This window comes from Serinus canaria, chromosome Z (assembly GCF_022539315.1).
Source record: "Serinus canaria isolate serCan28SL12 chromosome Z, serCan2020, whole genome shotgun sequence".
Taxonomy (NCBI): Eukaryota; Metazoa; Chordata; class Aves; order Passeriformes; family Fringillidae; genus Serinus; species Serinus canaria.
In genome coordinates, this window is record NC_066343.1 from 45,303,534 (window position 1) to 45,375,622 (window position 72,089).

A 72,089-nucleotide genomic window follows, 5' to 3' on the forward strand; every position below is an offset into this window, starting at 1 on the left:
AAGAAAAGAAAGAAAAGAAAAGAAGGAGAAACACAAAGAAAAAACCCATCTACAAAGCAAGAACAACCCTTCCCTCCCTGTCCTAAAGAAAAATTTTGTTACTGGTATTTATTACTAGGTATTTGTATCATGCGGTTCCCTAACAGTAACTAAAAGACATATCTTATCAAGCATCCTTATTTTGAGATCCAGCTACTATAACCAAGAAAGATTATAAGGAAATACCAGTTTGGAAGACCAGACATGTTTGCTGGAAGAATAAGCTTTTAAAAGAACTTCATAAATGTTGCTTACCCAATTGGTGGTATGCCACAGCATAGAAAATTCCATGATAGGGGAAAGAAGTTGTTTTATCTTCACTCCAGACATACTTAGTAGGGAAATTTAATCTCTGGCCAATGGGAAGGTCAAGTGCAGGCAGCATTAATCTCTTTTTAATTTATGTAAGGGGAAAGTTTCTGTTTGTTTCAGGGTAGGATGCTCTTAAACTGTTTCTATAGTAAATTCATAGGTATTCTGAGAAAGACAAACTTGCTGTTAAGTGCATTTAAAGCAAAACAAAGCCTCCTTTGCTGTAAGGTGATTGATGCTTTCTACTGATCTCATGTTTATTTGGTATACACTAATTCTTTTCATCAAAGACACATCTTTTAGCCTTGGTTCAGAAGTGTTGGCAAGATGAAAAATACTGGCACAAGCTTTTTCGACAGCTTATAACTGCTTAAGATTATTAAACAAAACCTCCACAGTTTCTCAGTTGATTACATAGGATTACATGATATGCAGCTACCAGACATTATTTCAGACTTCACCCACCTTTCAGACTTCACTTCACCCACCCTGAAAAAGTTTTTTTTTTCAGAGAGAAATACAGACAAAGATTTTTAGACTTCAAGTGATTCAACAGCACTTGCAGCCTTTTACCACTCCCTTCAAAAGTCAGGGTTTGCTTTAAGAAGATACACCAGATTTCTGTATTTTCTAAGAATCTTGTTTCTATTATAGGACAAGGGCAGTTCATCTTCCTAAGGCAGAGATAGTTTATTGTCTTTGGTCTCCTAGTGCAACGTCTCTGCCCACCTGATGAATGATTCAAGAGCTCCTGCTTGGTTCTTCATGAGCCAATGCAACCTTGAGATCAATACTAGACTTGGCAGCTAGCAGGGAGATTTCAAAGAATTTTAATTGCTTTTTTGAAAGTGCCTCAAAATGTCATAACAAGACTGGCTTGGCAGAATCTTCAAAGTCCCAGTTTTCAGATGTGAAAATGTTAGGGTTTTTTTTCCTCCCCTCCTTCAATAGCTTTTTGTGGACAAGAGCACATCCATTTACTAGCTGGTTCTCATTAACAGGAAACAAGCATCCTAAAAGAGAAAGTGTACTAAATTTACCATATTTTTGAGTGTCCCTTATTGTGTCTGAATTACACAGCTTACACAGCAGAATGTCTTTCAAAGACAAAACTTCAGTCAGAGGCATAGAAACAGGAGTGGACTGGATGTTGCTCATCACCTGTGATTTTACAAAGTGTCTTGAAAGTCCTGAAAGCACGCTAAGTCTCAAAAGAGCTAAGGTGATAAAAAGTGACACAGAATAAATGAATAAAATTTAGCATTTGTCTGTGCCTTTTTTTTTTTTTAATTCTATTGCTTTTATCCATTTGAAACAGACATAGCTTTTGCTTTCATATACTTTTCCCTATTCTACTCATCATTTTATTTTTTTAGTTCTGTAAATAGATCAGAAGTTAAAAGGAAGTCCCTGCTGGAAGAGGGCGCCCAGATTCCCAGATGCCACACAAGGATTTTGCCAGACCAAGGTCAGCCAAATATAGAGGAAGCTGGGAAAAAAAATGTAAACTGTTTAAAAACTAAGTTAACAAGTCAGTTGGAACAGTTGCTTAATGAACATTGGATTTTCCATTGTCTAAACAGTCAAGTTATAGTTCACTTCAAAGTCATTTGATTAATTTTAGATGTTCAAATTTCATGGTCTGTCTTCACGTGGCAAGTCAAGAGTACATCATTATCTTTTGACTACAAAATCCAACTTTTATTTTGTAATTCCAATTAAAAAATAAAAGTTGCTCTAAATCTTTGAAGCTTTTATGTTTCAAGTATCAAAACCAAAGTGTTCATGTTCTTGGATATCAGAAACAACACCTGAAACACTTGTTCTTTCCTAGCAGTCTTCTGACATCTGTGTTTTGGCACTTGTACTCTTTCCCCACTTCCAGTCAAGAGACATAGAGGAATAAAAGCTTCTAATCACGTACAGCTCTTGCTTTACTGCTTCTACTAGTAGGGTTTTTGTTTCCCTTTCTTGGATTCCCATTTAAATGGACTTTTAAATCATAATGTGATAAATCTATCACTGATTAAATTACTCTTTATCCAGTGTTACAGTTGGGAGTGAGTAGGTGACAGATACAGGCTGTATTTTCCTTTAAGTAAGTTCAGCATAGTTTGATATTTGAGAAGCTATGTTAAGAATATTCTTTGATTTTTCCTCATAGTGAAAAAATTTTATGTACTTGTTGGCCTACTGCCCAAAATCTCAGTTGGAGAAGGAAAGGCTGTATACTGCACATTCACATTTCATTTAGAGAGTGTATACTTCTTGATGTTCGACTTCCATGCCAAGCAATAAAGGTAGAAAAACTTTCAAGAGAGTCAGAGTTTTATATCAGGGAGTTCTTTTTAGTTCTGTTCCCTAGATTAAAATAACTGAAAATAATACAATCTATTTTGAATTCCCAGTCAATATTCTACTTAACGTCATCCTGGGAAGAATTTTTTGCCAAGTTTTTTATCATGATGACCAAAGCAAAATATACATCTTGTTTTTTAATTCTGAGAGACACAGACATCTTCTATATTGATAAGTGATGGAATTGATCACAGAGCACAAATTACCACTTTCAATTTCTTGATTTTTTTACCTTTTCTTTATGCTCGATCTTGCTCAAGACTGGACAAGATGGATCCCTGGAAGCATGGCTTGGATGAACAGAACCTTATTGGAGTACCTCAGAATGAACCAAATCCACATACATCAAATGCTGCATGTACTTGTATTCCTTCAGAACATATACAATAGTTTTTAAATGGGAGCCTGTCTTACACTTAGTAAACATTACTTTAATGAGGGAATTTCACGCTTTCACTGGCAATAGGAATACAGTCAAACTTGGTGAAACAGAACACTTCTAAATGATGTGCAAGTATCAATACCTTTTTCGCTGTTTGTATGCTGGAAATACAGATTCATCATCTGTTAGTATCCTGTTCAATTCCAGTTATTTTGCTATAATTTTCTTATCACCATAGAAGGATAAAATCTTGGGGGGTTTCTTATGATTCTGAAGCACTTCAAAGAAAAATCTACCTCCTAATCGTTACAAAAGCAGGGACCAAGGGCAGCATCAAAAACAGAGGCTCTACGTGAAACAGTTACTGTTTTACTTCTCAGCTACTTCCAATACAATTTATTAGCTGCAGCTCTCAACTGCACTAGTAGGCACAAAAAAGTTAAGGCAAACTCTTACTTGTAAACAGGAAAAGAAGACAGCAGGGTAAAACTGCTGAATTAAAAAAAAAAATCAAAACAATTTAGAATCAGAATTTAACATTAAAATTAGGCAAGAGACAAGAGAACATTGCAAAATGAAAGAAAGACACACATAAAAGTTTAAAATACTTTGTATTTCAAATGAAGACAGCTTTACAGAATCAAATTTCACTACTTAGAAAAGGAAAATTATTTTGTAGAGGTATTTTCAAGATTCAGATTTAAGGCTCAATATAAACAGTGTTTTTGGAAAGGCCAGATGTGGTAGTCAAGAAAATTTATGACAACATATATTTATCAGAAGATGTTTTATTAACAACAAATACAAAATTATTACTCACTCTCTGATGTTTCATTTTAAAGTTTTTTCCTTGACCACTTTTACAGGCTTGTAAATACAGCATTGTAAAAAATTAAAACAAAAAAATTTGTGACAATAAATTAAGAAAATATGAGGAGGAGGATGAGACAAGCCCAACCCATCAAGGAGAAAATGCATTAGAAGCAATAGAAAAGTTACGCAATAGAACTGAAGTATCATATTATATCCTCCTTCCAAGAGGACTTTAGGGGTTTTGCACATGAAATAGCAGCAAAGAAAAAGGATAAGTACAAGTGCATTTGTGTCCCACTGGAACTTGTTCTTACTAACCAAAACAGTAGTACTCATCAGAATCAATTTTGGGATGCTTATGCAGAGACTGTGAGTCCTCCGTGACAGAAGAATCACTGAATTTGTCCAGATCTGAAGGGGTTTGGTGACCAGGGACATCATCTACTAAGGTGTCCAAATAACTCCCCACTGATATTCCATCCAGTCCATCACTACAGTCTTGTAAACTGTTACAGCTGCCATGAAGGGATGTCTCCTGACTTTCTAGCAAGCTGCACAGGCTTCCACTCAAACTGCTGCCTCTGCTGGCTATGGCTTTCTCTTCAATCATCCACTTGATGGATTCAATACTTTCATTGATGAGTAGGAGCTGGCGCATAAGCTTCACATCAGTGGCCCGGAGATTAATCTACAAGGCAAAATAATTAAAAAATTACATTTTTCATAATCAAGCCGAAGAGCAGGCTTGAATGGGCTAAAATAAAACACAAAAAAAAGTCCAACTTTTTTATCTAGGACAAATATATTTCAGTAACTAGCAAAAAAACCCACAAGCAAATAAACAAAAAGCCCCAAAAGTATACCTGTACTAATACTTTCAGTTCAGGTTAAGTGGGAACCTGGTAACAAAGCCTCCCTAAGCACTCCATTAACAGGACTGATAGTCAATGGCAAAACTTGTATGTACATTGGTACAATGCTGTTTAGATGAGAAACACAGCTGCTATGACAACTCCTGGGGATAGCCTTTCACTAATCAGAGAAGCAAGACACAAAGCCATTTCTATTTACCATTAATCTAAGATACTTACAGCTACAGATGTCTAGGCATTCACCCCAAGTTATCCTTACTATGGTTACTTGGGAAACCTAAAATTTTCAGATGTGCAAAATTTGGAAAAAAGGTTGTGGATATTTAACTTTTACTCACACTACTCCGGAGTGGATGCTAAAATCTGCTATACGAATGTCTGAGAGTTGAAATATTTAACTTATTGAAACTGTACCTTTTAGTTATTAAAACCCATATTAGATGAAGGTGATGAAGTTCAGAGTTAACCACATATTACAGGCATGGAGCAAGCATTTGCCACAGCTAACTAAATAAAAAGTGGACATTAGGAACAAACTCCTACTTTCTCACTTAATTGTGGTGGTTGATGCAAACACACAGAAGTGTTAATAGTAATGCAAAGTGGTATATTACAGTGTTGCATTTCACAGATATATTTGAGTTAACCATCCTAATGTTTTCCTTCACAGCCAAACTACAGAAACCATTTTTAAAGCCACTTCAGCTGACAAATAAAGGTGAGACTTAAGGCTTATATTCATTGCTTCCTTCTCCTCATCTGAAACATCACAGATAATGGAGAAAATCATCCGTGACCCTGTCTTATGTGCCATATTGAAAATCTGAAAGTCTTCACTCAACTGAAAAATAAAGTAACAACAAATAAGATCTATTAAATCAGACAACAGATATTTTATACAATTCTCCAAGTCCACAATTGTAAAGAAAAATAGCACCTGTATTGTTCATATACAATGGACTGGAACAGAATGAGTATTTTCAGGAAGCAAAGACTGTATCTTGTTTAGCCAAGTTTATAATGTGAACATGATCCTTTCCGTACTCAAATGCCATCTTCTCAGTATCCCAAATTTCCCTGACCCAGTACAGTGGTTCAAAAATTATTTTAATGTATTTTTATTCTCTTAGATACTGAAGAAGATTGTAGTGGATCCAGCTAGGACCCTTCCTAGCAGCTGCTATGGTTTTGCTCTGTATCTGTGACCAAACCATGTCAGTAGCTGTCGGGGTCTCTCTCTCTCTAGCTGGTCAGAGTGACCCCGAAAAGGTTCAAAAGTTTCTTTTCCCAGCCTGGTGCTTGAAGAAGGAGTCAGGGCTCTTCATTTTTCAATCTCAAGGTTATTTATTACATCTTATCTATAAAATTCTTTCTCCCTGTCCAGCCGAGATCCGTTCAGCAGGACAGTCAGAGGCACTCCCCCTCCCCCAGGGCGGTGTTATCTTTATATACTACAAACTACGTGTACAATATTTACAGTTATTTTCCAATACCTATCATCTACGCTAGACAGTGAGTTTCTACTCTAGACCAATCTAAAAGTGCCAACATCACCAGACAAGATGGAGGTAGAGAAGAAGAAGAAAGGCTAGACACGCCCAAATCCCTCCATCTTGTCACCAGAAACCCCTATACCAAAAATCCTAAAACCTACATTTACACTCTGTGAATACTTTATCCCTATACCATCTAAACTGCCGTGGCCTCTATCTCCTCATGCAAAGGTGCCAAGCTGTTCCATGGCCCGCACTCGAACCCGCTGGTGTTCTGGGCTGTGTGCCAGGGTCTCTGAGCCCCCTGGCAAGGGTCCCAGGAAACTCCAGACTCCCAGAGGTATGTCTTGAGTTCCGACAAGTAGTATTCCAGTGTCCCAGCTATTGCTGAGCAGGGAGTGCAATCAAGGCCTTTTCTTTTTTTCACTCTGCACCCTCAGCAGGTAGACTAGGATTGAGAAAGATGAGTGGAGTGGACAGAGATTGGACAGTTGATCAGAATTCATCAAATGGTTATTTCTTGCCATAGTATTTTGTGCCCAGCAATAAAACCTGTGCATTGTGCATTTAAACTTTTCTATACAGCTGTTGCCTGTGGGCTGGCTTGGTCTACTAGTGGGAGATGGTGTGTCACTGACTTTGTATCACTTGTTCATTTATTTCCTTAATTTTTAAAATGTCTTTGTTACAGTCTCTGTTGTTTTCTCACTTTTGTTCTTCCAATTCTCTCCCTTGATTCCATCTGAAGACGAGGGGAGTGTGAGTGAGCAGCTGGTGCATGCTTAGTTACTGGTCAGGGACAAAACAATGCAAAGTAATTTCAAGTTTTGCCAGTAATAGACTGCCTGTGTAACCATCATATGTATTCCCAGTTTCCTTCCCCAGTCCCCAGAATGACTTTTGAATTATTCTCAATCCAGTATCACAAGATTTAGCACAGCTGACCTGATACTGTGCAAAACAGCTCTACATACCATTCATAGTTTTAACAATATTGTCCATCTATCATTGTTTCAGAAGTGAGGTTATGAAAATGGATTGACAATTTTGTAGTTCTCCTGCCCAAGCCAATTCCTCTACTCTAACCAGTACATCATTATAAACCATTTGCTCAGCAACTAGGCTGTCACAAAAGCAGTAAATTACCCAGCATCTCAAATGCAACTTTAGACTTCAGCAACTTGCTGAATACAAACATGCTCAGAAACAAGTTTCCCAAAAGGCTGATTAAGGAAATGCTTAACAAAACTAGCACCAACATGACTCAAATGAAACAGTCCTTTTTAGATAAGTAGACATCTCATATATTTCAGATTTAGTTCACAGGAAATAATTTTTTTCTGTAAATACAGCAACAGCTTCAGGAATTTTGTGGAAGAGCCTTACTGGAAGCAATTCTTTGCATTCCTGAGTACTAGAATCCTCCTCCTAGCTAACATGTCATTCCAAATCTCCCATATCAAGAGTGTGCTTTTCCTACAGCAAATACTAAAAAGTAGTTTAACAAGTGTCATCTTTCTTTAATATGGTTTACTTCATCATCTGTTCACTAACACACAAATGTCAAAATGACATTTTTTGCCCCTTACGTGCTATAGCATAGACATAATCACATGAGCTTTTACTCACTTAAGTAGCTGCAACCCATTTATCTTGGAGTTGTTGGAGTATACAAGCTTGGGAGTGTGTTTGGAGTAAACAAGTCAGTCCAAGACAGTTCAGCTAACATGACTAAACACAATAAAATCTCACCATGCTTAACAGCTGCATTTGTTATGCACAGTAACAGGTGCATTTCAGGAACAATCTAAACAGCATATCATAGCTAATACAGGCTTTTTAGAACAGTTTTTATAGCTGTCCCTAAAGTTAAAGCTAGAGCACATGACCACCATAGGGAAGGTGTGTGTTATTATGGATCAGTTCTCAGCAAAAACTTACAGTGTATAAAGAAAACTATAAGAGAGTAAAAACTAATTTCCTGTTACAGGTTAACTTTTATATATTTTGCTTAGTCTTGCTGCGTATATTTCAGCAATAGTGCTGATCACAGGAAAGATACTAAATCTTTACCATTAAGAGCTAGTCACAGCAAGAGAAAAGAATGAAATGAAAGTGACAGAATCTTTCAAGTAACACATTCTGGTAGTCTAAGTGCACAGATTAGCATTTGGAAAAAAACAGAACTTTAATCTGGAAGGAATAGCTGGACTAAACATCTGTCTGTGTCTCCCTCTCATAATTTATTCAAGAAAATTTATATATATATATATATATATATATATATATATATATATATAAACATAAGGGCTTTTGTGTATGTATATATGCAGAGAGACACACAAATATTCATGCTATTTTTTATTATAATTCAGTAATTTTGAGAAAGATTTACTAGATTATTGCTTTTAGAATAAAACTCTTAATGACCAGGACTGCTAACAAAGACAATTATTGCTTCCTGGCAGTCACCACGAGTAGCACATTGATCACTTGGCTTTTGGATCAAAGTCACATTTGTAGTCACAATTTGGGCAAAACACCCTTGCATTTTGCTGCTGCATGTTCTGCAGAAATTGCTTCCAGTCAGTTCCAAACACAGTGGGTCACCTTTCCTTCCAGAAATGGCAAAACTAAAATGAATGTTAAATATACCTTCTAAGCTGTGAAAGCTGTTTGAAGTGCTAAATTCTTCTTGCAGATTACTTTCTTTTAAATTGCTGGGTTCACATGCTGCTTCTTCTAATTACGGGAACTCTGCAAGGATATTAGTGGCAACCATAAAATGTGGTTTGAGGAAAAGATATCCCTAAGTTTATTTAAATTATTTCAATTTCATTTCTTCTCAACACTTTCATGTTCTGTGCTGTAAAGAGTCTAATAGTAAAAGGTAAAGAAGTGAGGGAACCTAAATAATAAAGTTATTCTTTTTCAGGCTAAGTCTTTTAGCCAGAGCACAGTGAAGTAAGTCGTCACAACCGACGACATCTTATACCTACAACTTAATGGATTCAGGGAGCTATTTAAATCACTCAGATCAGAAGCTCCATTCTGCACATAAACTCAAAATGAATCTAGGGTTAGCAGCTCTAATCTGTTTCTAAAACATATTGAGTTTGGACACAATTCCATGATAAGTGGATGGAAACAGTAGCAAAGTACAGTACTCCTGGAAAAGTCCCTCAGACCTTCAGGCCTGGGAAGTCTTCCAGAAATAACAAACATGGGGAGGGTTAAATGAAACTAACTGCAGCCCATTCCATCTGTTGCTAAACGCTACCACACCCATCTCTATCACACTTTTTACAAACAGAATTTCAAACCAGTAGAACTTTTCCATACTAAATATGTGTGCATAACCACTATGGTTCAGGAGTATTAATGCTACTATTGTTTCCATTTCCTAGGATGTGTCAGAGATAGCTTTCTGCTTTCCTGTTCAATTTCTTCCATGTCCTTTATCATTCAGGATGAAGAGCTTGCCATCTATGCCTACCTCCCCTTTAAGTTTTAAAAGGGAGATTACCACAGCTTTTCATAAAATAGTAAATTCTATCAATTAATTCCAGATGCCATCAAAAAAACCCCTAACAATCAATGTCCAAATAATAATTTGTTTTGCATTCTGAGATGTCTCTTCTGAAAAAAAGCTAACCTTATTCCATTTTCTCCTGGCATTACTTTTACTACTACTGAATAACAAGTTTTAAAGTAACTAAGGAAATTATTTTAAGATGCAAAAGATGAAGGTGAGGAAAATAAAACAGTGGTTGGCAATTACTCAAGTCTTTTCACAATACAAATATAAGGATAAAAAATGGGTCAATAAAACCTCATTGACAAATTCTGTGATACCAAAACAAGCTAAAATACCATAAGCAACTTATTCAAAATCCAAAATTCAAAATATGTGAATTTAAATGTTATTTAACTGGAGTCACTAAGTTAACAGGTTTATAACATGGATAAGTCTGGAGACATGCACAGGATTTGTTCATAAGCCATCACCTCAAAGTGTGAAGCATGCCATTTGAAGGTCAGCAAACTAAAAGTGATACTACAACAGCTTCTCAACACCAGTGAGTAAAAGAGATGCTCTTTTTTCCCATTTAACATGTCTAAAATAAAATCAAATCACAAATAACAAATAATGTCCACTCCTTTAATACACAGAATGATTACCAGGCTGTGCAGGAGCTACTTAAATTAAAATACATGCATCTGCATGTCTTTACTTGTTTTGCCTGCTTCTAAATTGTCCCACTGATTCAAGGTGTTTGCATTGGTTTTTTCATATAATTATGCTGCTTTAGACAATGGTATTTCAGGATCAAAGTGAAAAAAATTAGAATACCTAGGCTGACTTTTGAATTTGAACTTCACCTGAATTTGAATGTTCAGTATCTCCTGTTAAAAATGAAGGGAGTTTTCATGACAGAGAGCAAGAAGACAAGTTTACTGTCATTAACTGGAAGGCATCTGTATGGAGGAACAGTAACTGATTGTGGGAATGTGCCACATGCACTCCACAGCAAAGCCAACTTACTGCGGTAAATTCAGACACCAGAATAATTCAAGCTAACCCAACCAACCTGGCTGAAACTCTATAAAGTTCTCTCAAAACAATGGAGATGTGGACCAAAGCCTGGAGGAGGATGAGACTGGTGGAGACAAGGTAGGTGATGCAATGTTCTTCATTATGCCTTCTGTCTCTGACTGTGATTTACCTGACACTGAGCAAGCTAAATTAATTTCAGTCAACAGTGAAAAATGTAGATCAACAGCTTTTTCTGCATCTTGTTTCTTTTAGCATGGACTTGTGTTATAATGTCTTGCTGTACCATTTTCTCATTAATTTTCTTCTGATTTTTAGGCTTGTGGTAAACTTCAGATAATGAGGAAGCACATATAAAAGACACATATATATACAAAAGCTAAATTTTTGTGATCCATGGTTGATTTGTAGTTATGGTTCACTGATCTACATTCTTTCTGCAAAGTGAGTAATTTAACACTGACCTTTCTCAGCTGTACTTCCATAAATGAGTCACAATAAAAATATCATGGCAGACCACAGAAGTTTTGATCACTTAATTTTTTTACTTCTTTTGCAAGAGATTGTTTATAATCTTGTATCTCTTGAAGAATCCAAATTTGTTAAAACCTTCATATCAGATTTTTTTAGGTAGAATTCATTACAATTGTTGAACTCCCATGCTGCTCATAAAGTGAATAGTCATTGAGTTTTCAGTTTCTGTCTGCACCCTTAGGTAATTTAAACAGAGGCTCTATCCTAGCCATTGTCCTGCTTCAAGCTCCTGTATTTCCACTGCAATCCTTCACCAAGTCCTCACAATAAGTATTTCCACAGGTCTGTCTGTAAAATTTGGCAGCCACAAAACACAGCTCTGAGCAGGTTGACTTTTAATTAGGAAGGAGAAAGACCATGTGATTCCACATCATCCACAAAAGGATTTTACTGTAAAGAAAGCTTACCAATCCATTAGCTAAAGCAAGGAAGTGGGCAGGTCAGGTCTGAGCCACCACCGGAATAATGTAGGAGAATACACCAGAATAATTAGGAAGCACAGCAACTTCATGAGACAGCAAGTTAGTTCAGTAGGCAATGAGAATAATTAACTCAATGAGCAGGTTTCAAGGACGTATCTTGCAAATATACGAACAAAATATTATGCTAATATGGTCATCATCTGATATAGGAAATTACAGTATTGGCTATTTACATTTCTCTATTTTAATATTTTAATTTTATGCATAATAATTGTTTCCCTTATACTCAAGAGGGAAATACATACCACCAAGCTGTGCAATTGTTTAGTCATATTATCTCTGAAAAAATAGCAAAAGTGAATCTCAAAGCCTTTTTTCACTGCCTTGAAATATGCATGGTCCTTGTCTGGGGAGTATGTGCGGGCAGCCTGCCAAGTGCATTAATACCTTTAACAGTAACATACCAATGATTAAGATGAATCATTTGATCAGTAGGATACATTTTTTCTTTTAACATTATAGTTTTTGAGGTCTCTTGTATGCTTAAGTGTAATAAAAAAATTCATAGGGGGGAAAGTATTTTTTTATTTGTTTGCTTTAGTTTTTTCGCCATCTCTTAATTTTGCTGGGAAAAAGATGAAGCTATTTAAGTATCTCCTAAGTAGACAGGACAATGAATTCAAAAGGAAACATTACATAAAACTGAGAGCAAGTAGAAGGAAAAAAAAGTTAATTAGTTAGGTTCATATTTCCTCACCTACTGTCCAAATAAAATAAATGTTAATAAGCTCTTTAAATAAATGGAAGTAGCACAAAATTCAAAGAGAGAAACATACCATCACAGAAGGATAAAAAATATGAAAGGAAAATCCCGACTCTTTTAAAGTTTAGCTGAATTTACATGAAAGAAAGCAGTGAGAAAATGCAGGGATTTGTGAAGAGGAAAAACTTCTAATGCTGCTGGAAGGTTTTACTGAATGCTTCCAAATATCTCAAACTACTGCCAAAAAAAGCACCATCTGACCTTAGATATGTATCTACTATGACAAAGGTGAACATGTCCAGAACAATCCATAATATGGACCCACATTTGTTGACAGACTAAATAACTCCATTGCAAACATTCAGGTCAATATGAAGCTGTAACATTTGGCTGTGGGTGTCAGAAAGTGTTACAGCAGATGGACGATCACAGCATCATTATAAAATGTTCTGGACACCAGCCACAATGCAGGACTGCATGTGCCTTCTGACCAGCATGAGACAGCACTGGGGCTAAAGAACATATGTAACTTCTTTTTTTGTTTATTGGATTTCACTCTCTGCCTTATTTATGTCTGTCATGACCAAAAAAAACATACTCTTAAAAACACAATGCAAAAAAAAGAAAAATATAATAACCACTCCATACCTGTTCATCCCTTCAAAATTAATTACTTTCAATACTGGCCTGTGGAAATATACTCAAAAGCATACAACTAAAATAAAAGAAGATAATAGGGTTTGCTTACAGGTATATGCAAAGTTTGAAAATACCGCCTTTATAGAGATAACAGTAAAGTTTGAAAACATTTTAAAACGTAAAAAAAAATACCCCAAAACAAACCTATAAAAAAAGTCATCAAAACACTCAACTCTTCATTGAATTGCAACTGAGACACAACAATAGTAATACTGGGGAGAAATCTGAAATCTATTGAAATTCAAGTCTGTTTTCACAATACCACTGGAAAGACACATACAATTAAAAAAAAAAAAATCTCTGCCTTAATTTCCCTAGAAGTCAAAATGGAATTCTCTTTGAAACAATTCTGTGTTCAGGAGATGGGCTGTATCTATTGAAAGCATATTTTTAATCTAACAATCAAATCTCTAGTAAAGGCAATCTGTCCTATTTACTAAAGGTTTATCTGGATAAGAATAAAAACTTCAAGACAGCCTTGGTATTATAAATTATCATATATGCTCCTAAAAACGTTTTAGTAGTCCTAGAAACTGATTTGCTGATAACTGGGATTTTTCCACTATTAAAACAATATGAGGGTTGTGTTTCCATGCTAAATTTCTGAAAATAAAGGCATCACTATCTTAAAAAATAAGGGGCTTTGTTTTGCTTCCTTAATGTTCACTTTGTGACCTACTTGTCATGTCTTTCAAATTCAGCCTCATTTTTCCTCATCCAAATCTCCTCATTCTTCTAAAATAGGGTCCCTACACGGTCTTTACATGTCTTTGAAAGTACTAGCAAGTTTGAGGTCTTTAGATGACATTATATTGCCTATTTTGAGTCCTTTGAACAAAAACACCCTTTTAAACTTCCAGGTATCTAGAAAAAAGTAAGTGATTTAGTTCTTTTTCATCCACTGAGATGGTACCAAACAGCTAGCAGCTAACCTGCAGCTGGGATCTAAAAAACAAAAATCAAGGAGCCAACAGGCTACAACCATTTCTCGCAAGCTGAAACACTGAAATTGGCCAGCACAACAAGCTGAGCAGGCTGTTGAGAACTACACCAGCTGCAACTTTTGAGCCCTTTTGGCTCAAAAACCCACAGAGCCCTTTGTTTCCCACAGAACACACCACAGCAATTCATTCCAGAGGTCACAAGTTGTGATTATCAATGAATATTAACAATTAAACAAACACACATCTTATGCTTCCAGGCAAGGATGTCAGAAGGTACTAAGAGTAACCAGTCATCAACTATTAACTACAAGGCAAGACCAGGCACTGTAGGCAACATCTTTCGACATTATTTGATCTTTTCTCTGATTGATAACTATTATCTACACCACATAGTGCGGTCCTCAGCTTCTCCTAAACAACTCTAGCTCATGTCATATACTTTTATATACTCTTTATACACTTAAACCTGTTCTTAGTGAAGATTTCTACATAGAAGAGCACTGGGGCATTTTGATGTGATTCTAGTTCAGCAAAGAATATTAATCATATCTGTCAATGCAGTTATCAGATGGATGAGTTGCTTTAGAAGGAATCAAGATAATTGCTTACATTTCTCATTTCTTCTTCTACAAGGAGTACTGGCTACTAAGCTAGTTGGGGAGGAAAAATAAGGTGCAAGACTTGCAAAACATGGCTAGGAAAAGACACATATGGCCTTTCTGAATAACCAAAGGTGACCTGGGAAAAGAGAGAACTAGTCAAGGAAAACACAGCAGATTTGGACTAGAGAAGTTTGGTTGTATTTGAAAAGGGGTGGCAATAGCTCTTCTGAAATAATTTTGTTAATAAACTTCACAGAGTACAAGTTAATAAAAATGAAGGAAAGAAATTACAAAATATTAAAGATCATAGTGTTGCTTTGGTTTCATTTTCTTTCTTGTCTGAAATGGGTGGACTGATGCTCTGCACTGGTGAATGCCTAAGCAGCTTTATGAAGTTATCATCACAGATGGCTACCTCATCTGGCTACGGGGAAAACAGCAACCTGCCTCCATTTCCCTGTCTCAGTCGCAGCAACCAGTGGCAGGGGGTAACAAAGGAGGAAGTAAATTCCACAGGCCTTTGAAGAACATCACTATTACTCTCTTCTCTTGCAAAGAGGCTTTCTCCTCTCTCTGATGCATCAGGATTTACAATTTTCTCCAACAACCCTGTAACACTAGAACCCTGCCACATAACACCAATTGAAATAAAAATATTTCAGAGCACTGCACAATTCTGCCAAGACATGTGGACAAACCATTAACAGTCACAGTGGCTGAAATAGCCCTGTTAAGGCAAAAATGTAGTTGAAGTCACAGAACAGGAAAAGTCCTGTAAAAATTATTCTGCCTTCATATCTGCTCATCTCATAGCTGTATAGTTTCAAGAAGACTAGAAAAATAGCCTAAAGTTTATGATGACTCCTTGAATGACTTCTCCAAGCTGTCATATTTTTGTTCAGGCCCATCTAAATCCCATTAGTCAGAAAACCTTCCTGCCCATGAAAAGGATTCTTCAACATCAAAATCCAAGCTAAACCCCCTACATTGCCACTGTTTTATTATTAGCCACTTTGTGCTAAACAGGCACCATTTGCCTTTGTCTAACAAAGAAAATGGTTTGTATTAGCTGTCAAACTCTAAAGGCTGTTCCAGCCTTTCAATGTTGCTGGAACGGGTCTTCTCCAGGCACACTTATAAAGGTTCATATTAATCTCACTCCAGGAAGAACATTAGATATTCAGAATCAGAGAATCACGGGAGAGTTGGAGTTGGAAAGAACCTCTGATCTAATGCCATATCACTGCTAAGGCAAGTTCAACAGGGTCCAGTCCAGGCAGGTTTTAAAAATTTCAAGAGAGGCAGATTCTACAACCTCTCTGGGCACTGTCCCAGTGCCAAGTTGCCCTCAAAGTAAAAAAGCTTTTCCTTATATTTGGATAGAACCTCCTGTATTTCACTTTGTGCTCATTGTTCCTTGCCCTGTCACTGGGCACCACTGAAGAGACTCTGGTCCCATCTTCTTGACAGCGACTCTTAAGATATTTGTACATATTGGTAAGATCCCTGTTCAGTTATCTCTTCTCCAGGCTAAACTGGCCCAGTTTCTTCAGGCTTTCCTCATAAGAGAGATGATGCTCCAGACCCCTACCCATCTTTATAGTCCTCTGCTGGACCAGTTCCCTGTCATAAACTGGAAAGCCCAAAATAGATCCCCACACAGCACACCAGATATGGCCTTACCAGGGCTGAGTAGAGGCCTGTGTACATAATTTTCACTGGTTTTCTAAAGAGGTGGCTAAACAATAAACCTTTTCCTCCTTCCACAGAAATGCTTCATAGTTTCCTCAGTGTCAGGACTGCTTTTTTCTAGTAATTTACAATTATTGGAAGAATCAAGATCTGAGTCTGAAGTTTTTAAATTAAAAAGTCTTTTAAACTGAATGTTAAGAAAGTAATGTTTGCTGTAGCTCATAAGCATGTGTCTGAGCTAACAAGAGCAGTGCAACTATCTCAAATACAACATTTCTTTAAATCAATGGAAATCCTGAATGAGCTTGGAAGCAATTGTTGCATTATAGTTCTTAGCTGTGTTTCCTTCTGTACCTATAAAGAGACAGGGTTCATAGCTAAACCAGAATGCAGCAAAGTGGCTCTTCTTCTGGAAGCACTTGAGTACTGAATGCAGCTGATATCTAACAGCAGCAAACAAAATCACAAATTATGCCAGTGAAATGTTTATAGAATCTGAAACCCCCAGTAGTTAAATACCAATTTACCATTGCTTTAAAGTCACTAAATGCTTTCACTTCATCTGGCACTGCACCCACCAGGGCCATACAGCATTGAGAGGAGTTTATTGTACAGCATGACAAATGAAACATTCAGATAACTTCTCTGGCAGCTTAGCTAGTTTGTGTTTACAGTTAATTAAGAAATGTGCCATACCATTCTCTTGACAAACTGTAAGTGTTAAGAATGGCTAGGTTGGTCGGGATAGACAAGGACTGGATTGCTGAGGCCAGGGTTGCATTGGTGTTCTTTTCCATGTTTATGGAAGCTATAGGTGAGTTTGCATATCCTGACAAAATGGAGTAGCTGACTTTATACACTTATGTACCTGATATATATATTTATTCTCCAGGGTCCTTCCTATCTATTTCTATGGAAGAAGAGAAACCTGCTTGAGAGCTGCTTCAAAGAGAGGGATTCTCAGACACATTTTATCTGTAGGCAGGCACCAGAGGGACTCAGCACTGAAACAGAGAACAAGTGACCAGTGAAATAAATTACCATCCCAATATCCTTCTAGATTTGAAAAAGCTTGAAATGTTGAACTATGTTGTTTATATCTTTCAAAGATTTAGTACAAGATGGCTTATGGACCCTCTGGATGTGTTTTGGTCACTCATTTTGGTCACCCTCCAGATCAGAGCTGCTTCCAGTTATTTACCACAAACACTTACACCACAGGAAAATGCTTATAATTTATGGGACACATTTATGGGAGTAAGGCTGAATAGCAAAGGCTATGAGTCTGTCTTCACAACAAAAAAGTTTGCCTTTTATTATGAGATTGTCTTGTAGTTTTATGATCAGAGCTCTTCATCTTTACAAACAGTAAACTGAGAACCATCTTTTGGAACTGCTTACATATAGTAAGCATTATTTCCATTTTTATAAATGCAGGTTAAATCCATCAGAGAAATTGCACTCAATTTAATTGAATTCCAATTGCTTTTCAACAGCTCAGATCCTCTGTCTTTTCACTCCTGTAACTTCATTTGCTTCAGATTCCAGGAACCAGCCTCCCTTCCAGGACATGGAGAGAAATGAAACACATGGAAAATAAACATATCCACTGTGAAAGGATTACTAGGTTTTAACCTTGAGGGTAGAAAACAGACAAATAATCTAGTAGCCTTTAAAACATTAATTGAAAATCCATTATTTTTCTTTTACTATTTACTGTTAGGAAAAAGGAAGTATTGAAGAGTAGAAATGCACTTGCTGGTGATCACCTCTGCTTAATATATATATTTGGTATTGTGCATTTCAAGTTTTTCCTGCTCATACACAAAAGGTAATTTTAATTTGTTGTTGCCATAAGTAACCACATAAAAGAAAGCATCCACACAAAATGATGATGATCAAATGGCTGAAAAATCTACCATAGGATAAAAGACTTAAGGAGGTATGTCTTTTCTCCCTAGAGTAGTCTTGGAGATAGGAGTATCTCCTCACAACATTCCAGTAATTTGGGCTGATACAAAGAGGACCAGGAGAAGTTTCATCTTAATATGAGCTCAGCTGTTTTCAGTGAAAGGCAATCAACCTCCCCAGTTACACAGCTGAGGTTTTCAAGATGGACGGGGTGACTGACAATGTCACCTAGACTCTCTTTCCTTCTAAATGTGAAACCAGATGGTCTTCTGAAGTCCCATTATGAAACAGCCCTTTCACCACAGGCTATTCTATGAAAGCCATGCCACTATGATGCACCAGAAAGGTTATAAACTATTTGCTAAAAGTTGTCATAAACTGTACAATTCTGTGCAGAAATGGTTTAGTATTCACGTCATTTCATTACAAACTGTCAGGAATCAGACATCAAAGATCAACTTCAATGTTTCTTTTACTCTTGAAAAAGTAATCAGGAAGGAATAATGAAATTATAATACATATTCTCTGAAAAAAAAAGCTGGCAAAAGTCTCACAGTACATGGGCAGTCTAACTGGAAGTCTTGACTTTGGTATTCCTGATGCTACTGTGATGATTCACACCAGACAGATGCATGTATACTGAACTATCTCACACTGATGGTGCTTGCTAAGGTACCAGCGAGCTTTCATGGACTCTTGGCCATGCAGCAGCTAAAGCTGAGTAAGAACAGACGTAAACTCTGAGTACAACATTGAGATGTTCTACAATTCAAATCCTTCTGCCAGACACCGAGTGAGATTTGTCAGTCAAAACATATGTTTAAATATGTATTAATTTATATAACCTTGGTCAACTCATCCTACCAGAGATAATCTGAAAAGATGGAAAACTCAGCAAAGTACTGGCACTATAATTAGGTCCCATTTTTTCCTTATTAGATTTGATTATTTTCCCTAAGGATTAATCTATAACACCGTTTCAACGAGTCCCTGTTATGACCGCTGCCCAATCTGCGCTATATGAAAAAAATTACAAACTCCTCTTCTAGATCATGCAAACTGGAGGATATGGAGAGAACTTGCTAGCAAGATAAAGGATTAGCCCCTTTTTCAGTGAACTTCAGGAGGACCTGGGTAAATAAGTTAATTTCTATTTCTGTATGCCTTTTTGTGTAAGAGCCTCACTTCAGGGATTCACTGAATAATGGCTCATTAAGAAACAAAGGTTAATCAAACTCACCCACACAGTAATTTTATATTTAAGATTTTATCTTCAGTCAAGTTTTTAAGCAAAAATTAGAATTAATCTAATCGAAAACCAGCATCTGATACACAGCTTTGCATTGCTGATGAGACACACTGAAGCCAGATCTTGGCTTCAGTTAAGACAACTGATGTTATCATACAAAGAGTGAATGTAGCAGCCTGCACCTACAGCATGTGTTAAAGAGATATTTCAATCACCGTTGTAGATTTTTAAAAATCAGTCCTTCAAAGAAACTAATAAATGTAGATTGTCCAAAACTGTGGATCTAATAAATCTGAGAAAATATGAATTTTGTCAGACTCTTTAGAGATGGTAGAATAGGGTTACAACAGCTCTGTCCTCCAACCTGAAACTTCATTAATGCGCTAGGGATGGTTAAAAAAAAAAACCAAACAAACCCAAACCCAATGAAAAAGCAAAAAGAAAACAAGACAAACCAAACCATCAAAAACACCAAGAAGGATTGTCATTGTAATTATCCCATTTGCCTTAATTCCAGTTTCATTTTGTCAGGGATCAATGTTAATTGCCTTAAAAAAATTAACACTAAAATTGAACTAGGAGAACAAAGGAGAAGAAAACTCAACTAATGAGTTAGCATGAAGAATATTCCTCTATCTTAAACGGCTTTAGCACGCTCAGCTCCTTGAAAATGGGATTTTTTTATCCTTCAGTCTAAAAACTGCTGCAGTCAGTATACCCACCTGGATGATCAGACTCACTAACAAAATTTGATTCTTAACAGTATTCACTGGAAGGAATCTCATTAAAAGTCCCAGCATTGCCATCCATCCCTCACTTCCAAGATACAGCTTCTTTTTTCTGCCTTTAATATTTTTATGTAAAACATTTTTTAAATTTTTTGTATGCAATGCAGGCTATACTGTGTTTAAATTTCTAGGTTGCAAAGAGGCATTAAAGAGCTGAGCTCAGAAACTTTTGAATTAAAAGGGAAAAAACCCACCCAATCTCTTTCTTTCAGTGTTAAAGAAAATCTCCCGTTGAGTAACCCCACAACTTGTGAAGGAGAAATGAGGTTTTACAAGCAGTATCATTTCAGGCTGAAGAATGAGACTCACAGATCATTTACTGCAGTGAAAGTGCATGTGTTGAATGGTGTCCTCAGGAGCATGGTACACTAGAAAAAAGGCTACAGCTATAAAGGTTTATGTTCAATATTCCCCAACTGAATATTCCACCTATAAGACCACAGGAAGAAAGATTTTAACAGTGACAAATTTCATACTGAATCAAGGGTCAGATAGTGGGAGGTATTCATTCCACCCAAGTTTGACCAGAGCACAGTGTTTTGACTCACGTTGGCAATTACATCTTGCTTGTTCTCTAATTTATGGCCTTATAACTCAAAGGTTTTCAGGATCCAATGTATTCTCCATCATGGCCTTCATGGGAAAACGTAGGATTAGAAAAGGAAAGTAAACCTGGCCAAGCAGATTGGTATTTCAAGAAAGATACGCTGTGTGCTTTGTATGTGTTTTCAGTGGCCATTAACAAAATCAGGCCTGAGGTAAAAAGAACCATTTTGAACTGCAAAAAAATCTGAGGAGCAAGGGAAAGCTTCAAGTCCTTCAGCCAGACAGCTGCCACATACACCCCATCTATCTGTCAGATACTGCAGCTCACAGTCAAACATTTTCTTTTTTTTTAAGAGACCACTAGAAAAGAAGGTCCTCAATAACCTTGGGTTTGACAAGTCTGAAATCATGAAATAACAAAAGCAGAGGCACGGAATCCAAAATTCAGTTGAGTAAGCTGTAGAAGCTGCCATCATTGTACAACTAGAAAAAGAAAGGTGAACACGTGACACTTGGTTTTCTAGTTGTTTCCATTTTTTGCACTTTTACTACCACAGCAGCTATAGACTACTTTTCTGCATGTCCAAGACCTCCTATGCCTTGAAGCAAAGCCAAAGAATAATGTATTAGAAAGAGGTGTGAAACAAGAAAATAGATGTTTTAGCTCCATCTTGGAAATGATATGCAGTAAAAAAGAGGAAAAAAACATGGAATGGACCCACAATTTTTACCTGATATTGTTCTTAAATTTATAAAATATGTTCACTAAGAAAACTGCAGAGGGGAAAGTGACAGATTAAGAAGCTGAAGAAATCCTTAGGGTTGAGGAAAATCCTGAAGATGCCAGAGACAAGAGAAAAAGAATACAGGAAGGTAGTTCACTTTCACACTCTGGATTACAGAAAACAGCTGAGAGCATGGGAAAGGTATAGATAGGGTACCAATACTTCACAGTTAGTCATTGTACTGGTGGTTTAATGGGCATATCCAGAACTGAAGTGGTAAGAGCATTATAACTTAACTCCTTTTACTCAGCATGAGAAATTAGTTCAGATAAGAAAAGTCAGTCATTAATGTGACAAAAAACAGGAGAGGGACTAAAACATGTTTCTGGTTATGGCAGGAAGAGAAAAGAGAGGAACTGGATGCAGGGAGGAAGAAGAGGCCAAAGGAAGAGTGTGACATGAAATCTGCAAGTGCAAAGTTAAGTGAAGAGACCAGCTTGAAAGAAAAAGGTGAATTCACTCAGGTCCCCCTCCCTTAACAGGCCTAGTTGTCTTGACATGAACAGTCATGTTCCGTCAAAAACTGTGGCTACCTTATTTGCTTCCTTTGCAGTCTGACATCACCTACATGATAAGCTACCTGCAGGTCATTGTATCACCGTCATGCAAGCTTAAAATTAAAAAAATAAGAATGACATAAGCAGACAGTGTCTTACTCAATATTAAAACTGAAACTCCCAGTAATCCTTACTTAAAATTATCGAATAGCTTCGGTTGGAAGTGACATTAAAGATCATCTAGTTCCAAGCTCCCAGTCACATGCAGGGACACCTTCCAAATGACAAGCAGAAAGGCACCCACAATGTCTCTGGGGCACTGCCCCTGTCCCAGTGCCCCACTACCCTCTTAGTAAACAACTCCTTCCCAACATCTCTGCATCTACCCTCTTCCAGTTCAAAGCTGTTCCCCCTCATCTTGTCACTCCATGCTATTGTCATAAGTCCTTCTACCCAGCTTTCTTGTTTGGCCCAGTCTAGGTACTGAAAGGTGGCTAAAAGATGTTTACAGAACACACTGATAGTTTGATTTGTGGAGATTTTGTAAATAATATGAAGCCATACAACAGCAGGTGTAATTTCTAAGTTACACCTCAAGATTAACATTACCATCTTGGCTATTAACTCTCAGAATATTCATTCTCTTCCCCTTTTTGCCCAGCACACTTATTATTTAAAAACCCTTACAAACCCACACAACTATGTACCTACATGTAGCACTGTAGAGGGACTTGTGGTGTAGCATTGAGCTTGTTCACACAGAATAATATTGATTTATAGGCTGTAAATGGCTGAGTTCCAAGACTGTTGCATAAAGTTATCTCAACATGTTGCCAGAAAAATCCGCATCCCAACCAGAACAAATTTCATCCCATTTTCAAATAAGCTTAGTGATAGGAGCCATGGAAAGAACCACTACTAAAAAGTGTCTTTTGGGACTTTACATAGCACTCACTAATAAAAATGGAAGCAATGTATGTTCACATATCTGAGGTGACCTGCATTGTCAAGATTCTATCTGCTGAGTGTTCACTAATCACTTCATCACTTGCTTGCAAAGAGTTTCCTTTTGGTTTGTCTTTGAGAAAAATAACCAGTTTTATGGCAAAATAAATTTATTGAGATGGTGACATAAAAAGTAAGACAAGCACCTGCACTAAGCGAGTAAACAAGTTAGAGGACCTAAACTACAGGATACAGAATAGTCCTATCACAGATCACTGACAGAAGAAAATATACCATTCAACCAAAGTAGAAATAGTTGTTTGTTTTTTTTCAAGAATTACTCTTCATCAGCCTGTTTGGAACTAATTAAGTCTCTTTACACTTAAGTCCAGCAATCAAGTCCCTAAATTCCAGGCCAAATTTCCAGCCTGAAAATATCCTGTGTCTCTTTAGGTGCTAGCCATGAGCAGGAAACAGGTGCAATGCAGAAAATGCAGTTAAAATAACGGGATAGTGCATATTTTCTTTGATTGGTACTCCAGCTTTCAGTACTTCTAACGAGCTGACAAGAACAGAAGCCAACTACGAGTCCCTGTCCCGCTGCGAGGAAAAGAGCCGACAAGTGCCTCGCTCTACGCCGCACCGACGAGCGGCCTCTTGCTCTCCCAGCCGGCAGCAGAGCCCTCGCTGCCGCCCGGCCCCACCGGCGACGGATGCGCGGCGGCTGCAGCTCCGGGGGCAGGCAGCACCTCCTCCCCGCGGTGGGCCGCCGGCAGGGCGCAGGCAGCGCAGTCCCCGTCCCGGGCCGCCGCCGGTGCTGCCGAGCGTGAGGCGGCGGTGCCGAAGGGCTGCGGCCAGCGCCCGGCTACTCACCATCTCCTGCCTCAGGAGCTGAAGTTTCGTCTCCAGACGGGCCAGGGCGGCAGCGCGGCGGCGGCGGGGCCCGGGGGCCGCGGCGGCGGGGCGGTCCGGGAGCTCCTCCCCGCGCAGGGGCCGCGCCAGGCTCTCGGGCACTTTGCGCCCCAGCTTCTGCTCGACGTCGCGGAGGTCAGGCGGGGCGCCGGGCTCCATGGCTCGCCCTGCAGGGGCCCGAGGCGGCAGCGGCGGCACTACCCGCGCCCGCCCGGCCGCTGCCGGGGCGCGGGGGCGCGGAGAACCGCGGCAGCCCCGGCGACGGCGGATGCGCCGCGCGGAGGACCCGCGGCGGGCTCGGGCATCTCCTGGGCGCGCCGGCCCTTCCCGCCCGCTCTCGGCCGCGGGGGAAAAACGGCCCCGCTTCGTGCAGGAGACCGCGACGCGCCCCAGTAGCTGCGGCGGCACAGCGCGACCCGAGTCATCCCGCGTCCCGCCCGGCTGCAACTTTAAAGCCGCGGGCAGGTGGAAGAGGCGCGGCGCGGCCCTCCCACCGCGGTGCCTGTGCGCTGAGGCGCGGCACGCCCGCGGCCGCGGGGCGCCCCCGCACGGCGGGGACCGCCCGCTCGCCCGCAAGGGCCGCGGAGCACCGTGTCCCTCCGGGACGGCTCGGGGGGAGGGAGAGGAGAGGCAAAAGGAAAGGGAACCAGCGAAAAAATAAAAAAGAGAAGAAAACTGAAAAAAGAGAGAGGAAGACGAGGAAAGGGAGGGAAGGGAAAGGGAAAGGAAGGAACAGGAAAAGAAAAAGAAGTTTAAAAAAAAAAAAAAAGAGAAAAACACTCACCCCTTCCCACAAGGAATAGGAGTATAAGTACAGTGTGAATGGTATTCCCACTCATTTAACAAATTTTATTGCAGGCAACTGCATTCTTCTTTATATTTCTGTTGTTTGGTGGGGGTTTTTTTGTTTGTTTTTTGTTCCCCTCCTCTTTAAGAAGCAGAGCTTGCAAGCTAGTCAGTTGCTCCAACTGACAGCAAGGCACCTGTTGGCTGTGCAGATAGCAGTGCTGGATGTGTCTTGTTGCTCCTTGTCCCACGATGCTCCACCATGAAAAACATTTTAGGCACTAAAGTGTGAATAGCTGCATCTGTGGAGCTACAGCTGACACATGTCGGGGGGTTGAGAAAGCGAGGCCAACCACTCTAGGCGTCAGGTCCTCTATAACAACTCTAATCACAAAATGTGGTGTGGTGGACTTGGGGAAAAAAATGTTTTTACAGCGAACTGGATGTTTTTGGTGAAATAATTTCATCTGTACTTTAAAAGACAAGATTTATTATCAGAGACCTTTACAAGGGTTCAGTACAGTCAAGTAAAAAATCTGCAGATGTATCTGAAACCTTAAAAGGACATTGATTTTCAACCAGGGTCCTCATTTTATCACTATAACCCTTTTATACCACTAATTGTCTGGAAATACTGTGTGAGACACATATGAAAAGACATTTAATTTTCTCATGTTTGTCATGTATGTTTGGTTCATATGACAAAACACCATTAATACTCTTCTCAGAAAAGAAAGCCAAAACCAGCTGCTTACAAGTAAGAATCTTCCTTCTTACCTGCCACCACCCCCAAACATTTCCTGAATTTCTCTTTTGATATATTGATATTTACAGAGTAGCTTCTATATAGTCTCATGTTAATACTGATTTAGGCCATTCTGTAAATTAGTAGGGATCACACTGAAATTCTTTCTGAGCTATGAACACCTTGTTAAGTAAATAAGTTTTTGTTACAATATTGAACTGTAGAACTCCTTTGTTCTACAAGCAGCATTCTATAAAAAAAGGTCATGGTTCAACTGTATTTATTCTTTCTGTTTGAAGAAACCTAAGAAAAAATCTGAAATATTATTTTTTCTTTAAATATTTCAGATGAACTGAATTATCAAGCTTTTAAAAATAAAAATGGAAGAGAAAAAATACAAAGAATTTATGCTAGTTTGAAAAAAGGTTTTTCAGTGATAAAACAACTCCCCAAATCCTACTCTAAATAATCTAAAAATAATGAAAATAAGTCTTTCTAATAAGGACTTACAAACAACATTCAGAAAGTAAACTACATAATGTACCCTATGCATTCATGAATCTGTGCTTTACCACCTGATGGTCTGATTCTTACCTCCCACTGGCCTTGCATAAGTATAGCAGCTATCAAGTCACTGGGTATACTTTTGAATTACAAAGATTAAAAGATATGCCTGTGCTGCAGTTGTCCTGTTAAATCTTCAAGGTTACCAGTTTTGCTAAGCTAATTACTGTTCAAGGAAACAGGTTCTTCTTTAAGTAAACAAAACCAGTAAACATTATGTAAATTCTATTTTCGTCTCGTGGGACAGATCCTCTGTCTTCATTCTAGATTACTAAAGCGTTGTGATTTATAAAGATCATCTGATCCAATGCCCTGCTCCTTGCAACACTACCTAAACCTAAACCATATGATTGTGAGCATCACGCAGACACTCCTGGGACTCTGACAGGCTTGGTGCTGTGACTGGTTCCTAGGGAACCTTTTCCAGTGACCATCCACGCTCTTGATAAAGAACACTTTCCTAACGTCCAGTTTGAATTTCCTGTGATGAATCTTCATTCCATTTCCTCATGTTCTGTTACTGGTCACCAAAGTAACCTCCTCCACTGCCCACTGTGAGGAAGCTGCAGTCTCTGATAAAGACAACCCTCAACCTTCCCTTTTCCAAGGAGAACAAGGTAATCTCAGCTGCACTTAAATGCTGAATCCTCGAGGTTTTTCAGCACCTTGGTCACCCTCCTCTGGACACACTTGAATAGTTTGATAGCCTAGTACCTAGGCACGCACCCCCAGGTGCACACAGGTCTTGAGATGGGCTACACCAGTGCACTGTAGAGCAGAACAATCACCTTCCTTGACCAGCGGATTATGCTGTGCTTCATGCACCACAGGACACATCTGTCTCTTTTTTTTTTTGACTGCCAGGGCATGTTGTTGACTCATATCCAACTTGCCATCGGATAGATGTCTTTCTTTGGTGCTTCTCTTTAGTCTCTCATCCACCAATTATATATAACCATGATCACTTTGCCCCAGGTTGAGAATCTCACACTTGTTGTTAAATTTCATGCAGTTGGTGATTGTCATCTCTCTAATTAATCCTCATTTTTCTGTTCTTTACCCTTGAGGGAGTTAACAGTTCCTCCTGCTTTAGTATAACTGGCAAATTTCCTCAATATATATTTAATTCCCATGTCCAGATAATTTATAAAAACACCAAAGAGCACTGGCCTGAAATGGAGCCCTGGGGAACCCCACTGGTGATTGGCTGCCAGCCTGATATGACCCCATTTACTGTAATTCTTTGAGTCAGGCGATTTCTCACCCAGCGTATAATGAACTTGAGTAGCTGTGTGCTGGACATTTTATCTAGAAGGATGCCGTGAGAGACAGTATCAAAAGCTTTGTTAAAATCAAAGAACCCACATTACTGCCTTTCTTGGACAACTAGATGGGTGACTTTGTCATAAAAGGAAATTAATTTAGTGAAGCAGGACTTTCCCCTATGACTGATGACTGTATTGTGTCTCAGGTATATTTTTCACTAACTCTCAGAATAAATTTATTCATAATTTTTCCAGTCAGTGAAGTGAGACTTATAAGCCTGTAATTACCAGAATCTTCCTTCCTACACTTCTTGAAAACAGGAAGAACATGTGCTATACTTCAGGTTGACTGGGACCTCTCCAGACTCCAAACACTGTTGAAAAAATAATGTGGAGCATTTCTGCAATGACTTTAGCCACGTTTTTCAGTACACTGGGGTAAGTCCCATTGGACCACATAAATTTATATGCATCCAGCTTGAGCAGCAAGTCTCAAGCTCAGAGTTAGATGGGAGTTTATCATTTCCCTAATCACAGCCTTCCAAAAGAGAATTTAGGACTCACTAATGTTAAAGATTCAGGCAAAAAAAGGCAATAAACACTCTGCTTTGTCTGCAGCCAGGTTTTGAGGTGACTGACCTAACCAAGTAATGGACCAATATTATCTCTGGTTCTTCTTTTCAAGTTAATGTATTTTGAAGTGAAGGCCTTTTGTTGTCCTTCAAAGTGTCACTCAGTTTGGACTTTAGCTGGACTTTGGTCACATGAATTTACTCCCTATAGTGTTGAATAGTATCTCTGTAGTCCTCCTCCATTTCTCTGTGTTCCTCAGCCTTGTGCTGTCCACTCTTTGGGTGAGATTTCGAGCTTTTTGAATATCTTACTTTGAATCTCTCAGTAAGATCATTTATATCAGTGTTTGCTAGCCTGTTTTTTCTTTCTTTCTCTCTTTGAATAGAGATATTCACTAATTTTAATGCCTTGTTAAATATTTTTATCAATCATTCAGTTACTTCTGTGGCCAAAAGTCTTGATATTTCAGTCAAACAAAATGTGAATGCTTGTGTGCATAAGAAACCATACTGTTCAGTCTCTTGTTAGATAGGCTTTCTATTGTCATATGATATAGTCTGCATCTCCCACAGGTTTTAGGACCAAAGGAATAAAAGCTTCCTCATGTTACTCTACTGAGCACAGCCTTAGACTTGCCTTAGGTCAAACCATGATTTTAAATATGAAATTGGAGAGTGGATGTTATGTTAAAAAATTTGAAAGTAAACTGAAATGATTTCACTGTTTTTTGGGATTTTTTTTTTGATGCCTTCAACATATGAGGTCTGGAACACAGTGTTGTCTTTGTCCAGGAAAGTGAAAATCTGTTAAAAAACCCTGTAGTGCCATCATGCAACACACCTGCATTTCCAAAAAGCACCTTGTCAACTTGATTTTATGAGCTTCAGACATGTAGTCTAATCAGGCAACTACTTTCGAGCCTGTAAGGTGAGTGCTTTATTTTAATGGTAGTTCTTAAGATTTAGTTCTTTAATGGTTGCTGAAGCTGATCACATGGGAAATCAGAGGACAAAAGTCATTAAGGAAGACAACATTCGGCAGCCAGAGAAGGAAGGGGCTTAGAGGCTTGTTTTCAGTTTATTCCTTTTTTGTGCTCTCCATAAAAGATGATGCTTATTGAAGAGTGCTGGACTTCAAAATTGAAAAAACCAACAAAACAAATGCAAATCTGTTTACAGTGATGTTATAGTTAAGGGATGAGGCAGAGCAGCTCAAAATTATTTATATAATTCATTTTAATAATAATGTATCTCTTTATAATACATTTATTTTCTATTTATATTGAATACAGTCCTTAGGATGTCTTAAAGGACCAAAATAAGGTTGTAATAGGATTCTGAAATTTTGGAATTTTCCCAATACCAGGTGCAAAGCTAGGCACCTATAGCAGGCCGTCTCTCAGCTAGAATTCATCCAAGATGAGTTTGACTCAGTGATGTGGGAAATACTAGCCCAGTCCAGAGACTACTCAGGGTTTTCAGCTGAATCAGACAGATCTCAATTTTCGGCCGACACAAAATGCTCACTGTACTGAGCTCAGTGCTCAGATACTGTTATTTTTGGCTCCCCTTTATAAAAATAATGCTGGAAGAATGTGTCAGAAGGCAGACAGCAGGTGCCTTAGGCCTATAGAAGTTTTCTATTTCCTTAATCTGTCAGATTCCAATAGTACAGCAAGAATTTGGTTGATATTTAGCCTGGAGTTATGTCATATCACACTGTGAATATTTAAAGATTTAAAAAAAAATCCTGGAGGACAGCCAGTTTTGTGGGAGTTATTTGTCATATTGTGGTAATGTACTTCTCATAATAACCTACCTGTGGAGTTTGGGCAACAGAAATGGGACCTTTGAGTTGTCTTCAAAGGCTGCAGGAGCATTAAGAGAGTTCCAAGTACATGACAGCATAGGGTGTGGTAGACAGGAGTCCTGCCTTTCCTGCTTTCAGCCAGTTACCTCACACTGCCAATAGTCTTTGTCAGACGCTTCTAGGAAGCAGTCATTATTTGTTTATTCAAACCAACACCCAGAGGAGGGTGAGGTGTTTTGAGGGGTGTTCATTGTTCATGCTTCAGTGTAACATTGCTTGACTCCTACTTGGGGAGAGTGAACTTGAGCTTCCTAATTAGTTCCCTTAGGAGGAATGAAGATACTCTAGAAATAAAGCAAGGGAGTATGGTCAGGAGGACTAACAGGAGGTGTTGATCATCATTGTCAAGGTGACTATTCCTCAAATCCACTAACAAAATGAAGCCTAGTGCATGTTTACAGAATTGGAGAAGTTTGGGTCTTAACATCCAAAGTCAGAACTTTCCTCTGGGGCACTCTTCGGGGAATTCACCCCAAAGCAGGCTTTCCCCAAATTTAAGACTGCATACAGCTGTAAGAAGAAGAACTGTGAAAGTCTGAAATAGCTGTCAAAAATACCTTGCACTAATGGACTGTTACCACCCCAGCAGCCTCAGGAGGAGTACCACTGCTAGGCATTGTCCTCTGGCCAAAATCTGAACAGTGAACAGTGGAACATGAACATGGTGGCGAGAAAGTAGCAGGGCATTTTACTTGTCAGTTTTGACACACTCTCTCAGTGACATCTAAAAGCTATTTACGCCATTCTGGAATTCCTTGCCATGATGTGGGAGATGAGAGCAGAAAAAGGAATGCAGGAAAAACATTCAGAAACACAGATTATTATTTTCTTGGTTTTGCTTAAAGGGAGATGAGACTGCTGCATTTACTGTTTCACAGGCTTGTACAAGAACACAGATTAATCAGAATCAAAGACATGTTCAGTTTTTCAGTGTATTCAGAGTAACTGCTTATGCACTGACTCAAGAGGCATTAATCATTGCACACAGAGAACACAGAAAGGTACCTAAAGCATTATTATTCTTTCTCTGTTGCTTTACCTATGCACATACATGATTTCCTTAGCCATGACTGCGCCGAGAAGAGACTATAGATACCACTTATATAATCCAGACTTTACTTTAAAAATACATGAAACAATGTACTGCACCTATAGGTCAAGTTTAGTGCAAGAACCTTAAAGGCTGTGGTACACATTTATCTCAGACTTACAGTGGTATTGATTTTTATAAGGCTGTAAGCAACACTGGACACTGTGTGTAGAATTATGTTCAACAGCCAGAAGCATGCAGCCACTTCAACAACTTCCAAGTTCAGTAGTTTAATATTTTTTCCCAATTGTGAACTTCATAATATTTTCCTGCTGAAAGATCCTTGCTGCACAATAGATGAAATCTACTGACAGTAGTTTATACAGACCAGATGGTAAAGGAAGCCTAAGAAACAAGCCAAGTATTTCCAGCCACGTACTGAAAAACTCTTTCATTGATCTGTAATCCCAATGCACCAACAGAACAGGGTCCTTTAGCTGTTGTGAAATTAATAATGTGTGTCATTTTGTAGATAAAGTGAACAAGAGAATGTTACTTACTCAATGCAACAATCAAAAGTTAAAAGTTTTTCCTCTTGGGTCAAAAAATTTTCAACCATCCGATGTTTTTGTGCCAAAACCCTCCCACCAGGCATTGGGCTACATCACATTTACATAAAAAAACCCCAAATTAAACTTCTAGAATCAGTCAGATCTGACACATTAAGGAGGGGAAGAATAACAAACTACTGTGAATCATGCTCATCCTTTGCAGTTCTGACACATTACAGGAAGAAATGTGAGAGTTGCCTAGTCATATTTATAAATGCTTTGACTGTCTGCCCTTCTAATATCACAGATACATCAAAACATAAAGCTTGAATATGGGGATGGGTTTTGCTATGAAATGTAATGTTATTTATTGTGACATCAGTTCCAAATGTCACCACTTTTCTGGAGCCATTTTCAGGTTTACTGCTGGCAGAGTTGGACCTACACACAAGCACTGGTAGTTTTATTCTGTTAAAAGTCTCAGCCTGAGTGAGAAAATAACGTCCATAGTGGAAAGAGCAGGTGAAAGATATTTTACATATTAATTAGAGAAAGTTTGTTGAGATGATTTTTAGTCTGTTACTTATTGATATAGAAATGTTACATAGGGATAATTTCTTGACCTGAAGAGGGTAAGAAATCTTGGGGGGAAAAAGATGCATCAACATAACACAGTCAATACTGAATTAATGTTCAGATGACCATAGTTCTCTTTGCAGGTATTCTGAGGCTCTCAGAAAATTAACTTCAAATCTTTATGTGTCATGTTGCTATCCATAGAGTGAATTTAACTTGGTCTCTCAGTTAAAATCTTTCAAACCTTATTTTTGCTTATCTGGATGTAGAATTATGAAGTATTTTGTTATTATCAGAAGTTCTCACTACTTCAGTTTCTGGTACTTTACTTTCAAAATATAGTATTTTTACCTCCGTCCACAGGGAAGGATTTTCTTTGTGACTGAAAGTACAAACATCTTTGTGACCCAAAACACAAAGCGTATTTCTTCATAATGCTCATGTATCCTCATGAAAACATCAAAAGTATGCCACCCAAGTACCAAAACTATTCTTCCATGCAGCAACAGTTTGTATTTAGTTTTATGAGTACAACTTTTAGACCTTCTAGAAAGATAAATAGTAAAATATCTTGTTTCTCTTGAATTTCCTTAGCAACTTGTAAAGAAAAGGAACATAATTGGCTAACAGTAGAAGAGGGTGGTCTCAGAAACCACACACTGTTCTGTTCACAAAACAGAAATTGTTTTGGAGAATGTGTCCTAAACACACAGGAACATGCTAAACTTACACCTTGTATGTCTTTTTCCAATTCCCCTTCTTTTCAGAGTGTGTCAGCAGCACTACATAGTCAAATGCAACCTTACTCAGCTGAGTCTTGGCCATGAGCAGGACATAGTCTTGGCCAAGACTATGTCCTGACTCAGTTGAGCGAATGTGTCATGGTTGGGTGAAAAATGCTGCAGGAATTCTTATTGGCTCAGGAATGCAATGAAGCTTTGTGGGGGCCAAGGACAGAGATTTCTAGACAGTCTATGTTTTAATATATTCTGTTATGGGCTTTAAACTTCCTGGTTATTTGCCAAAGTACACCTGTGCCTGTTGAATCTTCAGCTTTACCTGATAGATGCTCATCAGTGGTACAGCCCTATCTTGCTTTCTTAGTAGGGTCACTGCCAACACTGGTGCATCCCTCATGGATAGCAGCTATTCTACAATGATTTTATAATTTTGGTTTAACAGATTCCTTGCACCTGGCTCAACCATTGAGCATCTTTCTGTCTCTGCTGTGAGTTGTTGGACTTGATGATCCTTTTCCAACCTAAACAATTCCATGATTCTACAATTTTGTACTGTGAAAAACAGTTCCTTTGATTGAACTTTGCTTTTTAAATTACTAGGTATCTAAATTATCATGGTTGTTAGTGCAACTTAATTTCTTCCTACTATGCATATAAGCAGTATTTCTCTGTAAAAAGACTTGGGAAGGTAAGTAATGGGATAAACATATTTTTTTTCAAATGAATCCTGCAATTTTTCCTTACCATTTCCAAGACTAAAACACATGACAAAATGCTAAACCCTTATAGCATATGATGAAAACAACCATGTAGTTTATAACACTGGTACTCAGTGGCTTTGAACCTTGGTTCAAGTCTTTGGAGAAAATGTGTATTTTCTGCTATAACAACTGCATTTAAAGGGCAGACACAAGGCAGCAGGACTATTCAGTTAAGATTTAAGCCTGCTACCTCTTTCCTTGTTGGCAAAATTATCTTTTCCTGCAAACTGTATGTACCCACTCCAACAGGAGACCCAGAAATTAAGTACTCAGAAGTTTGGAAGTGTTACAAGTAGAAGTTCAACTCTTTGAAGTACAACTCAAACTGTCTTACTCTCTGTTTTCAATATTGCATTTAATTATGTGGTCATAGGCTTTAGTTTCAACCACATCTTACTTTTACACATTCAGTTGCTTTCTTTTTCACATTCAATTACTTCCTGACTCAACGTAATTTCTCTCACCCATGTCTTTCAGTTCCTCCCTTTTTTAAGCTTTGCTCTTTCAGTCTTTCTTTTCTTTCTCTGCTAGTCCTGAGCTTATGAATGACTGTCTAATTTCCATTCTGTCACTGAAATGCCAGTTGAAGTTCAATGATGTCAGACTCATAAAATGGTTTGGTTTGGAAAAGACCTTAAAGAGTACCTAGTTCACTCCTATCTTGGGGAGGGACACCTTCCACTGAATAAGTTCCACTGAATAGGTTGCCAAAAAATTTTAAAAAATAATTTCATCTCTTTCTCCTCTTTCATTTTCAGTTCAGTCAGCTGTTAAATTCCCCATTATAACTCCAAGCCATTAAGAACCATCATGTGAGACCATTGATGTCAGAAGCCATTTCTTTTCCATGTCTCTTTGCTTGAACCTAGATCCTTTCTAGTTGACTTTCTACCTGCTGAATTCTTCAGAGTCTCCTTCACTTTTTATTGCATAACACCTTTTCCACTCCTCTTCTGCCGGCCTATTTCCCTTCCACTTTTTCTCTTCCAGTCTCTTTAATCTACACCTGGCTTCTATGGTTTTGCTTTCTGTTTTATTTGGTGTGGATTTTGAGGGGAGGCGGGGATGACTGGAGGAGTACTCTGTTATTGTCTGTTGTTGTTTTGTTTCATTTTGGTTAGAGGGCTCAGTAAAAATAAACAAGAGAGCAGTTTTCTGCTTTGAGTTCTTGCATCTGATTACACAGTTGGACTTGTCAAATCAAGCAGCAGCGTCTGTTCTACCAGTTAGTGGCAGAATTAATGGGTGCATCTGCCTTCTCATTGCACTTGGATGTAAGGGGATACAGCAAAGACCCTCTGATCATTGAAGGAGCATGTTGCATGGGGGTATAAAAGTCATTGAGGGACGGATTTAGAAGCACAGGGTGGAGAAAGATAACTGACCATAGGTAAGGTAATATTTTCAACAACAGTCATAAGTTTTTTGGGTGTATTACACATACTTTGCTGGGAAAGTCAAAGGTTGCTAGAAGAGAAGCAATACTTTATAAGAATAATTATTGTATATATCCAAACAAAACAAAATGCATTTGTAGTTTGTTAGTTATATTTTTTGCTAGCATCTACCCCATTTTCATCCCATGGTAAAAAAAAAAAGTGTTTCTCTGAGTTTCCACATCCCTCCTCCATCTCTGTTAAAAAAAGTCAGAAAACCCCCCAAATCCTTAAAACTTCCTTTTTTAAAGTAGCTGCTATGAAAATCTACTATTTTACTGCATGTAAGGCTACATACAGTTGCCCCAGGTTGCTGCAGGAGAACTGTGCTCAATAGGCCAAATGTCAGTGCCATGGCTCATTCCCCTGTGCCACCTCAGATCCCCCCTTGTATCAACCTTCCTCCTTGAGTGATGCCAATATTGTTCCAGGTTTCAGTCTTGCTAATGGAAATGGACAGACATCTGGTGCTCTCATTGTTTCACAGTTTGGAGTTTCTAATATATTTATAGAAATACAAAACATTTTGTGGCTTCAGTATTTGTGATTTAACCCTGGAGAGAACTAAGATTAAATGGCTGAAATTATACCTCTGGGATGTAGTAAGTTGCTGAGAAGTTTAAACAACTAATTTTCCTTAGAAGTAGCCTTTTTAACCCTTGCAAGTTTGCATAGTAATTTTCAGATATTTGTCCAAGATACACTGAGGTAAAAGGAAGGCTGTATTTTGAGAAAGGGCTATCACTGCTGCTAGGCATAGAATTGGACTGCAGAAAATGTGACTCTATTCAGGGCTTGAAGAATTGCTGAAAGGAGCTCTTATGGTCAGTAATTATTCCTGGGAACACAGCCATTCTAAAAGTGTGAGAAATGTCAAAACATCTATATAGCGTTAGGCTCTAGCAGAGGCCAGTTAGGTCCAGTTTACTCAGTAAGCTAGGTACCACACCCTTCCTTCCCCTTGAGCAGTTACAATGGAAACATCTTTTAATATTATATTGAAATTAAATTAAGACTGTTGGTTTGTAAAACAGCAGCAATTAAATAAATTAAATAATAAAAATTAAGAGAGGAAAGCTTGTGAAGTGACAGCATTAATGTGAAGGAGAGCTACACTAATAACACATACAATTCTGCCAATCTAACCAATAAACAAAGAGTAGCATAAGATTCTCTTTATTAGATTTATTCATAAGAAACACATGACTTGTGAAGCCATTCAATTTTCTTTTTCTTCATCCTGGTTGGCCAGTTTAAACTTTCTGGCTTTGTAAGCCAATTGTAAAGCATTACTAATATCTGGAGCCATGAAAAAATTCAGGATTCTGAAATTTTTCTGTCTTATGAAACTGATGTGAAGGTGCCTATTTTCATTTCCAGCAAAATATTGGGATAAACTGCTCATTCCTTTTGTTGTTCCAGCAGCATAGATGTAAGGTATTCTTCACATCTGCCATGCAAAGGCATGGAAGATGGGATTGTTATTAATTATATATTTATCATCAGCATTCTGCATATTTCTAGACTTTAATTAAAAAAAAAATCAGGTTAGGTATATTCCTAAAAGCAGAAGCTGATCACATATTCAAGGCAAAAATAACTCAAAGAAAGAGTCAGACCCATAAAGTGAAAAACTATGTCACCAGAACTCAACACAGTTTCAACAGGAGCTAAGACGTATTTTTCTCAGGATCCATTAACTCAGTCTCTAGAGAGGGTGCTTTCCAGTTCTTTGTATATGAATGAACTGTTTAGGCCCATGCACTAAAACTCCCAGCACAGTGAAGACACTGTGTGGCTTGACACAGACACCCATTAAGCCTGATTAAATTATTTTAGGGTTGTTTCCCATGACACAACGTTCCATGTAAAAACTTATGCACTCCATAAATTAGGTATTGCTGCCTTGCTTATTGTCAGTTCTCCCCACTACCCCAGGAAGCTACTGATCATTTGCACACCACTGCCTACTGCCACTGAACCCTTCCTCTGGAGGGGGACCTCCATGCAGTGCAGCTCAGCAGATCTCTGAACCTGTCGTGGATCTTCCATCCTTACAACAGTTGCTTGCTCTTCTGAGGCCATGGCTCTCGGACTGAAAACTTTGAGAACGTGTTCTGTTCCATGTTTAACTTTACTAGGAAGAATTCCTATTTTCTTGAAATCAGGAAGAAACAGATTTATAGATCCAGTTTCCAACACAAGGGTTCCTGTGTCCATCCACTGTGGGAAGGTTGAGGGATAGGTGGTGGAAGGAAGGCTCAAAAGGATCAAAATCTTTGGCATCACCAGTCAATTTGTACATTTTCTAATGGTGCACTTACTTTCCAGTCTCAAAAAATTTCTGTTGAATGCAAGATATTTTTAATTCAGGTGTAATGGACCTTTTAATTTTTATGTTAAAATTATAAGTGAATGAAGTTGTTTAATATTTGAGACCCGATATTGTATTCTTTTATTTGGTAATTCCTCTAAATTATAGCCTTTTATAAATTCAGTTCTTGAATTCATAGACTCCTAGAATGGTTAGTATTGAAAGTGACCTGGAAGAACCTCTAGTTCCAATCCCGCTAGAACTCTAGAACAGGTTGCTCAATGCCCCACCCAGTCTGGCCTTGAAGAAAATTTCTTTCAGTATGTAGGCTAAATAATTGCTTGGATTTACAGATTTCATACTGTGTATTTACTATTATTAATGGTGTATTGGCTTGCTGCTAAGGCAAAGCTTATTTCTTCTAGACAATAGCAGAAGGGTTCAGGCTTCTGAACAGCAGTCCTTTGTTTGTAGCTTATTAATAGCTCTTCAGCTAGTTAGGAGTCTTGCAAGTAGTGTCTCCAAGGGAAATGACAGTAACTCAGACCCAGACCTGACGTGAATCTTCTGGGCTCTCCGAGAAAGATTCCACACTCATTATTTGAAGCACAGAGCTTCTCATTGTCCCCAGGCAGACAGTGGAAAAGCATGGGAGGTCAGGAAGTGCATGCAAAGCAGGTCATGACTGCTGTCCTACTTTTTATCTTGCTGTTGAAAGATTCACTTTTGACATCTTAAAGGCATATCTCATGCAACCTCTCCCCTCTTTTTTTGTTTGCACACCACTTGATGTCAGTTAGTCTTTGCTTTTTAGGTAAAAGGGGCAGATGTTTGTTCACTACAATAGCAGCTGTACAGTCAGGCTCAGGACGTGTCACAAACACAGTAAGGTCTGTGTTTGGCCTTGCACTGATTAAAAAACCTGTAGTGTCACAAGATAAATGTCAATTAAAGTGGCACTGAAGGCTGATCTTATTCATTATAGGAAGTGAACAGTGTTATCAAAGCTGTCAACAGTAGAAGAGTTATTTATTGCAGACAACCTTGATATTGTTGAAGGAATAACATGAAGAGAACACAATATATAATTGCCCGGAATGACTCTTCACCCTCCCCCAAGACAATTATTTTAAGTGGTGTAAGGAGAGGAAATAGCTCCTTATTTTAAGTGTCTTGAATTGCTTTCCATCCCTCCCAGTTCTACCAGGAAAATATTTAACATGGAATAAATACAGTGACATCAATTGTCTCTCTGTTGTGAGCTTCTAACAATAACTTCACTAACACTTATGGGTAGGTAGCAAGAGGTACAAAACCCTAAAATTCCTAGGCTGATTTATTTCTTGGCTAGATTGGTAAAACACACCAAAACTACAGACTATTCCCAACTTGGTTACATACAGTTTTCATCTGAATACTCTCAGTTTTCCCTTATTAAGTAGACAAAAACTAATGGCAATCACCGTGCCATTAGGTGAAGGCCCATTAAGGTGAAGCCAAATATCATTCCCTTTCAGTGGTGCTCTTTGGTTTTGCAGGAAGTGGGGATCTATTCCAAATATAAGTGTGCAGCACATATCCAACCTCATCAGCTCCATCCCTCCAGCAAGTTCAAGCAAGACAGTCTGTGCATCTGTTCCAGTAACCCCCAGTAACTTCCAGTAACCAATTTTGCAAGTTTCATCTGAAACTTGGTCCTTGACAGATCCCTACTCCCAGTGGTCACCTCTAAACCACTCTCAGCCATTCTATCTGCCATTTAGTGTAAGGGTCTAGCAGTGTTATTTGCTCTGAAGCCAAAGAAACAAAATGTAAATTTAGCATGTGGGATATTTTCAGCTGGGAAATATAATTATGTCTGTCAAAACAGCAGATCAGGTCTTGATGGATTGAAACCTAATTAGTAAACCATTCAATTAGCATAGCCGTAGACTTTTATAATTTGATTGATATTCATATTGTTTTGATTTAATACTTTCTCTTAATCCATATTAGCAAATCAGTTCCTCACACATTCTATACCCTAGCACATACATCTCTACAAAGCACACACATAGTCTTGAAAACTTTTCTGAAAAGTCATCTTGCTGCATGTCTTCCCTACTGGAACAAGTGTTAATTCCAATGCTATTCCAACAACGTTAACCCTTTGATTTTCTATAAAATGAGGTAAAGTATGGATGAATACTTCCAAACCAGTTATGATACTGTGCACAATTACTGAAATCTGCATTAAGTCTCTAGTACAGCTCAAGCCAGTAATCCTCATTTCCCGGAGTCCCCGACCAGTGTCCACCCCCATACCTCTGAGCAGATATAGCTAGATTTAAATCCAGCTGCATTTAGACCCTCAGCAGTAATCTGAAATTACATGTACAGGTGTTGTCATTTTGTTGCAAAAGTTCTATACTTTGTTGGTGATTTCCCATGGACAGCTCCTCACAGCACTGACTCCGTTCTTCTCAGCACAGACAAGAATTCAAACTCTCTTCACAGGACCACCAACAAACTCCAACTCTCTTCTCATCCAGCTAACCCACTCTTTTGTAGCACTCTGCTTCTTATTGGACACAGCTGTGGCCTATTAAGGGCAGGCCTGTTCCTAATCTTTGGTAATTAGTACAGCTGCAACTCCGCCGGTGTGAGACTACCTTCTGCACACTATCTTTATTTTCTTATATTCTGTCCTTCCACACAGAGGCACTGTGATATTATCCCCACTGCTTTGCCTTAGCTGATGGTGCTGACATGGCCTAGACCTAAAATTATGTCATTGACAAAAGACACTGTGAGCATTAAATTCCAGGGCAGCCCCCACAAAGCCCAACTTTCCAACTCCAGTTGACACCTTTCTATTGAAAAAAATGGTATATCCATAGCTTGCTTTAGTTAAGCAAGTAAAAATATTAACAGCCTTTGATGACAGCAGAGAATGTAGCCTGAGTCACCTAACCTGATATTTCCTAATCCTAACTAAACTTTACCTGCCTCAGAAGAAGAGGTGAATTGCAGCCTCAGGAGGTAACTAAGCCTAAAGATCAGGTTTGAGTTCAGGCTCTGGTTAATTGCAGCCAGATGATACCACAACAGATTGCAACAGATGATACAAATTTTTCCAGGTGGCTAAGGGTCTTAAATAAAGTGAAATATTCAAGCCTTCTTTTGTTGTCTTCGAGCTAGCCCTAAATGCAGTTATTTGAGGATCTCCTTACACCAGCCTTTCATGTAGCTGATCTTCTCTGTCTTACATTTTTTTCTCTGATAACCTGTATCTAGGAGGAGAGTGTCTGAGAGCGCTAATTTTAGATGGAAGGACACCATGCTTAGCCATAGGTGAAAAATGTGTCAGCCCAAGTTCTACTTAGGAATTTAAATTATTTTTGTGCTTTGTATGGAAGTTACCCTCTGCACTTCCTGAAAAGAGATCCAGGCACATGGTTGATGCCAATAAATGGCCTGGGGCAGAGAAATGTGAAGGTTATACAGGCTAATGTGCTGTTTAGACATAAGGAAAATCCTTTATCTTAGACATTAATAACATATTCCTAATACAATGATAAAACAGTTATTAAAAACTATATCTTTAGGGAAATATCTATCCATTTAATACTTGGTGATGTCAAGCAAATAGTCAAGAAAGCATTCGGCTTTTGAGTCCCCAAAATGTTACTCTGAAATTCTGTTTTTGTTTTCAAAATACAGTCTTTGATCTATAGACCTTTCTCACTGAATTAGGTGCAAATCCAGAACCAAATATGGTACCTCATTGACTAGTTTTATGGTGTCACAGATGTCTTACCAGGCCCTGGTTCTTATGGAGGAAGCTAAGCTGCAGTCAGGATCTCACAGCAATATCTTGGTCTCCCTCCCCCGGGAGCTGGAGGAGCCATGTCCACACATACCATCTATCACGTGCTCTTTTCTCAGGGACTATCACCAGGGCATCCCACAGGTACCTCCAAGTGAAATTCCAACGTCACCAACATCTGGTTGTAGATGATAAAAATTTCCTTCTTCTCTTCAGACTCTGCATACATCATCAGCTCAGTGTAATTTGAGAATTACTGGGCTCCATTTTCTTGTCTGTCTGGAAAAGCAACCCACAGTGATTGAGAAACCAGAAAGTGTGCCCAGAAGTGCCTGAGCACAGGTGCTGAAGTTGATCTGCTTGTTAACAGCTGTACAAAAGGATTTAGAGGGTCTGGAGAGTCCCAGGCTGGGTCTCTGGAAACAGCCTTGGACAAAATAGCTGTGCAGGCTGCTGCATGCAGCTCTGCAGCTCCTAGGGAGGACCCCTGAACATCCAGTGCTGAGCTGCCTCTCTGCCTTTTCCTGGGGTTGTAGAAGAGGCTCCTGCTTGCAAAAAGGGGTGACAAGAAGAGGCAGTTTTTCACTTTGGATTTGTGTCTTTTGCGAAATTTAATGGAAGGCAAAGCACATTATTTTTTGCATAAAACATGTGGATTTGAAACAATAAACAGGATTATTTGCTATCCTGAAAAGAAGGCTGTGCTAGAATAATATAGCAAGAGCTACTTCAATAGGAAGGTCCATGCAAGAGGGAAAAAAACTATAGCTGTCTAAATACAGGCACGTATTTCCACAATGGAGTCCTCATTCATCCTGTTTTAAACATAATCCAAAATCTTGATTAAAACAAGCAATACTTGTTTAGGTTCTAGTTCTCATTTCTCTTTGTGGCTTCCCATCCCTCAAGCTTTCTTAATAGTATTTTTTTTTTGGGTTTTTTTTTTCTCTTTTTCTTTTTCTTTATTGTTCTTTTTGTTTGTTCTTTTTTTTGGGGGGGGGGGTTCCCATATTTTTTTATTGGTTGGCAAAACATTTAATGTACTTTAGATGGAAATTTTCAAGTCAAAACTTCAGATGAAAATGTGTTTTTAAGAAGACAAAGTTTCCTCTCAAATAGGAGAAGTTCATCCTCATTCAGAGGGCCGGCTTTCAGTAAGTGGGATGCCAGCTATCCCAAGTCCTTTGAAGATACAGATCATGAACAGACATCGTGCACAAAGATAAGTTTCTGCCTGAAGGAAATTTCCCCCGGAAATAATTAGTGTCTTCCTCTCTCCCTTGTTCAGGCAGTTCTCTGTCCATCTCTCCATTACTGACATGACTTTCTGAAGATTTTCAAAGTGCAGGCTGGGGACAGGTTTGAAAAGCAAACCCTTGCTGTTCCTGTTGCCTGACGCATTACCCTCAGTGCTGCTCAGCTGCACCTGGATAGAGGCTGAGAGATGAGGCAGAACAAGAGGGATCTTTTCAGTAAAAGCAGTAAAGCTTTAAAAAAAAACCAAAAAAACCCCAGTAAAAGCAGGTGAGCCTCTGGTCACCAAACAGTCAGGCCTAGGAAGCCCCTGTAGCTTTACATGGCTCAAGCAAACATCAAAGCTAAGGCTCCTTCTCCCTGGGAATTAAAATTAGAGAACTGTGGAAAATACAACCCCTGAGGATGATACAGGACTTGACCTTGAGATGTTAAGATTCACAGAATTCATTCCAGATATCCACTACTGGTTGATTACCAAGAACAATGTTTGAACTCTGCTTTCCATGTCATCATCCTTCATTGTCTGTCATTTTGCCTTATCTTCCATAGCCAAGAGAATAGTCTTATTTTTCACTTCACTGTCATTTCATTAACACCTGAAGGATAAGAGCCATAATTAACATTTATGACTATTTTCCTCTGAGTCAGAAATAGTTTTGGGGTAATTTTGAACAGAATATACATTTTCCGTGTGTGGGTAGCTGAAGTATGAAGTACTCTTTTATCTGACCCCAAATCTCCACTACTAGAAAAGGTATTTATTTTAGACAACACATATGTGTGGTGGTCATATTAAATGCAATTTCTTAGTAGATGTTATGAAGGGTGATGTTTTTCCCCATTTAAATTAAAAATAATTTTGATTATAGACATAATTGTTCAATTGGTCAGTGCTATTTAATTTTACTTCATTATTTACTATGCTGCTCATACTGAGAAATAGTTCTATATATTGATTTGTACAAAAAGGTGTTACAATAATATAAAATTCTACATGGAGGCCTTGGATGCCATGCTATGGTTTGGAGGGTTTTCTGGTTTAGAGTTTTTGGGGGTTTTTTTAGTATATTATCTGTTCTAGAGAGAAATATTGTCTTTCTGCAAACTACAGGCTTAATGCCCTGAGTCCATTTCAGCTACAATACAACTTTCAGTTTCGATACAAACACTTTATCAATCTTCTCTCTTCTCCCTCGAGGTTTTTTTATTTGGAGAAATCCTCTTCAACATAAGGCCTTTTTATCTGTATCAGTAGTTTTCTCTGAAACTTTCTGAACTTAAGCAAAATAAAACTTAACATCAGTGGTAAACAGACAGGTTGAATGGTCAACTTAAAAATTCTCTAAGGCAGTCATCCTATCCCCAGGTCAGCCTCAAATTAAGGTTGATACATTCTACAGCACTGCTTATGTCTTCCTTTGCAGATTTTTTTAGCTTCAAGCAAAAACCATGGGTCCCTCTTGTGCTGAACCAGGGGCATGGACTTAGCAAGATACCAGTCTTATTTCTCGAAGAGCTGTTATGAATTATAAAAGCTAAATCCATTCTTGGCTGATTGCCAAAGGTCTTGGAGTCATTTTCTATGTGCATGAAAATTTAACATACTGTAAAATTACTGTTTAGATCCTTTCCTTTGCCCCTAGCAGTTGAGGGGTGAAGAGGGAACAGAGACACACACAATTGGAGTTGGAAATGCCTTACCTAAGCATACTCTGGGTAGTAAGGGTGGCTTTGGGAGGATGACACAAAACAATGCACAATATGTTCTGTGCTTAATTATCTACACAGAATTCAATCCAAGGTTTATTTTTGTTGAAATTGTGCTCATTTAATTCTCTCCAGTGAGCACCAAGAAGCAAATATTATGAATGTGATTTCTCTTTCGCTTACCTGGACAAAGCATTTGCTGAAGCCAGCATTTTAATTCTGAACTGGAGGTTAAATGAGATATTGAGTTAAAATTTCTATAGAGGAGATCCATACATTTTGTTTCAAATTTACATTTTGAATCGAAACATCTCAGTTTTACTCAGGCTCCCTTGCCAGATTATTCTTTTGATAGTCAAATATTTAGCTGATAGGCATGTTTTGAACACTAAAAAAATATTAAAAATATTAAAGTGGGAATCAGAATAAACTTTGTCAATAAATCTTGTTTTGGGTGTCACTCTCATTCTCTGTAAATAAAGCTATTATTAATAAGGGTTGTGTTGTATTGCACTAGCTTAACCCTCCCACACATAGATCAGGTGAGAGTTCTGGAAATGTTTCTCTAAGTTACAAAAGTAGTTCAGCTTTGTGCCTAAAGCAGATTTTTACAAAAGTTACGATTTTACTACCCATCGTTAAGAGGAAGTTAACTGGACAGCCTAATCACCTAGAACTTCCACTAAATTCTTTAATATGCCTTTGAAAGTCTTTTTGTTCATGTGGAAATACCAATGTGTAAGGAAAATTTTTCCCCCAGACACTGCCTTTATTGTGGGAAGCCAACTCACAGAACCTTTTAAACTTCCAGGATATATAGTGTATTTATTGAATGAACAATGCTCTATCTTAGGGCCAACTGCCTTTGCTGTTTTCACTCAAGTATCACTTTGGTGGCATTTGGTTTGCTGTTGCAAGCTTGTTTGTAATACTTGCATTCCTTCCTGGAAAAGTTTGGATGTGGGAATAGAAATTCTTCTTACAGGAATCTAGAGAAAGAGAGGAGATATCAGTGCTGTGCTGTTTTGCTCCCTCTCATCTTTCTTCAAATTTAAGGTTCACAAAGTATTTTGCAGGTTATCATTGTGCCTCTGTGTGTTCTATTCCAGTACTGTCCTAAGGTGGATGACCATCCACTTAGTGCATTTTTGTGCATCAAATTTCTCTTGAAAGACCTACATGAGGCTGATTCAATCTTCATAATTCTGCTACAGGAACTAGTACCCCTGGTACATCTTTCAGTTATATATTGCTACCTCTCCTCTCACTAATTCTCTTCCCAGTCCACACACTTCCTCTTTCAATTACTAATTTTTCAGGCTTTTGCACATGGCATTTTATGAAGCTCTCAAAGTCAATATTATTCCTAAATAAAATCTTTGGTTTATCTTACCAAAAAATATATTAAGCTGCTAGTATGGTCTAACTTTGATAAATCTGTCTTGTTAAATCCAAATTGTATTTCCATTGTTTGTTTTGAAGATGTCTGCTATTGAGTTTAATTAAATAAATTTGCAATTTCATGGACCATTTTTACTTTCCATCCAGCACAAAATACTTCTACTCCCAATTGCACAATATGCCAGGTGACCTGATAAAATTATTCAGACACCTTACAGATGGACTTAAAATTTCATAAATAAGTTTTAGGCTCTTGGATGAAAATTACCTTCTGTCTTGATGCAGATGTACTGTTTAATTCCTGTTTTGTTAGGCAGTTTCTATTTGTCATTCCATTATCTTTTAACTCATTATGTTAAAGAAGCATGGTTCATCTTACAAAAAAACAGAGATAGAATATCACTGACATAGGAAAATGTATCTTTATCATGTTAATCTTGACTCTGCATTTATTGCATTTTCAATTACATGGTTAAAGTACGTTTTCAATATTTCCTTTTCAAGGTCAAATGCAGCTTTGGCAGCCTTGTTTTTGTCTACAAAATTCATTACGTTAGTTCGTTTTCTCTCTTGAGTATACTCAAAACCTCTATTAGTTTAATGTTGTCCAGAGAGAACCTGAATTGCTGTTAGATTATTTGAATTCACTGCTAATCTACTGATTTGGTTTTCTATAAGAGAAATAAATTTTTAAAACCAAACTTAGGGAGCTAAGGAGGCAAATTAACATGAAATTCATTAATGTCCCCTATTGTAGGGGATGTCTAAGAGGCCTAAATTGTTTGTGCGTTTGACTGCTTTTTGTGCCTTTGTTTTGTGATATAGTCACTGCAGTATAAGTCAAAATAATAATAATATGGTATATAATAAGGCAAATAATTATTTGTCCAAAGAGACTCTATCAGCAATTACATATCTGGGTATTTTTTCCCCTTAGTGTCATTATCAGTTCTTATTCAGTAATCTCCAAATTTTATATAAATTTCACAGTTCTAATTTGTGTGAATACCTGCCTGACAAATCATTGAAGATCTACACTTGTATCCAAATCTGAGTCTCCTTTCACTTTTTCCTTAATGGTGCCAACTTTTTGCTATTTATGTCACAGTTCCTTTTGGCATGGTCATCATGGTCACCATGAGCTTAACTCTATGTTCTCATCATTTCCAGGTATACCATTTCCAAGTATACTTCACATTTGCTTTATACACTTGCTTTATAAAACTCTTTTATGTATAAACCTTCAGAAGAAGAACAAGGAGGAAAAGTCGTGGGGGAATGTGGCGTCATAAAGTGCTTCATAATTGCTGTACCTTGGACTTCTCAGTTAGTATTTTTTCCCCACATTTCCGTTCCTCTCTTCTTGTGACCTTTCCTACTTGTTTTTGTCTCCATTTGAAGAGGTAAAGTCTAAAATTATGACTCAATCTATTTTCTGTTTTTTATTTATTTTTCTTAATTTTTTCATATGCTGGCCATCTCAGATTTCAAATCCAAGCTAATTTCCCCCCACCATATTTATTCCGGAAAAAGAACCAGGCAGCTTCAATGAAAAGCAGGCACTTCTCCACACGCAGATATAGTTCAAGTACTGCAAAAAAGTGACCAAAGGAAGAACTTCTAAGACTGTTATCAATAACGGGTCAAGCACAGAGTTCTCCCTTTTTCTTTCTTCTCTAATTCCTGGGCATACTGTCCCTTTTGTTTTATCTCTGCCATGAAAATTGACTTAGCTTCTTTCACTTAGATGTGGCAGCTGTAACTAGCAGGCAGTTGTCTTAATCTCTGACCCTCAAGACGTGTGCTTCTCAAAGCATGGGTGTATGCTTTTACTTTAAGGGCTGAACAGCTTTAATGGCTAACATCCTCTTCTCAAAATCTGATTTTGCCTTGACATTTTTCTTCTTTTGTCAAGCTTCTGTATGGCTTTTTCATCCATTGAAGTAAAAGCACTTTAGAAAGGAAATTCTATTTTTTCTCAGATTATAAATGAGTCAAATGAACCACAGAGGTAAAAATGTGCAAGCTAAGAACATTCATCAGGTCAGTAACAGCTAAGAATAAAATCCAGGTCTCTTGACCCCAGTTCAAACTATGTTGGATCACCCTACTTTAATCCACTGAAATCAGTAAAGTGGATGACTTCTTAAGTTGCTAGTCAGTACGAGAAAGAAAGGAAAAGGCATTTACAGTGGAACATAAGCTGCTGCTTCCATATGTGAAATACTTAGTGGCTAGACTGTAACTTAGAGCACAAGAGCACAACAAAAATTTCCTGTTTCTAATTAACTGTGCCATAGGTACTAAAGGTGTACCTATGGCACAGTTAATTCTCAGTATCAGTTATGTGTGTAAATTTTTGTTGCTCTCCATAACTCATGCTTGGTAATGTGGGTTGAGATGATAACCCTCTTCCACTTGCCTAGCCAAGAGTACTTGTCTTCCTGTTTGCGTCATTCTCAATGTCTCTCCTTGCAACTGAGAGTGTGTGCCTTGAGTGCACCTGGTACCACTGAAACCCCTGAGGTGAGCAGGGCGTGTGACCCTTACCTGTACCTAGTAACTTAGTGTCCAGGAGGGCTGCCTCAGACTGAGGAGCTCCGTCCGAGTCACTTGGCGTTCTGTGAAGCTGGGCTCAGACAGAAGAGAGACAAAGGATGTCTTGATGTAACATTCAGTTAAAGTTGAGAGGATTCAGTAGCCTGAAACCAGGAACATCCCTGTTTTCACTTAATGGCTGCTAAATTAGATTCAATAACACATCACAGGAAGACAATCTGATGGTTTATTGGTACCTAGTCAGGATGAGAGAGAGGAGGTGAGGCTTGAAGCCAGATTCCTCAAGCCCTACCTCAGGCTGTAAAGGCAGGTGTCAGTTTGTTGCGCTCCTTTTGGCTTATGTTGAATTAATTCAACAACCGCTGCTTAAGGCTATTTTCCCAGGTTTCTTCTGCAGCTTAATGCCTAGGGCCTTCTTTCAAAGTACAAGAGTGGATTTAAATTCCAGCATGAGACAACTGAAACAAAGACTTTCATTGCTGGGGAGAATGCTCTGCAATGGGGATAGTGGGAGAGAGGACAGGAGCGAGAGTGTCAAAAATAGAAATAAAAATTAAGCAAAATTTTCTGCCATCTGTCCTTTCAACTGGATGCTCTTGCAGACAGCTGTGTTTGAGCACCTGTTTGAAGTTTCCAAATACTGGAACGTCTTTGGCGATGAATCTCTTTTCACAGATCCACTTAAAAGCAGCAATTGGTTCATAACTATATTTTGTGAATAAAGTTGGATTTCAAATCTACCCTTCTCCTCAGAATTCCATTGTCACCTTCTGTCTGGCATGATGACTATTTTGAAACACATTCTACTCATCTAGCCAAGGTGTTTACTTGTATTTCATATTCTCCGTCTGTCCCGTTCTACACCTTTTCACAAAAGTACCTCATAAAAGAATTCTGGGTATAAAGGTTAGATGAAGTCAGGTGACTTGACTATTGGCAAGTTAACTAGTGTTTGTCAGATTTTACAGGAATATGCATGGGAAAGGCTTGCAAGTGACCCTTGAAAGGTTCTATTATAATCAACATAGAATTAGCATTGCAAAGAGGTCCTATTGATGCCTCGGTGTGATGAAAGTGGAAGTGAAACCTGAAGGAAATGTACTGAGACAGCTGACAGTTTATGCTCTTTATTTTAAAGCAGGTGGATGACCACCATTTATGAAATAAAGCAAAAAGATCCCCAGTTTGAGTCAGATGCAAAAAAGTGCCATCTCTTCAAACAACAGACTGGCTTGGTGTTGGTATGCCATCATAATCATCTGAGTAGTGCTGATACTGGTCAGTAAGGAGAGGCTGATGCAAGTCGTCTTTATTCTTCTTGACACGTACGATACATGCAGCAGCAGCAAAGATAATTGCAACAAGAACCAGTGCAGTCACTATTGCAATAGTTATCATCTCTGTGACACGGAGAGCCCGACCTAAAGGAAGGAAAACAAAAGGCAAAGATATTAAAAGCAAAGTCAAGTAATATGGAGAAATACCTGAAGTTCAGACTGGAACTCTGCATTTGTCATTTTTCACTGAGTTGGGGAGTAGAAGTAATTCAAACTTTGTTTGATAATTCTTGTTCAAAATTTTGAAGATTTAGTCTAGGGAAGATTTAATCTGTCTTCCCTAACTCTAAAATCTGTTCTGGACTTTTCTTCTGCCACCTTGTTTGTGAGGATTTGCATTCTCTCTAGTGAGTTAATGAATCTAATTGACATAGTTATGAGGCCATTATGGAAAGTTAAGATCCAAATGAGAACTTCTCCTAAAATCAGAGTGGATACTGGGAACTTCATGGTGCAACAGTCTCTGACCAGTAGCTATATCAAATCCCAAACAAACATCTGGAAAGTAAGGCAGGGAAGCAGACAAAGGCCTTTACAAAGACAGAAAATATTGTTGGTGAAATTTGGATAAATTTCAAGAGACAAAGATATGAAGGAAAAAAAAGGAGAGGAAGCATCCAGGCTGCACAGTTTACCTGGCCACTCGACTTCATAGCTGTATCCCAGGTTTTCTGGTGCAGTGACAAACATTTCATTATTGGTTACTGGAGGCCAGAAAGGCACCATGTTGTACTGTCGGTTATGTCCAATAGGGGCATTCTCCAGAGGGTATGTTGAGATATCTATATTTGAAAGTCAAAGCACATTTCTGTAAATAAATTCAAAATAAATTCCACTACTTATTTTTTTTTCCCAGTAGCCCAGAATACTTTTTCAGTTGTTGCAGAAGGATTTGTTTCCTGATGTGGCAGATAAAAAGTAAGAGTCTCTATGCTGTCCAGAACCAAGGTCACTGATGTTATCTCTGGTTTTGAACAGAAATCACCAGTAAATTTTTAAGAATTTTGCCTGTGTTGGGCTTTTTGTTTTTTCTCACTTGGAAAAGGAGAAATATACCAAAGTTTTGAATGCAGAAATATCTGCATTCTTGCTTTGCCTGATTGTAGCAGTGATGAACAGGAGGGAAGCTGATGTAAATTCCAGTGGATTTTTTTTGCAACATTATGCTAAATCAGAAGGAAGTGAAATAAAACCCAAAACAAAACAGAAAATCCCCAAACCTTACCAAATCAAACCAGGAGCGACAACAAAACTCAAAACATAACAGAAAGAAAATACTTTGTGGTAAGATGAAGTCAACCCTTGTGATAGATCATATAAGAACCACAAGGGGATACAATTGCTCTCTGAGAGCTGATGTGAGAAAATTAAATGAGGCAGGTTGTGGAAGCTGCACAAAGAAGGCTCAGTTGTGCAGCAACAGCTGTCTTCTGTAGAAAAAGGAAGAGGAGTACAGGCTATCCTAAGAGAATAAAGTTGCTGCATTGTGCAGAGGAATACAGTTGCTGCATGATGCATAGACATAAGGGTTAGATTGAATTCTCCTCTAGCCCACTGATGTAGATCTCCTTCCTTCTTTACTTAGTTTTATTCCTTCATTCCTTTCAAATCCTTCCTTCTGTTGCTCCTTTCTCCCTCTTTTTCACTTTCTCCTGTATAACTTTTTCTGTTCTTTTTGGAATTAAAAAAGCAAGGGCAGGAATGGTAACTATCCTTTAGAATTATAAGAAGATGGTTATTGAATTCTGGTAGTATATAACAAAGGTGATGAAAATGAATATGTATGGCATCTGTTCTCCCTTTGACAAGAAGAAAACAGTTATTTACTCCACACAATGGTGGAATGTCCTTCCAGGGTTATAATGTCTTTGCTCTATGGATACAGTGTATTCCCACATAATTTCTTTAATTGTGGCTGCTCTGTCTGACCAGGTCCCTTCACAGAGAGTGGTCTGCAATTGGATGTCAATGGGGTGAAGAAGAGATCTTGTTACTACTTTGTCAATGATACTGACTCTTGAAATTCCAATCCTCTCTCCTAAATTTAGGGGCATCTTACTGTCCCAGAAGAAGGAGCTGAGTTTTTGTGACTACAAAGACTGACAACCAGCCATCCTGCCTCTGTCCATGAGAACATCTTACCTGCAGAATGCCGTCTCAGCCACTCATCAAAAAGAGCATCTGTAAATGTGTGCAGGAGGACAAAAATGGGGTCATTTGGTGATAAATGAGTTTGCCCTCCTGTCCCATTCAAAAATAGATGAGCCAAGTTATGAAGACTTCGGACTGCTGGGTCATATTTTCCTGAAGGATCACTGTACCCTGAATATGCAAGCAAAGAAGAAAACAAAAATTCCAGTGAAGATTTTGTTTGGAAGCTGCAGTCTCAGATTAATACTTCTTTTTTTTTCCTATGAAATGCTTTCATGTTGTTATATTGCTTTCCTTAAAACAAATGGATAGAAAATTCTCTACCTACTGACATTTGGGAAAGGTTCATGGAATGCATAATTTTCAGATTAAAATAGCCTTATGAAAGAATGCTGGGAATGTGGACTGCAAAGCTGCTGGGTTCTACCACAAAATGGCCAAAATAACATCATAGCATGAAAAAAGAGGTATATATTTAGGCCCTAAATATCTTTCACCATACTATAATAGTTGCATGAGTTTTCTAACTGCTTACTAAAGCAGGTGTATCTTGACATTTATTCTAATGAGCTAGCAGTTAGGATTCCATACATCACTTCCATTCATTCTGGGAACATATATTGGAAATCTTCACATGCTCTGGTATCTTTTATTTTTTCAGTGAAGATAGAGTGTAGCTTTACTTGTGCCCAAAACCTCATGACCCTCAAGTCAGATGTTAGGATCTGAAGCATCATGAAAACTCCTGTGTTCAAGCTTTGGACAATTGTTCCAGGGAGGGATAGATACAGTTAATTTTTTTAAGACATGTTTGGACACCTGGTTGTTGATAGGCAGCAATTTGAATTGTCACTTTTTAATTTTTCCTGTTGAAAGCTCTGGATTATTAAGGTACAGAAGAAGTTTTTAGGATGCTTTCTGAACAATATAAATCAAATATTTAGGCTCTCTTTTCTGTTGGGTGTGTGTGTGTATGTGTGTGTTCTGGTGTGGTATTCACATGCCCTCTGAACAGAGAGAAGCTGTGAGACAAGCAGAGAAGAAGGAAAACATAATTCTTATCTTGCTTGCTGTGCCTGTGTTGTGCTAAAGTAGAATGCAATATGGAGATTGTTTACCCAAAGTGAGGATGTTTTGTTCCCTTGGCCTATCAGGGCCAAGAAGTGTGTGTGTGTGGGACTGTCACGGGACAATCAGGAGACAATCAAAGATAAGTGCAGTTCTGCGCAGTTGTGGGCAAGAGTGAGTGCATGGCAGATTCAGTTTAGATACAATGTACATAGTATAGTATCATAAAGTAATTAATTAGCCTTCTTATGATGGAGTCAGATGCATCATTCTCTCTCCCCTTCGTCAGAGTCGTCATTGATTTACAACATTCTGGTGTTGGAAGGTTTAGTTTTAAATGTGCAGAGCTTATAGAAGAACTGAGTTTTATGTCCCAGAGAGGATGGCTAGCATGTCTAGCAGTAAATCCTGTACCCAGAGCTCAATTACTATTTCAATTACTATTGCACTAAGTACTACTACAGCTTTCAATTTATTTTGATTTCTTTTCTTTGTTTCAATTCACATACAGGAATAACTGCTAGAAGCCCTTGTTTGCTTCATTTTGATATGCAGCAGCATCAATCCACAGGCAAGGACTGTGTTTTCAACAAAGGCAACTTACTAAGTGTGTGCCAAGGACCTGAAGTTAGTTTTCACTTAGTATACCTGCAGCAGACTCTTGAGACTTTTACGCATTTTAAGACATAAGCTATAGCTATAAAGAAATTTACATAGAGCCTCTGTCCTCTTAATAGTGAGCTAATACTTAATGCTAAGAATGTGTTCTTCGTGTCTAACAGCCTGTCTCAAAACTCATACTTCCAACAGGAAAAAGTGGCAAGTCTGCTCCCTGACTTATTTGGAGTTGTTCCAGGTATTTTGATTTGCCATGTTTACCTTCTACTGTGTTACGGAAACTGTCTGTTGAATTGGAATAAAAAGGAGGGGTGTCAAATACACCAACTTCCAAACACTGAGCAACATCCTCAGGCTCTGGGAGACGCTGTACCATAGGTCGTGCTACATTTCCAGCAGGATTCCTTCGGATGGGACCACCCTCAGTACCTGGAAATGAAGAGAAGAGAGAAAACAAGGTCTAGAACATTAGGCCACAGAATGAATCACTCTTGTGATTTAGAAAAGTTTTCTACAATCTTTCATGTGATTTCCTGATAAGATGACCTAGGCCAAGATTATTGAGGATGTCCTGATAGAGTAGCTGGGAAAAAGATTATGTAAATTATTAAGCCAATTTTGGGGGCTTCTTATTTTTTGCCCCATAATTCCATGTCGATGCTTATATGAAGAAATTTAATAGTATTTTAATTTTTTTAAATTTGTTTAGGTATGTTAGAATGTGGTATTACTCACATTCAAAAGATGGCATGCGTAGTTATTATGGGGATTTTTTGGATGTTTAATTTTAGGAGCAGAATGGCATGAAGGTGATAAGTGGAGTAGTCAGAAGAAAAGTTAAGCTTCAGTTAAGAAATAACACTGCCAGATGTAATTATTTATGGTGCATGAGATGAATTGGTACTGCATAAGAAGGGAAGGCAAAGCGTTTAATCTTTCTTCTGCTACAAGCACCTGATAGTATGTATTATCTCAACAGACTGAAGAAACATGGATCGAGAATATTCAAAAAACACTTTTAAGATCTTTTGGCTGGAAAAAGTCACTGCAATGTAAAGCATTATATTTATTTATTATTAAGAGAATTTTCTCTCCAGATATCCTTCATCATTCATACTTACTGTTACATATGGTTCCCAAGGTTTCATAATCTTCTACATTTTCACATAGCACTCGCCACTGAGAGAAGATTGATTCTGGCTTATAAGAGAGACATCAAAATTGCTTCTAGCTCCCATCAAGTCATCTGAGCAGATATCACATGTATTTTGTCCTGTTGCAAAGTTCCAGTAGGGCAGTCCAAAAGTGGGGTCCTGTAGCATGTTCTAATCCACATAAATATGGTGTTACTATGTGTTTGACACAGACAGCTATAATATTTGCTGCTAGGAGAATGTTAAAAAACAGCTAAATACATCTTAGAAAAAGCCAGAGTCCTGCCTTAGAGAAGGGAAGAACTCTATGTAAAATTCGTGTGGAAGATTTTGGTAGTTTTTCACATTGATACTTTTGTTCAGCAGAACAGATAGCTGTACTGCTGAACTGAATCATGGATCTCCCCCACTAATAAGACTTACTTTTGTGGGAGAGTACCTCTCCCACAAAACCATATTGTGAGCAGCAAGAAACATAAATTTACACTGACCCCATTTTCCAAATATTTTTAATGGCCTGTCAGCAAAAACAGTCTTTGTAGTGCACATAGTAACTTGGTCAGCTGTGGAACTGAAGGAAATAATAAGAATAGGGGGTTTGGCTTTTCCAGTTGGCATTGTTTGGTTCTGGTACGGGTTAGAGTTGAACTGTTCTGGAGTTAGTGAGGCAAAATTACTTTGACTAATGATCAAGTCTACTGACATAAATAGGAATATATATTAAATCACAGACAGAAAGAACTTCTCAGGGCTTTCACTTAGAGAAATGCCACTGATGACAAATGTGTATCTTGGAAGGGAATATGTGCCTCAGCCTGACGTAAAGCAATTAAAGCTAGTGGAAACACTGAAGTGATTTCAGACACTATTTAGTTCTGACCTTGAAAACTTAATTCTTTCTTTTTTAGGAAGGATGGTGGTTCACAAAATACTATACACATTTTATGAATAGGTCTGCATAAGAAAAGGAAAAGGGAATCATTGATTTATGGAACAGGATATAACAAAACACTAATTTCTCTTACCAGTTACACAAACTAAATGTGATTCTGAATCCCTAAGCCATCTCTGTTACCACTATCTTCAGAATTTCTTCTGCTTTGGTTAATGTCATACAAGAATAATGGCCATGAGATTAAAAACACCACTGAAATAATTTTGTTGGTCCAATAAAATGTCTACATCTAGAATACATCTTTTTTTCCATGAGATTTTAATGGAAATTTTATGTTTTCTATTGCTCTGATTAAAATATTATATTTAAACATCTCCATAGAAGTGACAGTCTGAAGCCTAAATTATTAAATTTAGGCTATTAAATTTTATATACCAAATGAGTTACTGAAATCGAAGCAGAATCACTTCAACACGTAGGGAAAGCTGCTGTCATTTTTGCCTATTTTAATATGGAGTGAAGTTCTTTAACTGTACAAAACATAGCATGAGTACCAGTAAACATTTATAGGAAGTTCACCTGCATGTCTCTTTCAAGCTGCAGCAGATGGTATCTGTGCCACGTGACAAATGCTGGTCCCTCATGAGAGAAATCAACTCCTCCAAAACTCTGCTGCCCTGCACCAAGGAAAGTCTTCCTGACAGAATAATAATGAGACCACACAAAGTAGTTATAAATGGAGATATTCTCGAACTGAGGTGTGTTGCCATCCGGTCCAAAAATTTCTTCACGTCTTCGTGTGGCAATAACGATGTCAGGGTGGACTGTCACCTTGGCTTGGTGTAAGGCATTCACAAAGCGATTCCTTTCTTCTGCACTCAGATCCAAAAGATTCCTTCTGACTGTGATGATACAGAAGAAGCAAATTACCAAAGTAATAGACACTGAAGTCTGATCTCAGAGAACTTGTTTACTGTGTTCCTAATAATTTTGGGTAAGTCCCTTTTTCTTCAAGTATTCACTCTTTTTTATTGGGGAAACTCACTGAGCATAAACAGATAATGTTTTTTATTTTGGGAAAATCTGAAATAAATTAAAAGATAGCTCCAATCCTTGCAATTTTAGTACTTTTAAGAGTACTGCTACAGATTATCTTTCCATCCTGCTGGACAAAAGAGAAAGACTGTTCTTTGTCATATAAACTTTTTAGAACTTTATCTGATATATTTAAGGTTTCTTGTGGTAGTAGTCTACAAGAAATAAACAGTATAAGCATATTTAAAATAATCAGAAACTCTCTGTTTGGCAATTTAATGAAGAATTAATTTTTTTATTCTCGAACCTTTGTAGGAAAAATGGCAGATTCACCAGTGAATTATTGTGAATTTCACACAGTACCATATCACTTTAATCTTATTTTATCTCTTTAGCCTGACATTATTAACAAATGCCACATATTAGTCCTTTTTAGCAGTATATCTCAAAATAAAGAAAAAATGCCATTGTCCACACATAGTGAAACAAGGAGGAAAACTGACTTGTTGAAATAGCAGTGTTTCAGCATGAAGAACTGAGTTCAGATCACCTCAGTTCTTCTTTCACCTGGTCTGAGAAAATCTCTGACTAAGTTTAGACTAAGATAGAATTCTCCACAACTGTTATTCAATATTTACTTATGGTCATTTAAAAAAATACTGTAAACTCATTGTCCAAATTAATGATCAATTTATGTTGATACAAGAAGCAACAGATCTTCAACATGAATCTATATGAAGAATAAAACTGAATTATGTTTCACTAAAAAAAAAAAGATTTAGTGAGGGATATTTTAGCTGCAGGAAATTCTAGGAAATTTGAATAAAGTCCTTCCTGAAACATGAATTTCATCCAAGAAGTGGGTATCCTGAAACATATTTTTTTTGTTTTGCAGAACTGAACTGACATGAACTGGACCTCATCACTGAAATGATGGGGTTTCAATTTTGTTGGTTTATTGTTTGTTTGTTTGTTTGTTTGGTTGGTTGGTTGGTAGGTTGATTTGTGGTGTTTCTTGTAGTGTTTCAAGTAGAAAACTTGAATAATTGTCCATCTAATTTTGATTTACATAGGCATCTTAACATTTTAATTTTTAAATTATATGCCTGAACCACAACAAAAAATTGTGGCTATTATTAGAGTTAGTCATGAACTGAGAAGATATGAAGACACCAAACTGCATTTTACAGCAATTTAGTATGGATGTACCAGCAGTAATCCAGTAATTATTTCTAAAATCTGAGCAGATGGGGCCAATGGGTCTGTGAATGGGCAAAACAGGTGACCTCAATATGGAAACTTAGAACATAATAGGAAACTAAATTACACTTTTTAAACTCATGCATGGTATCATGCATGATGTATCTGATTTATTTGGCATTTTAATGCATTGTAAAGGATTTAATGTGAGAAAAGTAAAAAGTGCTGTTGTACATTCTAGAAAATCACCTAAAACTTGCCTGTCTCTAGTTTTACATTAATTTTGTGCGCAAAATTTTTCTCTTGATTATTCTTCACAGTTGGTATCATGGTAAAATAGAATTGGCCAGAATAACAGAGAGTGCAATCTGGTTCAGCATGCCCAATTCACAAGTAATAATTTCTGCTTTCCAGTTTAGTTCTTGAAGCTCAAAGAATGAAAAAAAATTCAAAATTTTTTCCCATAGCCATCAACAAGTTATTATTAAGGAATTATTGTTAAAATTTTATTTTGGTAACCAGTCGTTTGTTAACCCTTTCTGGGACATGCTCTAACATCCATGGAATGTTCCCTTGTCTGATGAACATGTCAGTGCTGATTTCTGTTTCTGAAGAAAGAAACACTGCATATTTGTGCTAAAGACATTTTGTTTAACATGTCAACAGAACCCATTGCTCATTTTGGGGGGAATTGTGGATTTTAGAGGATTAACAAAGTAACATCTTTGAAGTTTAAAGTGTTAAATTTCAAAAATAAAGATTGAACTCTTATCCATTCAGATGGTTTTCAGATGAGAACAAGGCTCTGTTCCCAGGCCTGTTTGTCTTTTTAAATTTCCCTACAATATTCAATATTTTTCCAGTCCTGCAAGGATTTCATAACAATTTTTTTTTTAATTTAAAGAACTGTTTAGTGATATGCTAGACTTAACTGAAACTGGAGTACTGAAGAAGGGCTTACCACGTCCTGGACTGATTCATTTGAGCTGTCCACAGTCATGACTAATGTTTTTATGGATATTGACAGCAGCAGGGACAGTAAAAATATACCAGACCAGGTATATAGTTTAGAATTGTATTAAGGAACTTTGAATGAAAAGAACAGCTAAAACAGTCACAAGGTATTAAACCTATTGAGGTACATATTATTTCCAAACACACTCACAAACATTTGTACATGCCTATATACATTGTTTTACTCTTAAATCCAAACAGTACCTTTTCTTTTTTTTCAATATAGATGCTCTACTCTTTAATGGACTTTGATGCATTGAATACAGGTTTCTTTTCTTCCTTTTAATGGATAGTAAGTAAAGTAATTTATATACATGATGAACAGCTCCTCTAGCACCTGCCTTAACCCCTTTAGCAACATACTAAAATGCTCAATATATAAAATGGACATTTTGCACCTTAAAGAGAAGAAATGCACTAGGTACATTCAGAAGCAAGCACTGACAAAGAGCAATTTCCATGTCATGTTTCTGATGCTCTTACCTATGCTGATCTGTTGGCTGCAGGTAGGTCCAGTCCAGCCAGGCCGGCAGGAGCCGCAGTTGTAGCCGGAGAAGTTCCCGTTGCAGCGGCAGGTTTGGTTGAAGAAGCGGATGGGCCATTGCTCACGGTCATCCCGCCCATCGTGGATGTACTGGGGGCCGTGGGGCCGCAAGTCGACCGTCACCGGCACGCACCGGCCCCGTCCCGTGGACACGCCACACCGGTCGGTACCGGGCCCAAACACAGGGAAATAGTCTGGGCAGCACATGCCGCTCCTCAGGGACTCAACAGTTGCGCACTGTCGAGGGAACTGAGCCCCAGCTTGGCCCAACATGGTAAGAAGCAGTAGCAGGGAAAGGTAGAGCAGCGTGGGGATCCGCATGACAGCGGGTCAAGCAGAGCCGGCTTGTTCCCACAGCTGGCTGTCCGCACGCGCTGATTTCCTCTCCTGTGATGGAACACCCAGCTCCCTCTGTGGAGAGAGAGAGAATGCAAGAGAGAAAGCAGAATAAAAAAAAAAGTGATACAAGTCTCTGGGCTTCCCCTTTTCACCCTAGAAAATTCCTTCTAACTCTCCACCTCAATACTCCATCTGAAAAGGCAAATGACTCTGACCGCAGACTCTAATGTTCTTCTCGGTATCTGCACGGAAGATAGCAGACAAATATATCTATATTTGCTCATTAACTTCTAAATTCTTCCAGAATGTTCATTCATATTTTACACTTGCCAGACACATTTGCTTCACTACATAAAGTTCTAAAACCTAAGGCACCAGTTTTCTGAAACTTTTTTTTTTGCTCCTCCTTCCCTCTCCCAGTTCATGCCTTTTCTGCATGAAACTAGTATAACTAGTATATTTTGTTCTCCCCTCTGTTTTCTTGCTGTTCTCCAGTGCCAGCTCCAACATAAAGTGAAGCTATACTTTATGCATTGTACCTGTTTTCTCTTCTTGGTACCCCTCCACTGCTGAGATCTTTTTCTATCTCTGCACGTCCTATGACTGTCTAACCTGAAATAAGCACAGCTAATTTCTCTCCTGGTTCAGTCTGCCTGCTAATCCCTCTTGTACCAACACAGTATGGCTTGGCCTCACCCTCCTTCCTCTCTTAATCCCCTTTCTACTTCAGTGCATTTCTCTGGACTTTAAGTACTTGAACAGCACATGATTTCTTTCATGCTTATCTCCTTGTGATTTTACAAGTTTTAGCAAAGGTCAGAGACAAATACTTGAATTCAAAACAGAACAAATGTGAAGTTGGTTTTTGTTTGTTTTTTTTTTTTTTTTTTAATTACTGGCAAAGAAAGGCTCATTTGAAAGCACACAAAGAACAGTGGGGTAAATCGCATTTAGTAGACACTTAGAAAAAGTTCTTAAGATGGCATTTTCAAGATCAGGCTGAAGTAAATGACTAAGCAATGTTATTTATAAAATTAAATACTCCAATTTTTAAACTTAGAGCTTTAGTTTAACAATTTATTTAATACTAAAAGAAAAACACAATGATCATATTGGAATTTCATTAAATACTAAGTTCTGAGCAGGTAATATGAAGGGTAGTGAAACAAAGAAATTTACAAACCTCTTAAATAAAAGAAATGTTTCTTTAGTCACTGCAAGGATGATTTCTGCTGTGCAAAAATGACCTTATTCAAGTTATTACTCTCTTTCTTAGCTTTCAATAAGGATGGATGTCAGCAAGGTGGAGATATGTCAAGTAGGGTGCAGATTTGTCAAGAAACATCTTAACTGGCATCTAGACAAAACATTAACAAGTTTTCTGGGAAAAGGTTCAATCACACTGTAACTGACATCAAGAAGGAAATGGATTACCTACTCTTTCTGCTTCCCTAGATGCAAGTCATAATGCAAGAGTGCACCCAATTCTGGCAGAAAAAAGAAACAGGTTTTTGTGTGTTTATTTTTGCCAACCAGCCATGCAACAGAGCAGAACCTTGCTCTCTGTGCCTTGTATAACTCTACATGCTTGCTTCAGGGTAGGACCTAGATTTGAGGACTTAGAAATATTACTGTCTGCAAATGGAGAATGCAGGGTAGGACCTGAAATCTCCATTTGCAGACAGTAATGTTTCTTAGTCCTCAAATGAATCTCTTTTCTATTCTGACTTCCACTTCATTCTCTGTTTTAGCCAATATCCTCTTCTTTACCAGCTTATCCTTCTTCTTTCCAAGCTTAAACCTTTTCTCTTTGAACATGTCTATTGGGACACATGTGACACAAATTCACTGTTTTCACATCAGAAGGTAAACCAGAGCTGGTAAAAAACCTCTTGAGATTTTATCTGAAAAGAACTTAAACTTCAAAGAAGAAGCATACAGGTTTTAGCTATGAATATTTAGCAAATACAGCAAATTCATAATAAGCTTAAAAAGGGATAAATGCTACTCCTTAGACGAAGTCCCAGTAAAACAGATCAAACAGATGTACTGATTGGGGTTTCCTGGCATCATAAAACTTCCCCTTATAATGGTGTATGTGATATAGATCTTTTGTAAACCTCTTGCACAGAAAACACCTATCAATGTTTTACGACAGAGATGCACTGCTGAGGATCATATACCTTCTTTGCCCCCTGATGTTCCCTTGGGTTTCCTGTTGAAAATCTTTCTGAACTGCTTGGTGGAATGCAATCCTTTTCATAATCTTTATTTTGATGATCATGCCATTTGAGATATATTGCGTTTAAAGACTCCTGCTCCCCTACTGTGCCTGGAATGATTTGATCTTGGAGATTATCCAAATGCACATCTGTGTTTCTGTGGCTCAGATCAGAAAGGACTTGTCCACAAAAGCAGGGTAATGAGGAGGAAGTCAGTGTGTGAACACCTAGCTCACTAATTGCCTGTGTGGACAAAAAGATCCAAAAAAAGAGTTATTTAATATGCTATATATTTGCATATACCTTGCACCATTCTCTTTTTTCTTTTGACATTATTTCTTGATGCTGAGAACAGATCTCTATGCAGACACAAAAGGTTTAGCTATGGTCTGTACCCTAAGCTACTGGAGAAGGTTATAAAAATCCAGCCAGTTCTATTTGTGCTTGATGAAACCTGAGGTACTGATTCTGTGATCAGCTCATGCCATCAGCTCTACAGTCAAACGTCGGTTCTCTGGAAGCTACCCAGTGGTCTTTACTAAGAGTTGGAATACAGGCATCTGTTTGTTTAAAGTATAAGAACACAATATTCATTCAGAAGCTCTGTTCTTTAACATGTGAAAAGACATGTGATTGTAGTGATACTGCTACATGCATTTTTCTTCCAGTGAAACAGTACCTTTATGAAGAATTAAAGGTCAGTGCCAGGAAACAGATCATTATCAATGGCATTCATGGAGCATATAGAGCAGAAGATGATTGCCTATTTATGTAGACTCTCTTTGTAGTTCTTCAGTTGTCATAGGCTCATTCAGTTCTACACATTTGTATAAGTAAATTGCATTTTTAATTTTGGTCTATTTCTTCTTGGTCTATTTTAGCTGGTACATTCTAACAGTACTATGCAAGATTAATGTAAAAGAGTAAAGCTTACTTAGTTGTTTCCTTTTTTCCTGAAGAGTAGGGGGGAAAAAAGAAAATAAGACACTACTAGTTTAACATATTTCTAGCATACTATAAGCAATAATCAGTTAAAACTGCTATCTCAAGATATCAGTAGACAGCTGGAGACTTTACAATGGAAATGGTGCTGGAGTTTCATTAACCAAACATGTGAATACAAAAAATATTCATTTACCAATAAATTGTAAATGAATGGGCAACAAACAACAGTGATGTTAATTGATCTGTACCCTTTAATATTCTACTTCTATTCAGAAAAAGAGTCGATGAGAAACTTATTGCTGAAACTCTTTTTACTGAGATTAACACTTGCAGTGAAATTGAGACAAGATTTTCTGACTGATATTTATCATGCAAACTGTAGAAGTGTATAACCACAAGGAACACATAATTTCATTTTTCCCACAAAACTTAGGTTTTAGCAAATTACTTTGAGCTAGAATTAATGAGTGCAGCTACGGATATCTAAACCTCAGTTGTCTGTTAAATAACCAATTTGCTGTAGTAGGAAGACAGTGGACCAGCCTCAGATAATGAAAATCAACGCGGTCCCATTGGTTTTAATAAGACATAGAATTACAGTCAGCTGGAGGGAGCTTGGCTCATTTGTGTAGCTTAACCTTCAGCAGGCTTATTTGCTGACAAGAACACTACAAAAATAATGCTGACTGTTACAAGCAGTACTTCCCAGTTAATTCTGCTATGTATTCTCCTAGTCTATATTATCACCCTTTTTTTTAGACAATTGAAAACGAACCAGTAGTGAATATGAAACTGCACTAAGTGCAACCTTATGAAATCAAAAATACCATTCCAAGGACTAGAAATAAAAGGATTTATTTTTTACATTTGTTGGGAGTGAGCATAAGGTTTTCACCCATTCATTATATTTTTTCTTCTCTTCCTAGTATCATATGTTGTATCAGATATGGGAAGTCTCATTGTATCTAACACATATCTCAGACATGGAGTGATATAATTTATTTTTCTAGGAAATCATGCATATGCTGTACTGTACTCTACCGCAATACTTAATTATGGATTAATTTTAATTAAAGCAATATTAGTTATTCACCTTTCTTATTGGCAACGACTTTCTCATCTTCATCCAGCAGACTGCATGATTTATACTAAGTACTTAAATTACTCTCTGAGAGTAGGACTCTCATATTTTTATCAAGTACTTTTTTTTTCTTGCAAATAAGGTAAATTCTACTTTCATTTTGAGAGAATATGTATACCTTTCTTGAAAGCTGGACCAACTATTAATCCATATATAGGAAAGATAAATAAAGCAAAGGAGAAGATTTTTATCAGAAGTTTTGATAACCTGATTAAAGAAAAAATAAATAAAATAATATTTTAGGCAAATTGATACTGCTTTTCTTTAAAGTACCAGATTTTCACAGTAAATCTTACAAATGTTATAAACAGTTTAAGCAAAAAAAAAATTAGTCATACCTACTCCATAATATGTTCTATTCATCTAAAGTTTTAGCCATGTACTTGAATGTGTGTTATAATGCTAACAATTTCTGAACATATCCTCCATGTTTTTGTTATTCTGGAATGATATCAATGAGCTGAAGTATGGCTGAGAAATGAAATTGGCCTGTAGTTGCTTCTGCAAAGTAAAGTGCAGAAAATTCACTCTATATTTGTAGTTCAAAAGTTCACCTTCAGCAGGGAAACATATAGGCAATTGGAGTCTTTATTGCTTTCACCAAACACAGTCCAGTGCCTAGAGAGATCTGCAGTTTCAAAATGATGCAATAGAGGTGACAAATGACTGCCTACAGAGAAATGAGTGAAACCTTAAAGAGTGTTGTAGATAGGCATAAAATGGAAATAAGTAGCATTTGTCTAAGAGTTTGAAATAGCTGCAAAATAGCACACATCACTTTTGCCTCTTGAAAATATATGTGAAGTTTGAAAGCAGTATTTCAGAGAATAGTTGACTGGCAAAGGTACAAAATTGGGTAGAGCTTCCAGAAAGCAGAAAGCATGTTGTTGAGGCTGGAATCATTAGTTTTACTTATGAGTGACTGTTGATGAAATCTGACTTTCTCAGCAGCCTAAGGTGAAGGTACTAGGGTGTGCTCTAATCCTAGGGACAACCATGATATTAAAGATAGCTTTGTGTTCTGAGCAAATACAGTGAGTGCACCACTTTGATTGCCACAATGCAGTCTCAGCTGGACCATGTAAAACTCTGAACTACAGAATAGGAAGTTGTCTAACATGGTGTTAGAATGGCTGTCAGTGAGCTCTGGAGGTGGAGTGTGTAGAGTTTACAGGAATTAGGGTGTCCATCACCAACAGTGCTGTGCACCTGTCATGCTACGCCCTGCTCTCATCTATCCACCTGCCAATGCAATGTTAGGGAAATTTATCCTCCTCTGACCATACTGTAGGGAGATACTAATCAAGAAGTGATATATGTTTTGTTCTTATTGTAGATGCACTTTGGGCAAACTACCGAAGTAAATGGGAATTTTGCTACCGATTTTAAATTTAGAAGTATAAAAGCCAAACAAACATGAAGTAAAACAAAGCCCAGATCAAGGTAGATGATATTCTGTCAACTCTCCTGCCCTTTCAGATCAAATCATCTTCAAAGGCAAGGATAGTCTATGTCTAACACATTTTATCCATCATAAAACACCATGAAATTGAAGACATAAGAGGTCAGATTACTGTTTGGAATAAACTGACATAGCTCCAATAAATTAAATTGTTCATGACATTCCCACTGTTGTTCAAGAAGTTACAGTAATTTATATTTAGTAAGAATCAAGTCCTCCATGTTTCAATTAACTGAATCTGTATTTTTCCCTTTGCTGAAGTGGTTTCCATGAAAAATTATCTTCCAGTGTTATGAATGAAAAGAGGTGCTGGATTATACATAGCATCATATGGCATTTTGTTCCAGGCCTAGAAAAAGAAAAAAACAATACTGGCACAAGATTAATTTTTTCCTTCAATTCATGTTTATTGATAGACACAAAGCCTTTTGACTGAAGCAAAAAAATTGTGCACTGGATAATATAGATTAATAGCTTATGTTCTGTAGGTGAGAATACAATGTATTTTTGTAGGTAGTTATCCTATCAAGCTAATATATGATGATTTTAAAATTATCTTTAAAGAGTAATCACTGACATACTTGCAAAGCAAATAGAAAAGAGTTCAGTGCAAAGAATGCCTCTTAGCCATTTTTTGACATGAGAAAATGATCTAATAGCTGCTGTCTCCAGTGTCAATGTTTTTCTCAGAGCCCACTGAAATGACCAATATTCTCTCTTTTGACTTTACTGTCTACCATGTCCATCATGACAGATTTTTAATATGCAATCACAAATGGCTTGCTCTGAGAAATAGAATGTTGAAGCCCATCACAAACTTTCTGAATTAGCTTAAAAGCTTGATGAAAAATATGTGCCATTTATGGGTTAAATGGATGAAGATTTTTTTGTTCTTATGGAAAATCTGTGACATTTTTGTCATGCTAATAGCTTGGAAAATGTTTTCATTTGCAGCAGTAGAAGATAATGCTGGTGTATTGGATACCAAGACTAAAGAGCAAAACTGTAATGTTTCTGATTAGGGAGAAAAAAGAAGATATTTTTATTATTTTTATAACCCACATATAATGATACAAAGCCCTATTTTAAATTTTTACCACTACCATAGATGATGTCTCACAACTGTCAAAAGGTATGAGGATAAGCAAGGGAGGCTGCTGCAGGTGATGATGTTAATATCATAACTGTGGAGTTCTGCCCTTTAAAGACTATCCTTTGAAAAAACACAGTGCTAACCTTTTACTTACTGGAAGGAAATCTGCAGATATATTTTGAAAATGAAGTTTGTATTTATTATTTATTAATATGAAGGTTCAAGGGACACTTGCTTTTTGTAAAAAAATGGTGGAGTCCTTTATCAGAATTAGTCTGAATAAGTGCATTAAAGCCATTTAATATGTCACAGTATTTTAAGTCAAATGGGATGCTACAATGATTTCATAATGCAGACTGTTTTATCACACAGTTACTGTGCCATTTATTCTGGAAATGGAACAGTGTTTATTCCAGCTTTAAATGAAGTTGATAAATATAAAAGAATAGATGTTGAGTACTAAGTCCCATAAGTCAAACATAACCCTTGAGAAATTAATTTTTGATCAGGCCTGATAAATCTCATTAATACACGATATCTTCAATGTCACAGATCAAATAAAAATCCTTGATGTACCTGATAATGTGTAAAGGATATTTACAATATCCCTTAATGCATATTATGAGCTAGCTCATTAGCCTACAAAAAACTTTGTTTCTCCAAAAAAACCCACAAACCCTACTAACATTTGCAATATAGTAGGAAATCTATACATTTAAATCTAACAACCAAAGAATACAATTACAACTCCTGTATAAACTTAATTTCTTAGTGTTGTCTAGATGGATATGCTTTGGGTATATTTCAGAGGAAAATCTCCCTGAACAAGTGAAAAAAAAATGCTGCCTAACCTTCCCTTCTGTGAACAGTTAATAAAAAGCAACATGATGAAATTTTTTTGATGATGAAACTACCACCTCCTGCTCAGAAATCCTTAATTGAATGAATATTTTAAAATGAGAGTAGATACACTAATGCAAAGTCCTTGGGGATCTCATATCACAATGAAAAAGATCAGCTATGAAATCCGATTCCAATATTGTGGAAGTAATGGAAGTCAAAACTGCATGTGTGCATTTCAGGCAAGGATCACAGGCATTTTCTAAATGCCATGAGCACTAATGGCTCCAATATGAGAAAGATTTACAGGTATGTCGTAGATATCCTTTAAGACTTCATATTTTTTTCTATTGACTAGAAGGACTTCCCAAGGAAATTAATGATCAAAGAACTCAAGAGGATCAAATGAGTGTGTAAGAGAAATGTGCCTAATGATGACAGGCATATACAGGTATAGAAAATGTTGAGCTATTTTGTGAATGAAATGCTCATGAAGCAGGTGATTATTGTAAATGCAGCTTTTTCAGGGTAGGAGGATCTTTTTAGTTAATAATATTTCTTGCTTTGATTTTTGTCAGGCAAAAGTGACAGAAAGAATATTTAGCCATGGTTGCTTATATCTTTCTGCATTTTTTGGATGAACTTGTTGATATGCTTGTGACAGATTTTGGAAGAAAATGTGCTCTTTTAAAGATTGTTGGTGCAGACTTCTATTAATGATATCACATTGTCTTCTGAATAGATAATCTATTAAATTGCCCATATTTTTTAAAGGTTAGGTTGACCAGCCTAGTTGTCACCATTTTTAGTTTTGTATGGTATTTTACCATCAACACACTTCCAGCCTGCTAGCATCTCAAGCAGAAATGATTCTCAATAATTTTTTGGGCTTGTTTTTAGTAGCAATAACAATTTGTTGTTGAATCTTACAAAGTTCTTACCACCAGAGCTACAACTTGTTACAAAGAACTGAGCTGCTTTCATGCCTTCCACACACTTTTCAGGGTATGTAAATAATATTTCTTTTTCATCTAAGGATAGATTGGAATTCAGGGAAAGCAAGGACCTAATCTCTATAAAAAAATACTGTCAAATTTAAGAAATGTAAGACAGTTCTTTCATAAATTTATATAGTAAACAAATAATTTCTACTCGAAAAAAGAAAGAATGAAGTTTCTTTCAAATGTTGCAGTTTCTTTGCAATTTCCAATGTCTTCTGAATGCATTGTACCTCTGTGGAGTAAGTTTTCTTCACTGTACAGATAAATGTTCCTCTTTTGTTTAAGCTATTCTTCTTCCTCCCATAAGACTGCAAGTGCATCAATCACAATTCAAATTATATTTTTAAGGCAGACTGTGGGTGGTGCTGGGCTCATTGATAAAATGATCAATTAATTTTTATTGTTAGTGCATCTAAAAGCCTTGTCTAGGAATCAATTGTGTCAAATATGGTAAAAATACAGAGCAAAATTAAACCAGACATAGGACAAGAAACTACAGATGTTCAGAAACAAAAGAAAGAGCCCACTCAGGAAATTCTTGTTGTGTTAAAAAGGGTATATTTCAGTAGAATAACAAGATAGTTATCACTAGTCCTTTTAGTGGACATTACAGATCTGAAAAATTTGTAGAAAATAGGTGAAAAAGTATTATACATGTGTATAGGTGATCGTGCCAAGTCTGATGGCAGGCTAAGAAAAAGCAGAATGCATTCAAAAAAGGAGCAATTATGTCTGATCCTGTGGGAGATGAAAATAGGTGACATGATTATTCATAGTAATGAATGAAATATGGTCAATAGGCAGGGAAATAGGCAGGAAAGTCTCTTTCAAGGGAGTAAAATTAACTTCAATTTGATAGAGAAACGAAGTAAATGAAAGAATGAAAAATTATTTATGTGAAACAGCAAAAGCCACGTAGGATTTGAATATCATTTCAATCTAAAGTCTTCATGTGTTTGTATTAAAATGAAATTTCTCCATAACCATTGCACTATGAAACAGTTGATTGTTAGAAGGAGTAGATTGTTACAGGAGTTAGAAACACTATAAAACATGTTTCTTTGTTCTATATGCAGAACAAGGAGATTTGGTTCTCAACTTGCTGTATTATTAGCTGTTGTTCCCAGAATACATAGTATTCACTACTGAGTTAATTTAGATTAATACATTTCATTATGTCCTGGTCATAAAGAAATGCAATATTTATAAGGGCGTGTACCACTGGAAATAACATTATGCCAAATGTAGAGAGGGTAGTATTCATCTTAAAAATACCTGAATGTTGGAGAATATATGTCAGACTTCATACTCAAGTATTTGAAACGTTGTTCAAAGTTCATGTAAAACCTGAGAGTTTTAATAAAACCTGTATTAGATTTTAAGCAAGACTCAAAACCTGTCACATACCATCTGCTACAGATATACTAAATATATAATTGATTTGCAGCAGGAAAATTAATTGTTTGTTGAGTTTGAGGAAGGCTAGATTTTTTTTCTCCTACAGAAAAAAATTGTACTGTCATAAAAATTTATTGTCATACTGAATGTAATTCATTAGTGTTTTTTAAAATCTACTTAATTCTGAATAATGAAGTGTAGGAATTATGACTATGCATCTTAAGGGAGTGAAATATGTGCAATTACCTGATTTTCACCTAAACCACGTTGTAATAGTAGAAAGATAAAATGAAGAAAAAAATATAAGCTGAAGGAGTAGTATGATTATATATATTCTTTTAAAATAGAAATGGTGATTGGTATCAAGTTATATGTGCAAATGGAAAAAAGTGCTGCTAAAGTAGCAGTATAAAGACATATAGGGACAAGACAAAAACTGTTTTAAGACTAAATATAGCACACAATTTTCTATATATTTGCAATTAATTCTTGCTATGGCAAGACATGATGGAGGGAAAAATAAGGCAGAGCTTTTTGGAAGTAAAAAGGGATGTGCTTTGTTGTTGTGCTCAATGGACATTTCCAAGAGATGGAGTTGTCATGGACTTTTGTGGGCTCAGAATGCTCTGTTTAAAGTGATTGCTTTTGGGCAGCAAAAGCCTGCACAATAGACTGCTCACATGCAGGAATAATGTAACAAATCCAGGTGGTTAGTTCTGAAAATAAAAGGACTGGATGATCAGATGGACTTCAGTGAGGCTTTTTCATGATATTTCACCAAATACTTTACATTGACATCTGCTTTTATAAGCAAACAGGGTTGGAAAAGGTGAAAATAAGCAAATATATGTTATGTATGTACTGTTTTTACTGTTTCTAGAGAGAGAGCAAAAGGATCAATACACTTTTAATCATCTTTTGGAAAATGTATTTCCTCAAAGAACAGGCATTTAGAAATGTTGTCACACACAATTCAATCAGGAAGATAGAGAATAGGGCCTATTACCCACTTGTCCAAAGCCATCGAGCCTCTGGGGAGGGGGGTTGAGGGAAGAGAATTATGTCAGATGTATGAATGGCATCCTCTTCCACTACATGAAGACCTCTTCAGTGAAATGTACTGGAAATAGGATAGTTGAAGTGGTGCAAGTCTCATTCAGAGAAACTCTCCTTCATTGCCCTGATGGCTTCAAATTGCAATGAACTCTCATAGCTGTATTTCAGCATTAGTCTGGAAGCTCAGCAATTGTAGCTGTATATCAGTGATCAGCAATTTTTGCAACAAGGCTCTGAAAATTGAGAGTTACTAGCATGCCTGAATTTTGAGTCTCTGTATGATAAGTCAGAAAGGAAATTTTCCATTTGAAAGCATCCAAGTCTTTTGGTTTTGTGTGTTTTTCCAAGGCTGTCTGTTTCTTCAGACTCTTTTTGGCTTTTAAGTGTTGAATTTAGCAAAAATGATACACTATACATAAGAGAACATAAGTAACAGTTAAGGCTCAACATGATGGCCAATTTAGATCAGGCACCAGGGCCAGGATTTACAATGTCAATAAACTCCAGTGGAAATAAGCATGTGAACTGGTCATGGCAGGTTCATTTTACAGTCTATAGAAAGGAATGGGTACTTACAGAATGCAATGGGTCTCTTTCCAAAAAAAGTATTAAACACACAGGATGATTCTGTGTTCTAACAGCAGCTGTTTTCCACTATTTGCTGCAATGACAGCCGTGCACAGCTAATTCAGGTGTAGAAGATAAAAGTTGGCTGACATGAACTGAATATTGAGCTTCTGTCTAAAAAGTTTACTCAAAAACCTTACTGATATTTACACTGCACATTTGACAACTATTTGCATGTGTATGTTTTTTTTAAATTTCAATTAAACCCCACAATCATAATACAAAGTGATTCTTTAACACATTTAAAGTGTTTTTCCTTCTATCAAATTCTGTCCATAATGTTAGGTATAATATATTTCTCTCCAATGAAAGGAATTAATAAAGAAGATCAATTTGTCTCTTACTTTTACTTAAGCCATACCACAGTTACAATGTACTTTGGCAGACTGCAGACCTAGATGTAGTCTCAGCATTTTTGCAAAATTTATTCCTTTATTAACCATCAGTATTGTGGTACATCCAAGATTCGGTTCATAACCACTGCGTGATAGTGTGTGCAAATCATTGATTAAAATGATTAATCATTGGCAAATCAATGATTAAAATGTGTTTTATCATAAATGTGGCGAATGTGACAACGAGCTGGAAAGCAGGTGGTCCTGATGGACCCCAAGTTGAATGTAAGCCAGCAATGTCCCCTTGCCATAAGGAAGGTAAATGGTATTCCAGGACACATTAGCACAGTATTGACATAGACTGAGAAAGGTGATGCCACCCTTTTATTCATCACTGGTGAGGACACACGTGGAGTACTGTGTCCAGTTTTTGGCTCCTCAGTACAAGATAGGCCACACACAGTGGAGTGAGTCCAATGGGAAGTCTGAAGATGTTGAAGGGACAGAAGCATCTCTTCCAAAGCAAAAGGCTAAGAGTTTTGGGATAATTCACCCTGAA

The 72,089-nt window shown here is 37.6% G+C and overlaps 2 protein-coding genes across 2 annotated transcripts; both read right to left on the reverse strand.

The window, feature by feature from the left end:
* Nucleotides 1-3,685: 3,685 nt before the first annotated feature.
* LURAP1L (leucine rich adaptor protein 1 like) lies at nt 3,686-24,274 on the reverse strand. The gene is made up of 2 exons (XM_030236644.2): nt 24,075-24,274; nt 3,686-4,592 (listed from the first exon to the last, which is right to left on the reverse strand). Exons 1-2 carry the CDS (start codon nt 24,270-24,272, stop codon nt 4,218-4,220), a joined length of 573 nt encoding a protein of 190 aa, XP_030092504.2. The 5' UTR covers nt 24,273-24,274; the 3' UTR covers nt 3,686-4,217.
* A 24,900-nt stretch (nt 24,275-49,174) lies between these two features.
* Nucleotides 49,175-60,161, reverse strand: TYRP1 (tyrosinase related protein 1). Its single transcript, XM_018918325.3, is given in 9 exon segments — nt 49,175-49,476; nt 50,028-50,174; nt 51,535-51,714; nt 53,491-53,658; nt 54,351-54,422; nt 54,425-54,554; nt 55,858-56,180; nt 59,011-59,482; nt 59,950-60,161. Coding segments are annotated over 8 exon segments (1,608 nt in total). The 5' UTR covers nt 59,393-59,482; nt 59,950-60,161; the 3' UTR covers nt 49,175-49,270.
* Nucleotides 60,162-72,089: the final 11,928 nt, after the last annotated feature.

What these genes read in the sequence shown, in the direction of transcription:
- LURAP1L (XM_030236644.2), bottom strand. Translation starts at nt 24,272, where the DNA reads ATGGAGCCCGGCGCCCCGCCTGACCTCCGCGACGTCGAGCAGAAGCTG. An exon ending in AGCTCCTGAGGCAGGAGATG is followed by an intron (nt 4,593 to 24,074) that starts GTGAGTAGCCGG and finishes TTTGCCTTGTAG; the next exon opens with ATTAATCTCCGGGCCACTGA.